The sequence below is a fragment of the Anomaloglossus baeobatrachus genome, chromosome 4 (assembly GCF_048569485.1).
Source record: "Anomaloglossus baeobatrachus isolate aAnoBae1 chromosome 4, aAnoBae1.hap1, whole genome shotgun sequence".
NCBI lineage: Eukaryota > Metazoa > Chordata > Amphibia > Anura > Aromobatidae > Anomaloglossus > Anomaloglossus baeobatrachus.
The window spans coordinates 56,576,205-56,648,293 of record NC_134356.1 but is presented as its reverse complement, the minus strand read 5'-3'; positions in this window follow the sequence as shown (position 1 = coordinate 56,648,293).

The window sequence follows — 72,089 nt, the reverse complement described above, 5'->3', positions numbered from 1 at the left end:
TGCACCAGACGTCGCAGCAGGGAATTCAGTCAGGGTCACAGCTGGGGTCTCAGCGGGATTATGGCGGGCATCGCTGTAGGGCTCGCCTCCGGTAACCGCGCGGGCGGGGTTGGTGCACTCGAGCGGGCGGGGGCAACATGGGACTCACCCAAAGGCATCAGCATCATAGTCTGGGTGGTCGCCGCCTGGTGTGGCACTTGTCGCGCGGTCCACCTCTCGTAGGCCCGAACCGCTGCAGCCATCTCCCGGAGCTTGGTGCGTCCCTCCATTATTTGCTGCATGACTCGGGCTTCCAGCCGGTCGCAGAACTGGGCAAGCTCCCAGTCCCACCAGGCAGCGGAGCCTGGTTCTGGGTCACCACGTGCGGACGCCATTCTTCCTGCGTCGTCACTGCTCACCAGGTTCTCTCTGCAACCTCTCAGTTTCACTTCCTGCAGAAGACTAGAACCTTCTCCTTCCTTTTCCACCAGCCTGGAACATCTCTGGGGGGTAAGGTCAGATCCACCCCCATCACTCGCAAGGTCAGAGCGCTGCAGGGGTTCTCCTCTTCGTGGGTGGTAACTTCTTCTTGCGCGGGCTACTGTTGTTTCTTGGCGCGCTTTTCATGGTGGCAGTATGGCGGCGCTTCAAATTTTTCGAACGGACCGCCAAGGCACATGGTCACCTGTCTTAACAGATCTAGTCCTTATTCTGTTCGTGACGCCAGATTTGCTGTGTCACCCCAAGAGCGGTGGTCCTGTTTGGGGACGCCACAGTGCAGGGAACCTTCTGGCCACGGGTAGGTCAGATTAACTTCAATGGGGATCGTGACGCCACTATCGGTATTTGCGGTCAGGGGCGACTGCCACTGCAGTTTAGGGGACACCTGGGGCTGATCTTAGATACAGTCAGTTGTTGTGGCCTCCTGAGAGTGAGGCTGGCCCCAGGGCCCTGTGTAAGTGTGTAGTACCACAGGTCACAGAAGAACTCACACACAAGCAGCAATGTCTTTCAGGGTTTTTACTCACTTTCAGATGGTAGCTGTGAGTCAACCCGGGCGATGCTATGATGAACCAGGAAGAACCAGGTATCCCTTCGGCTGATGTAGGGGTGACTGCTGACTCGCCTTCCTTGCCCTCTTTGTTTGGGGTGACCCCGACTTGAAGTCTTGTGGAAATCACCCAGGGAAGTTGCTTCCGCCTGTTCTCCCCTTTCTGGCCCGTTTGCGGGCAGCGTGGACCAAGTAATTCTAGCTGCTTGCCTTCTGTCACTTATGGGCCCCCTCGTTGCTGCTGTAGCTGCGGACTCTGTGTAGGTTTGGTGAAGGGCATGCAGTGCCCTCACCAGCAGGTTTAGCAGGCCTAGTAAATGGGTTCCTGCTCTGGGAACCTGTTTTCCCGTGCCTGCATGGTCCACCGGCAGTCCCCTTACTCAGCCACCTCTCGGCACCCCGGCCCTAGGTGGTTTTCAGGCGGCACTGCAAGGTAGCCATTCTCCCTCGCCAGCAGCCACTACAGGTGCAGTGTCGGACTAGTTTCTCTGCACTCCACTTCCTTACTCTGTGAGCTTCACTAGCCGACTGGCTCACCACTCCCTCCCCTCTGTGCCTGCCTCTGCACACTCCTCGTTTCCAGTCTCACCACCCACCACTAGCTGGGAGGCGAGGGCCATGCCCCCTCCCTGAGTCTGCTCAGGGGTCCCCTCTAGCTGTGTGTGTGTTCCTGGTTACTGGTGTGTGTGTGTCCACACCCTAATCAGCCTTCAGGATTACCTGTATTGTACTGACCCGGCATGGGTGCAGTACTCAGTGGTGCCTAACCAGGTCAGGGGCGCCACATTGTCCCTAAGAGGCCCACCATAGCTTACAGCCAAATCCCTGTGGGTGGGAATGCGGACCATCTGAATGAATATTTGAATCTGCCCGACATAATGAAGCAGGAGAAAGGGGATGAGGGGCTTGGAGGCCCGAGTACCAGGAAAGTGGCTGGCCGGCAAATTAAGAGTGGTTACGGGCACTAATAGCAACGACCACAGTGAAATACCGGAGCGGTCTGTATTATCAATGCTGATGTCCCTTGTTATATTGAAGAAGTGTGCCCGCCTAAGGCATGAAAACATCTACTTGAAGTTGGCAAGTAAAGAGTTGTTTTGGTTCAGGAATATCTGCGTCATTGTGTTGTGTTTGGGGGCACTGGGACCTGCTGCAATCGACAACTGGGAAGCGGTCCTAAGGGAAGAACGAGCTCTGGCCTCAGGTCTGCAAGTGGGTACCCCGCACCACAAGGTGGACGCGGTGCAGAGAACTGAACCAGGGATGCGCAAGTCGGCAGTATTGCCACGACTACCACAGCACCCCGCCGCCCATCTAACATATACATAGACATTGTACATTCGTTATATACACAGTATCCGCCAGTCTATAGTGCGCAAATCCAAAAATCACTCGTCATTTTCACTTTCTTCCTTCTCCATCAAATATTTCAAAGCGCAGTTTACTAACCATCTTCCAATAAGTTGTAATGTAGTACAAACTTCACAGCGAGATGACGCTGGTGCCAAGAGCCACTTGAAGTGAGAGAAGGTTGGACTGTGGAGGATCAATCACTCGTAGAGCCAAGGGAGCCAGAGAAAAAGTAACCGGGCAAGGACAAGATGGACTTACAATTTTATTCTATAAGACTTTTTAGACTTTGGTGTAGCGGATAGCTCAGCATGTGAAGATCTTACGTTACTCACTGATCTTCAGGCAGAGCCTGGATTTTGCTCCAGAGCTGCATTCATAATTCACATTGAACTAACTTTTATCTTTATACCAGCAATATATAAATATTATACTGTATGTAGCAAAATATAAGCGCCCCATAGCAACACAGATCATTTAGGGTGGCATAGGCTTGTATGCTGAATAGCTTGTTAACTGTCACACTAGGAAGAAAAAGACATGGATTGCACATCCCAAAATCATACATTGATCTGTAACACCCACGGGGCAAAAAGTTAAATACTCGTCGCTGGGCCTGGTGATGTTGGGTCTGGGGATGTCACAAGTGGCCATTTTGCCCGGTTTCGTGGCCCCGAGGTGTACAATAAAGAAGGTGGGGGGATGATGATGGAGGTTTTGTCTCGTGACGCCACCTGCAGTATGCGGCCAGGGAATTAGCCGCCGCTGCTGTCGCTGTCCTCCAGGGCAGATGGTAGTAGTAGCTAAGATGTTTCTGCTCCTTATAGGAGGAGCGGGTCCCAGTTAGGATGATGAGGGGAGTAGTAGTGGCAGGCACCGAAGCGCGGGGCTGCGGCGCCGGCAAGGACAGGCGGTCACAGTTTCTGAGGGTTCAATGTCTTTTTACGAACAGTCCTGGTTACTCGGGAGATGCTGGTCACCGCCGTGATGGGCCTCAGCCGATCCTGAGCAATTTGAGTTCACCACCGGTGTTCCCACTGTGAGTCCTTTCTGGTCCGGATCCCTCCAATCCCGGTGTAGGTGGAATGTGAAACGGGCCGTGGGTGTTTCCTGCACTCACCACAGAGCCTGGAATCCTGTGAAGCTGTAGAGAACCCGGGCCGAGCTATCTGCTACAAGCCGCGGGTCCTATGGCACTCCCAGAAGTGTGAGGTAAAAGAAGATTGGACTGAGGTCCCAGGTGTGTCTGTCACTCCAAGCTGTGCCCGGGGTTGACTGGCTATGTGTAAATATGCTCCTTCCTTTTTCCCCAAGTGGTGCCCGCCCCCCAGGTGGTTGTCCTGGTGACCGGGAAAGTCCCATGTCTCGTGATGGTCACCCCCCTGCCTACCCCAGGCCATCCCGCCGGTGGGAAAGCACCTAACTGTTTGTGGCTTGTGAATGTGAGAAACACCAGCGATTAACCTCTCCTTACTCAGGATGAGTACTACATCTTAAGGGAGATGCAGTACCCTGTGGCGACTGAAGCCTCAGGGGCACCACAGATCTAGAGCCACTAGGCAAAAATTAAATACTAGAACGAGGTTAGTTGTACATTCTGATCAGACTGTATGAAGCCCTCTGCCACGTCACGATGAACCTCTGAGTGGGTCCCTAATCTAAGCCTTAAAGTGCGGTGCTGTGCACCAACCACCGCAGCAGTGACAATGCAACCACAGGGCAGGTGGTCTGGTGCCTCACAACACCCTTGCTGCAAGGCAGAGCCCCCATGGCTCCAGGCCACACCACCCCACAGACACAAAATCACCACCAAAGCGGCCACCACACAGCACCAGAACTCCGTGAAAGGAGCTGCACACTCACCCTCCACAGGCTCCCATGTGTGAACTGGGAGCAGAAAAAGGCAGACCCCTCTTGCAGTCTCCTGCTGATTAAAATAGCCTTGCAGCATGGGCGCTGTGAGGCACCAGGTTACCTGCCCTGCTGGTGCTTTTTTCGCTGCGGCAGTGGTTAGTGCACAGTGCCGCACTATAAGGTTTAGATTAGGGACCCACTCAGAGGTTCGTCGTGACGTGGCAGTGGGCTTCATACAGTCTGATCAGAATGGTAAGAAAGAACCTCATGTTCTATTATTTAATATTTTGCCTAGCGGCTTTATATATATTTTGGGATTGCGATCCATGTCTTTTTTTCTTTTTAGCTTGTTGACTGTATCTAATGACAACCAGCAGAACTATTAAATATCAATTCTAGTTTGATAGTGCAACATTTTTATAAAGATTATATCAAGCATCATGACCTAAAAACATAGTAATAGGAGCTGCAGAGGAGGCAGTTGCACTAAGGACATGGTGCCTTAAAGGGGTGGTTCACTATTTAGCATTAGTGACCACATTTGTCAAATACCTTGTGTAGCACATTCTGCCTCTGAGCGGCACTATTGCAGTCCGCTCATCCCCATCAAGTGACCCCCGAGCTCTGTGACCTCTGAGATCCGGTGATGTCACATCAACTTCCAGTTGACCTGACGACATCGAGGTGGGCCCTGGACTCCCTGAGTGACTGGGCTGTGGGTGGTGTTTCACCACTCATCACAGCCCAGCATTACAGCCCAGCATCGCTCCTGCTTGTGGCATTCTGCAGTAAAGGAGAGAGCGTGCGACATGCTGGACTGTGACAAACAGTGAAACGTCACCCACAGCCCAGTAACTCAGGAAGAATGAGGCCAGGTTCAGTGATGTCAGGCCAACCTTACATTGACGTGACATCACCGAATCTCAGAAGTCACTTCATAGGTATGAGCGGACCACAATAGCGCCACTCAGAGGCAGAATTGGTTGAATAAGATATGTAGAAAAAGCCTTCCCTATCAGTTTCACAGGGATGTGGCCCCTATTACAGAGTAGTGAACCACCCCTTTAAGGTTTTTAAAGACCTCTCTGCTATATACATTGTGTGTGAACTGGAGAGGTTATTTTCAGTATACAGTGGGTCACAGAACAGGAATGAGACCATACAATGTCGGGAACTAGGTTTTATGATCAAATGAGATTGGGATAAGAAATGCAAAATAACTCGCAGAGATTATCACAAAGAAATTATAACATACACCTGGCCAGGAAAGACTGGGACCAATGTGCTGCCCCAGCGACACTCTCCAATGTATCCGAAGATATCTGTATAAATTTACCTAATAGGCACTATGCCTATACAAGGGTACAATTTCTACTCTATGTGCACTGTAAGGATCACTGGGTGTATAGACAGACCTGTCGATTGGCCAGCACAATTGCTAACCTCCCCTTCCCCTATACCCCACACACATCAACCGGCTACCCGGGTGTCAAGCTTTAAAAGTAACTGCAGTGTTACGTGTGAGCAAGTTCAGCCCTGTCTAAATGATTGCAGCCTATCTAAACTACTTTGGCATAAAAAAATAATGGATGCGTGTACACTTCCCGCTGGGAAAGTCCTCACGGGACCTCAGCTCAGGACTTACAGTTCCTGGTAGGGGATATTGATAGATTCCAATGGAGTATCTCTATCTTCAGTAGATTTAAAAGGAGTAGCTGTATCTTTGCTGGACGACAACTGACCGGAAAGAGTCACCAGAGGAACGTGTTCAGCAAAGGGGTTTCATGCCAGCAACACCCGAGGATGTCTTCTGAAATACAGTTCTCAGTATGGCAGCAAATGCCTGCTTTCTCGATATGGCACTAACACCTCTCACATGCTCAGCAGACCATCTCTATCAGATCCTGAACTTTCAATAAACGGGCTAAGAGCAGTTGTGCCGCCCCCGTGCCAGTAGCCAGGCTGCTCGGATCCGGATCCGCAGTGTGGCTCAAGGGATTCTACCGGACCCGGGTGTCGCACGGACACTTCAAATAAAAGGGGATGTATTTGTACGGGATTTGCCGCAAACTGTCTGTGACGCCACCCATGCTGGGATGGCAGAAGGATGTTAACCCCTCCGTGGGTAGGGATGGATGCCCCGGGGCCCAGTGTCTCTATGCAGAGGATGGTGACTGCCGGGGCCGGCGCGCCCAGTCAGATCGGGGGGATGTTAGGTTACTCATGGTTGAATAAATCACACAAGTCCAGTGGAAACCAAGGTGCTGGTGGCCGGCCGCCGCGGTCGGGTGTATCTGGTCCCACACCCAGGCTGATGATCCGTATCATCTGGTGTGTTGGACTTCCTGGTGTGAAACACGGTAGTTCGCTCCCGGTCCTTTTGTTGGGAGCCTTGCCCGCTGACGCTGACCCCTGGGATCTACCGGGCCCTGGCGGATGCCCTATCCCTCTCGGTGGGTGGTTGTCTGCTTTTGGGACTTTGGTTGGGACAGGACCTATAATCCTGCGCTCAATTGGTTAATTAGCTAGGCCGTTGGTTCCGCTCCTCGCTTCAGGGTCCAAGTACCCCCTCTGTGCACGGTTTCCGGGTCTCTTCTCCGGTGTCGGTACCGGCGGGCTCCAACCCTGCCCCGGTCCACCTCGGATCTCTGGCAGCCATCTTCCCGTCTCCTGACAGACACGGACCACCGTCTGCCACCTAGCCAGTACACCGGGGCTCCAACCTCGGCGCCTTTCCTTTCTGTCTCCGCACTTCAACTTTCTCCTCCTCAGCTACTCCACTCCACTGGAGACTACACCTCAGACTTAACAGACTAGACTTAACTTAACTGTTTTCCCGACCCGGGTTCTCTAGACCCACTGGTGTGCCTGTCCTACCCTGGTGGTGGTGGGGGGGGTGACTAGGGTTTCAGGTCGGCTGTATGTAACCCTGTTTGGGAAAGTGTTATGCGGGGGCCTGAACTGTGTGACTACCTGGTTTTGCCAGGGCATCACACAGTTCACCACACATCTGCACTCTGCGGGCTTGGTCACACATTGTCCTGTATTTGACCATACAGAGCCTTTTGTCCAGCCTGCGTAGAAACCCTTCTGGTGGACGGGAGTTGACTCTGCAGGCGTCATCTCCACACTCTCCCTTGTGAATGGGGAAATTTGTATTTTTTATAATTAATATTATTATTTAACAACTACAGAGCTGTCAGTCAATCCAAAAGGCTAATAAACCTGAATATGTAAGAAAGTACAAGTGAGTGCAGAATAATTGGCCAACTACTTGTTTGCAGAATTATTATACAATGAAATAAAAAAATTTCCCATCTCAATTGTTTATTTTCATTTGATAAAGTGAGAATAATAACCAAACTTTCATTAGGGTTTAGATTAGGCGAAGAAAGGGCTTAGTCATTATTCGTTTATTTTTAAGGCATTTACTGGCAGCCAAGCAGTGAAGAAGACCTCTATGCTGCGATGGAGCATTGTCCTGTGGCGCCCCTGACCTGGTCAGGCACCACTGAGTACTGCACCCATGCTGGGGACAGTACAACACAGGTAATCCAGAAGGCTGACCGAGGTGTGACTACACAGGCGCATAGTGATCAGGTCTCACACATGTACCTATGAGAGGACCCCTGGGGATCCCAGGAGGGGGAAAAGCCTTCACCTTCACTGGAATAGTGGAGGGGGCCAAAAGCCTCCATCTCCTCTCAAGGGGTGTGGTAAGAGAGCCTGGTTGCTAGGTGGCGTAGGCAAGAACAGGAGAGGAGGAGCAGTGAGCCGGTTCAGTGCAGAGCAGAGTCCAGGGAGCTCCGAGAGGAGCTGACCCCTTCCCCTGGGGCTGTTGCAGTCTGACAGCGCCCGCGCAGTGGCTACCAACGGGGGAGAACGGTCACCTAGGAGTGCTACCCGAAACCCATCTCCAGCTAGAGAGAGAGCACAGAGTGGGAAGTAAGGAGACTGCTAGGGAGTACCAGGCCCAAACGGGCGGCAGATCCCGGAGCGGGGATAGATCCACCTTTCCTTGCTAAACCTGCCGGTGTGGGGCCCTCAAAGCCCACACCACAACACCCAAAAGCCGCAGCCACGTAGCCACAGTTAGGGCCTATAGTTCACAGGAGGCAAGCAGCTGGAGTGATCTGGCCCAGGCAACAAGCAAACGGCAAACGAAGGGGAGAGAGGCTTCAGCAACTTCCCTGGGTGACCCCCATAGGGACTAAAAGTCGGGGTTACCCCAAACCACCAAGGGCTAAGGAAGGCGAGTTGGTAGTCACCATCAGAAGTCAGCCTGAAGGATACCTGGTTCCAGCCTGGTTCATCCCAGCTACGCCCGGGTTACTCACCCTGCCACCTGAAGTGAGTAAAATCCCTGAAAGACATCCTGCGTGTGTGGAGTTATTCTGCGCCTTGTGGTACTACGCACCTACACAGGGCCCTGGGGCTTGCCTCACTCTCAGGAGGCTATTCCAACTAACTGCACTCACCATCAGCCCCAGGCGTCCCCTAATCTGCAGTGGCGGTCCCCACTGACCGCAATTCTGAGAGTGGCGTCACGACAAATAGAAGATTTCCTACCTGTGACAAAGACCAGACTGTTCCATCCAAGTGGAGTCCCTGAAGGTAATGCACCGACACTGCACATGCGGGGCTTCACATCTGGCGTCACGAACAGGATAAGGACTAGACCTGTCTAGACAGGTGACCATGTGCCTGGGCGGTCCGCTTGAAAAATTGGAAGCGCCGCCATATTGCCACCATGAAAAGCGCGCTGAAAAACAACAGCAGCCCGCGCTGGGAGAAGTTACCGCCCACGAAGAGGTGTGGCTACCCAGAGATCCCCTGCAGAGTTCTGACCTCGCAAGTGAAGAGAGCGGAAGCGTCCAGAGACGGCGGAACGGAAAAGAAGCCAGCAGCTTGTTGCTAGAGAAAATGGCGTCTGAATGCAGAGACCCAGAGCCAGGCTCCGCTGCCTGGTGGTGTCGGGAGCTCGCCGAGTTCTGCGATCAACTGGAGGCCAGGGTCGGAAGGCTGATCAGAGAGGGACGGACGGAGTTTCTGTGGATGACCGCTGCGGTTCAGGCCTATGAGGGGAGAGCCGCGCGCCGAGTGCCAGACCGGGCGGTGACGACTCAGACCCCGATGCTGCCACCGATGGGTGAGTCCAGTGATGCCCCTGCCAGCGCGAGTGCCCCGACCCCTGCTGCCACGTCCGCGGCCCCTGAAGAGGCGTCCGGCGCGGCGACGCTGAAGCCGGCCGCAGCCACGCCAGGTGCAGCCCGCCAAGCTCAGGCCGCCGCAGCGATGCCCTGCTCGGCCCACAAAGACCCGGTCCCTGCAGCAACGCCCAGTCCGGCCCGCAAAGATCCGGCTGCCACCGCGACCCTCATCCGCGCCGCAGGTGTGACGCTGACCCAGGCCGCCGCCATGCTAGGCCCGGCCCGCCGAGACCCTACCGCAGCCGCAACGCTCGTCCGCGCCGCAAGTGAGGTGCTGAACCAGGCCGCAGCCCCGTCAGGTGCGGCCCGCCAAGCTCCGATCGCTGCAGCGACGCCCAGCCCAGCCTGCACCGATCCCATCGCGACAGCGACGCCGATCCAGGCCGCCGCCATGCAGGACGCGGCCCGCCAAGACCAGGCCGCCGCCATGCCGGGCGCGGCCCGCCAAGATAAGATTGCATCACCATTTTCCCCGGCCTGCAAGGCCAGAGCAGACACCGCTCCCCAGTCCAAGGAGGTCCCTGCTCGGAAGTCCCTGGTAGGTGAGGACCCCGCATACTGGCAGCTGAAGGCTGACATGGAAGCCAAGTTCCCACAGGAGATGGTGGATCAGTACATGCTCCCTCCGCACACCCCCAAGAGGATTCCGGCAACCCCTGCAGCAACTACGCCAAAGAGTCCCCCGCCTGGGCCTGCTGAAGAAAGTCCATCCCCAGCACTGCCACCAAAGGAGTGCTCAGAAGCACTAAGGGGGAGGGGAGGCCAGGAAGCTGAGGAGCTGACTCAGGAGCCACCAGCAGTGGATCCATACCCCGAGCCAGAAATGTTGCCATATTCCCGCTGGGACGAGGAAGACCTAACACCGTCCGCTGAAGAAGATCTGCCCAAAAGCCTCACCTGGGAGCTTGTAAGCTGTACCTCGCAGAATCCAGCCCGCAAGACACGGCGCCGTAGCAGAACCCAGTTTTTCCCTGCACCGCCATCCCCAGAGCAGAGAGAAGTCATGGCCCGAGACTTAGAAGAAAAACGGTTCCTGAGAAGAGCCAAAGCACAGGTCAGAGGACCCCTTTGTAGAGGAGTTGTGGAAGACTTTAACTTGAAGAGCGGATATGGCTTTATAGTGGCACCAGGTATGAAGGAGGGCATTTTTGTCAACAGACGAGACGTCAGAGCCCACTTGCCCAGAGGACATCCTGGAAGAAACCTGAGAATGGGAGACACAGTGCAGTTTACCATGCATCAAGGCGAAAGAGGCTGGTATGCGCTAGATGTAGCACCATGTCCTAAAGAAGAAGAAAGGAAAGATAGAAAAGGAACAGAGAAAGAACCTACTGACGAGACTACCACAGATGAAGAAAAAGGTCAAGGAAACAGCAGGTGCCGCAGCCCTACAGGCCCAAGCCCTGGTGAGGAGGAGTCTGCATAAAGTTCATGTAAAGTAAAGCAAGTTACCAGTTTTGAAGTTTTGCAACGTTTTAAAGTTTAAGTGTGTGCCCACATAAACTAATGTGAGAAATGAACCTTAAGGCTATGAACTGGCTATAGCCACAAACTCTCGCAGTGTAAATAGTTACACCAGAGGGCACCACAACCACCAGAGTCAGCCTGTTTAGGGGCTTGGCTCGTCTGCAACCAGGGGAGCACGTCCGTATATAGGGCCTTGGCTTACCTGCAACCAGAGAGCATGCCTGTTTATGGGGCCTGGCTCTCCACCACAAAGAGGGTACCTGGTCAGCATCAACTGTGGAGGCCGCCTCTGGATCCTGCCAGAAGTGGCTGAAGGCGCGGCTCCACCAGGCCAGGTATACCCTGAAGACCACCAGACCATGACAGCCGCCTCTACATCCTGCCAGAAGTGGCTGAAGGCGCGGCCAACGTGAGAGGGTTTTGGGTGGGTTAACGGACTTGTGGGTGGAGGGTGGTGATGTATGGTACCTGGTGGTTTTAAATGTTTTACCATGTTTTTACTGTTTTATGCATTTTAAAATGTTGTCTTGCAGCCCGAGGACGTGCTGGTGATAACTAAGGGGGAATGTGGCGCCCCTGACCTGGTCAGGCACCACTGAGTACTGCACCCATGCTGGGGACAGTACAACACAGGTAATCCAGAAGGCTGACCGAGGTGTGACTACACAGGCGCATAGTGATCAGGTCTCACACATGTACCTATGAGAGGACCCCTGGGGATCCCAGGAGGGGGAAAAGCCTTCACCTTCACTGGAATAGTGGAGGGGGCCAAAAGCCTCCATCTCCTCTCAAGGGGTGTGGTAAGAGAGCCTGGTTGCTAGGTGGCGTAGGCAAGAACAGGAGAGGAGGAGCAGTGAGCCGGTTCAGTGCAGAGCAGAGTCCAGGGAGCTCCGAGAGGAGCTGACCCCTTCCCCTGGGGCTGTTGCAGTCTGACAGCGCCCGCGCAGTGGCTACCGACGGGGGAGAACGGTCACCTAGGAGTGCTACCCGAAACCCATCTCCAGCTAGAGAGAGAGCACAGAGTGGGAAGTAAGGAGACTGCTAGGGAGTACCAGGCCCAAACGGGCGGCAGATCCCGGAGCGGGGATAGATCCACCTTTCCTTGCTAAACCTGCCGGTGTGGGGCCCTCAAAGCCCACACCACAACACCCAAAAGCCGCAGCCACGTAGCCACAGTTAGGGCCTATAGTTCACAGGAGGCAAGCAGCTGGAGTGATCTGGCCCAGGCAACAAGCAAACGGCAAACGAAGGGGAGAGAGGCTTCAGCAACTTCCCTGGGTGACCCCCATAGGGACTAAAAGTCGGGGTTACCCCAAACCACCAAGGGCTAAGGAAGGCGAGTTGGTAGTCACCATCAGAAGTCAGCCTGAAGGATACCTGGTTCCAGCCTGGTTCATCCCAGCTACGCCCGGGTTACTCACCCTGCCACCTGAAGTGAGTAAAATCCCTGAAAGACATCCTGCGTGTGTGGAGTTATTCTGCGCCTTGTGGTACTACGCACCTACACAGGGCCCTGGGGCTTGCCTCACTCTCAGGAGGCTATTCCAACTAACTGCACTCACCATCAGCCCCAGGCGTCCCCTAATCTGCAGTGGCGGTCCCCACTGACCGCAATTCTGAGAGTGGCGTCACGACAAATAGAAGATTTCCTACCTGTGACAAAGACCAGACTGTTCCATCCAAGTGGAGTCCCTGAAGGTAATGCACCGACACTGCACATGCGGGGCTTCACAGTCCTACATAAAAATCATGGTTTTCTTGAAAGATAGAACATTTTTCCTGTACAACTGCTTGAAGAAAGTGTCTTCTAAAAACTGTCAGTAGGTCTGGGAGTTGATATTGACTCCATAGTCAAGCCAAAAAAGATCCAACTAGCTCATCCTTAATAACTCCAACCCATAGCAGAACCCCACCTCCACCTTGCTGGGATCTGAGCTGAAGGGAAGGCTGTGCCCGTACTGTTCCAGCCATGGCCCATCCATTTGTTCAGCCACGAGTCACTCTCAGCAGTCCATAAAACCTTTGAACAATCTTCTACAGATGTTTCTTGGCCCAGTCTTGATGTTTCCACTTCGGTGTCTTGCTCAGTGGTGGTTAGGTGCAGCCTCCTCACCTTGGCCATGTCTCTCAGCACTGAACACCTTGTACTTCTGAGGTGTCCAGAAAGGTTGCAATTCTGGAATATGAGAGCTCTGGAGGAGAATGGCTTCCTTGTCACTTCACGATTAATTCTGCTGAAATCAGTTACACAGCGTGATAAAAGGTATTGTATCTTTAGGCCACACCATCCTTCACTACACAAATAGCCATCATATGATCTGCTTCATCCAATAACCATTCAAATGTGTTTAGTGTGGAGATGAAAAATGTGCATAAAAATGATAATATGATCAAAATACTCAACTGGCTAATAATTGTGCACACAGTGTAAGATATTTAAGATGACGCCAATTTTATAAATGGAACATGGTAGGTAGGCCCCTTTTTCAGATTTTGTATTAGGGCCCAGGAATTTCATGTTCCTTTTCTCACTAAAAGATTTAGAAACACTGAGGGATGATACTCACCTCCTTCTTGGGCTCCTGGAGTTCAGAGGAGCATTAGTAGCAGCTTCTCTGGCCGCAGCAGTGCAGGCACTCCTCCCCCCTCTATCTCTCCGGCCGCAGCAGTGCACGTGCCCCTCCCCCCTCTATCTCTCCGGCCGCAGCAGTGCACGTGCCCCTCCCCCCGCTATCTCTCCGGCCGCAGCAGTGCACGTGCCCCTCCCCCCGCTATCTCTCCGGCCGCAGCAGTGCACGTGCCCCTCCCCCCTTTATCTCTCCGGCCGCAGCAGTGCACGTGCCCCTCCCCCCTCTGTCTCTCCGGCCACAGCAGTGCACGTGCCCCTCCCCCCTCTATTTCTCCGGCCGCAGCAGTGTACGTGCCCCTCCCCTCTCTCTGTGTGGGGAAGACGGGAGCAGACAGGTCACAGAGGAGGGTAGGGCGCCCTGTGCTGGAGCCTGTGCACTGCAGGAGCAGCAAGTGACAGTGAACTGCTGCTCCCTGCGGCGCCTCATCTACTGTCTGCCAAAAGAGGCCCTGTGCGACTGGTGGCCATGATACTCACCTACCCTGCGCTCCCTCGGTGTCCTCCTGCGACGCTGGGCACTGACCAGCGTGTAAGTGGCGCAGCGCATGACATCAGTGTCATGCGCGGCCACTTACGGCAGCGTCAGCTATCAGCATATTCTCTGCTCCCCATGAACAGGATCGTGTGAATGGGGAGCAGTGAATATTCATTGCCTTAATTGGCAGCCAGCACATCACAGTACAGGGACTCGACGGATCTCTGTGCTCCACACTGTGGTGAGCGTTCTGTTGACTCCTTTTGATGGTAGGTCAGTGATGGCCTAGGGCGGTATATACTTGAAGGGGTACACAAACCTCCACATTATAGCCAATGTTATCTGGCTTGGATTATATCCTCAGAGACATTGAAAGTTCTTACGCTGATACACTTGGCCCTGGGTTCTTCCGGGTCCAATATATAATATCTCATGGCAGTTCATGGATTATGGAGGCATTGATGCCATTAACTGGAACTCATGACCTGCATCCACTTGAGAACCTCTGGAATATTATATATTAGTGTCCGATGCAGCCAGGTAGCGCCACAGTTAGCATTCATTGTAATAAATTGCTTTCCTGCTGGATTTTCATCTATTCTCCTTTAGGACCAAGGGGAGCACTCCTTCTGTCCAGATGATGATTATCAATATTCCCCTTGTTCTTAAATGCTCTTATCTTCCCTGGACTTGTGCTGGTGATATTATTCAGTTCATTCAGCTCTGGTTGCAAGCAGGTGGCTTGTACTCCTTTGTGGTGTTGTTGGTGTAACTTTGCTGAACTTCTACCTGAGTCATCTGTGGATAAGTAGTTCATGCTTTTCTCCCTGTGTGTCCTCATTGTGTCTTCTTTTCCTCTTTAGCGTTTAGTGGGGTTGTTGAAGATCTCATCCCATCTATTCCTTATTTAAGGGTACTTACACACTTGCATTTTTTTCCTTCCGTCACAATCCGCCATTTTGGAAAACAGCGGAATCCGTTAACGGATTCCGCTGCTTCCCATAGACTTGTATGGATGACGGATTGTGCCAAAAGTACCTGCATTCCTTCCGCTGGGCGACGCTGCATTTCTTCCGCCGGACAGAAGGAACGCAGCATGTAATGGTTTTTGGGCAGCGGAATCCTTAGGATTTCACTGCGCATGCTCTCTCTGGCTCCCTGCACCCGTAACCAGGGTAAACATCGGGTAACCAAGCAAAGTGCTTTGCCTAGTTACCCGATATTTACCCTGGCTATGTGTGCAAGGAGCCAGTGCTAAGCGGTGTACGCTGGTAACCAAGGTAAATATCGGGTAACCAAGCAAAGTGCTTTGCTTAGTTACCCGATATTTACCCTGGCTACGTGTGCAGGGAGGCCGACATTTCCCAGCTTGGCTCCGCCCCCTCCCACACTCCACTCCGCATGTACACACGCACACGCACATGCACACGCACACACACACACACACGCGCACACACACTCACCTGTCCTCAGTGCGCCATGGCCCCGCTCAGCTCCACCCACCCCGCAATCCGCCCCCCGCCCCCCGCACATATTTTTGGCGGCCGAACGATCAGCTGATCACCTGGCGACCGGCTGCTGTGAACGATCAGCTGAGCGCCCGGCAGCCGGGTGATCAGGTGATCGTTCACAATAGTCTGCTGCCGGTGAAACTGTAAAGAAAAAAAAAAAAGCTGATTGCGTTGTTTTGTACGATCCGTTACATCGTTGTGCCACTAAATGCAACACATCCGTTGCATCCGTCACACAACGCAATGCAACTGATGCCGTTCAACTCAAGTGTGAAACTAGCCTAAGGCCCAGCACTAGGGATACCTAGGGTCAGGTATCCTGCTCGGCGCATAGGTACGAAACCTATCTAGGTTAGTGAGGGACCCCAGGTGTGGCGCCCTGGACTAGCCAGGTCGTCACAGGTACTGCAACACACACACCCCCACCCCGAGACAGGCACATCAGCCAGACACAAAATCCTTGTTGCCTCCCTCCAGGGGCTGATGTCCACACCGGGTGGGGTGGAGCCAGGCGGTTGGCTCCACCCACTGAGGAGTTCACAGTCCTGGAGGCAGGATAAGGAAGTCAGAGTAGATCAGTTAGAGAAGTGCAAGAGTGAGGAGTGAAGTGGAGTAGTGGAGGAGTAAACTGACCATGTTCGGGTGTGTGGCCCGGGCACTAAGAGCAAGGTTGGCAGACGGTGGTGGCCGTCTGCAGGAGAGGCGAATCAACGCGGAACCGTAGGACCGGGGTCGGGCGGTGGCCCGTCGGTACCGAACCGGGGAGCGAAGTGAAGCCAGCACACACAGGCAAGGCCTGCGGACCCCGACCAGGCTTGGAGTCGCCGTTAAAGGTCAAATCCGTCAGTGACCGGAACCCCAGGGGTTTCCTAGCAGCCAAGTCCCGATAGAAGGCAACCGTCCGACCAGCAGAAGGAAAGGAAATACAGCTACCGCCAAAGCTAGAATTCCAAGGGCCAGAGCCTGCGGGCAAACGGGCTCCTCTGGCACATATATACGCTGGGGAGCGGGTTTCCGGTGGGAAGCCATCGGAGCCGAACATACACACAGGTGCAGGGAAAGGCAGCTACCACCAACTGTCCGGGAGAAGCCACAGCAGCCGGCTGCGGGACCCGTCCATCCAGTCGTTTGGTTTACCAGAGACTTTGCGTATATTTGTGGCTGAGTGAGTACAACTGTGCCATCCGGCACCGCGCTGCGCTGTCCCCGCGACCCTGCACCTCACCAACCCTGCCTCCCCGTCACCTCACCGGGCCCCGGGACCACCAACCCCTACCCACGGAGGGGGAAAACAACATCCCAGCTGCTCCCTACCATCGCTCCCGGGATCCCCGTCACCAGCAGCGGTGGTGCCCAACCTCACCACAACCCGTGGGTGGCGTTACGGACTGCATCCCCAAACCAAACCACCCCTTTCACTCACGGGTGAGGAGCGGCGCTCGAGTCCCCGGATCCGGCCCACCGCTCGAGCCACCGAGCAGCAGCAGCGCCGGACCCGAGCGTTAGCTAGCGCAGCGCCCTGCCGCCCGCGACACAGGGACCAGCAGTAGGTTTGGTCAACATCTTCCATTTCACAGGGTTTCCCTTCCCTTTTGCCATTCGCTTGGTTCTTCCCCGTACCTAGCGTGACCATCTATCTATCTGTCTATCTATCTATCTGTCTATCTATCTGTCTATCTATCTATCCATCCATCAATCTATCTAGCTATCTATCTGTCTCTACCATGTCTCCATGGCTGTAGTCCCTGTGACCGTTGAGGATTCAGGGTTTATTTGCACTTTTAACCAACAGTCGAGATAAAAGACATGAATGGAATCACTCTAAACCTCAAACATACTATTTAATTACTTGGAATATTTCCATTTCCTACAATGCCGGGCCTCATTATTGTGTTCCTCTCTGATATATCAGATAATGGTGACTGAGGGCAGGGTTTTTTTCTTTCCAGACATGTGGCAGCTGGCACCAATGGCTTGAGACATTGTAGGGCATACTATTCAGTTACAGGCACTCCGAAGTGCCAATGGGCAAATTCCTGCATGTTGCCCGGCTGTAAGTATAACAGCATTTTCCATAAGAATAAAAAAGAAAGGGAAGTCTGGCAAAGGAAAAAGAAGGAAAGTTACACTCACACTGATATATACGCTCCTTTCTGCAGATCCTCCATATTCCGCAGCGATGATGATGAACTTGTCCCCAGTGTCCTATGAACTATTACTATCAGACCCTCTCCTTTATACTTCAATTGCTTACTAGTAGAAATACATTTCTTTGGAATAAAACATAATTTCTGTGAATGTCGACAAAACAATTTAAAGGGACCCTGTCACTAGATTTGGTGACTATAAGCTGTGGCCACCACCAGTGAGCTCTTATATACAGCATTCCAGAATACTGTGTATAAAGGATGCTTTACACGAGACGATCTATCGTGCGATAGATCGTCGGGGTCAGGTTTTTTGTGACGCACATCCGGCATCGCTTGCGACGTCGGGCTGTGTGACACCTCTGAGCGACGCAGTATCGCTCACAAATCATGAGTCGTATGCTCGTCACTCGGTTTCATAATTTCGTTTAATTAAAATGGCGCCGGTTGCTCATCGTTCCCGGGGTAGCACGCGACGCTCCGTGAGACACCCCGGGAACGATGAAGAGCAGCTTACCTCCGTCCCGCGGCACCCGCCGGCAATGCAGAAGGAAGGAGGTGGGCGGGATGTTTACGCCCCGCTCATCTCCGCCCCTCCGTTTCTATTGGCCGGCGGCTGTGTGACATTGCTGTGACGCCGAACGTCCCTCCCACTTCAGGAAGTGGATGTTCGTCGCCCACAGCGAGGTCGACCAGAAGGTAATTACGTGTGACGGGGGTTAAACGAGTTTGTGCGCCATGGGCAGCAATTTACCCGTGACGCAAAAACGACAGGGGGGGTACGATCGATTGTGAAATCGCACAATCGGTCGTCCCGTGTAAAGCAGGCTTAAGAGCTGAGGCCGCTGTGTATAACGTAAAAAATACTTCAATAATGCGGCTATCCTTAGATTTATTTGGTGTAACAAACGTCATAGGGTGGCCAGGGAGGTGTTGATGGCTCGGAGAAACAGGGGGGGGCTTTCTGTCCCGGACATCCTAAAATACTATTGGGCGGCCCATCTTAGGAGGATCCCCTGTTGGGTGTCCCTTTGGGCATACAACAGGTGGACTGAGATTGAAAAACTTTGGCTGGCGCCTATACATCCAAACGCGCTCCTGTGGCCCCCGGCCCAGTGTGATTCGCCCCCCCCTCTTCTTGGACCGATGCAGTTCACTAGGGACCTCTGGGCATTTTGCATTAGAAGATTTCCTTTGGCATCCCCCTGCTCCCCTCTGGTGTCCTTCATATACCAACCCTTGCTCCCAAGCAGTCTGGAGTCGGACATGGTGCACCCCTGGCTCAAGGCAGGTCTATTCAGATTTGCAGACATTATAGATGGAAGTACAATGCAGATCCATTCCTTTGAGTACCTTAGAGATAAATTCTCTCTCTCTAATCGAGAGTTTTTCCAATATCTGCAGATCAGAGACTTGGCTGGCTCCTTGTTTGGCAGGGCAGGGGCCTCGATTCCCACAGATTTTGAGAAAATTTGCAGAAGGGGCACTGATACTAAGGGGCTGATTTCGGAAATTTACATTTTGCTTTCTGATTCACGGGAGGGGCCCGAGGGGTCTTTTCCATACATGCGGAAATGGGAGTCTCTATTGGGAAGGCGGATACTTCCTCAGGAATGGGCAGCAATCTGGGGAAACGCCGCCAAGACGTCAATATGCACACTATATAAGGAAAATATCTATAAAATTTTGCTATTTTGGTACCACACTCCAGATTTCCTTCATGGCATAGACCCCTCCATACCGGCTTGTTGCTGGAGATGCGGGGGAGGCAGGGGCACCATTCTGCACATATTCTGGTCCTGTGCAGGGATAGTCCCCTTCTGGGAGCGGGTTAGAGGGTTGATCCATAAAGTACTATATATAGAGGTTGATCTTGATCCCCTGATCTATGTTCTGGGTCTTGGGAATGGGGGATTGGGAAAAACGGCCTCTAAGCTTTTGTCCCACATCCTTACGGCGGCCAGATGCTTAATTGCAAAGAATTGGAGGCAGCCAGGGACACCCTCACTCCAGAGCCTCAAGTATAGATTACTGGACGTTAGACGCATGGAACATCTCACGGCACTATTGCATGACACAGTTGACCGCTTCCAGGCCGTGTGGGCACCATGGGACTACTTTGCGGGACAGGAGGATCTGTGAGACTGAGGCCTATGGGTCTTATGGAAGGAGCATGGACTCTTGAAACCCTTCCCTCTTCCCTCCTATTTCTCCTCTCCCCTCCTAACCCTCCTCACCTGTCCTGTCATTGTTTGTCTAGGTTCGATAAGAATTGTGAATTTTATGTTTTATTTTATGTATGAAAAACGTAAATTGAAAATCTCAATAAAAATTCAAAGTTTAAAAAAAAAAAAAAAAAAAAAAAATACTTCAATAATACTCACCTAGGGGGCGGTCGGGTCCAATGGGTGTCACTGCTCTCTGGTTTGGCGCCTCCTCTCTCCGGTCCGGTGCCTCCTCTCTACGGCAATTGCAGTCCTCCTTCTTCTGAGGTCATGCACACTAGCCAGCATTGAGGTTCTGCGCAGGCACACTTTGATCTGCCCTGATCAAAGTATTGTAGAGCGCATGCATAGGTGGTCTTTAACCTTTCCACACACCTGTGCATTACAGTACTTTGACCTGCCCTCAGCAGGGCAGACAGGATCGCAATGTCGGCCTGTGTGGATAACGTAGACGCGTCATCGTCACTGGGCTGGGAAGAAGGAGGACGGAGATCACAGCAGAGAGGAGGCACTGGACCGGAGAACAGCGCCACCCATCCACTCGACCACCCCCTAAGTGAGTATTCTAAAAGTGTTTTTTACTTTCTACACAGCGGCCTGGACTCTTATATACAGTATTCTGGAATGCTGTATATAAGGGCTCACTGGTGGTGGCCGCAGCTTATAGGGGAAAAACCTGGTGACAGGTTCCCTTTAAGAGACTTTATGCCCTCTTGACCCCTTAAATACCAACCAATGTTTACATTTTGTGCTACCATTTTTCCTCCCATTCTTCCAGGATCTATAACTTATTTTTCTGTCGACATACCCATATGAGGGCTTGTTTTTTTTTCAGGATGAGTTATAATTTTGATTGACACCATCCAATGTAATCAATGCTGTAAAAAAATTCCAAATGGAATGAAATGCCAAAAAACAGCAATTCTGTCATTGATTTTTGAGTTTTAATTTTTTGTCATTTATAATTTAGTAAAAATTACCCGGAAACATGATTCACCAGGTCAGTACAAAGCTGGAATATCAAGTTTTGACAATTTTGATATTATTTAAGCTCCTTAAAAAATTCTGAACTTTGTAAAAAAATTGTTTTATTGCCCTTTTCTGAAATTTTTTGTTCATTTTTAAGGTCATGAAGGCTTATGTTTTCCATAGTGGGTTGGCTTGTTTATTGATACCATTTTGAGGCATATGCATTATTTGGTGCCGCAGTGCACATTTGGTGCTGGCTTTTTGTTTTTTCTTCATTGAATTGGTCGGTGGTTGACCTCCACCTTGCTATGCACCCCAATTTGGGATGTATTCCATCTGTCTGGATTTTGGCGGTTGGTGACTGTTCACATTAAGTCATCAGGCTTTGTCCACAGGCTATTTACTTCATGCAGCATTTGCTTGGACCTGTCCCGCCCACAGCCATGACTCAGTCATGGGTACGGGATTGAAATAGACCAGGTGAGTGCTGCTAAGAGCAGTTCTACTATTCATATGTGAGGCCGTATGGCACATTTTATAAAAATATTTTAGTGTAGGACTGCTTCAAATGAGATTTGCCGTGACGTGGCGAAGCAGCTCAAGAAATTGCAATTTTTTGCCAAAAATCTCAAAATTTTTAAAATAAGTACAGTTTGGAATGTTTAGTGCCGCAGTGCACATTTGGTGCTGGCTTTTTGTTTTTTCTTCATTGAATTGGTCGGTGGTTGACCTCCACCTTGCTATGCACCCCAATTTGGGATGTATTCCATCTGTCTGGATTTTGGCGGTTGGTGACTGTTCACATTAAGTCATCAGGCTTTGTCCACAGGCTATTTACTTCATGCAGCATTTGCTTGGACCTGTCCCGCCCACAGCCATGACTCAGTCATGGGTACGGGATTGAAATAGACCAGGTGAGTGCTGCTAAGAGCAGTTCTACTATTCATATGTGAGGCCGTATGGCACATTTTATAAAAATATTTTAGTGTAGGACTGCTTCAAATGAGATTTGCCGTGACGTGGCGAAGCAGCTCAAGAAATTGCAATTTTTTGCCAAAAATCTCAAAATTTTTAAAATAAGTACAGTTTGGAATGTTTAGTGCCGCAGTGCACATTTGGTGCTGGCTTTTTGTTTTTTCTTCATTGAATTGGTCGGTGGTTGACCTCCACCTTGCTATGCACCCCAATTTGGGATGTATTCCATCTGTCTGGATTTTGGCGGTTGGTGACTGTTCACATTAAGTCATCAGGCTTTGTCCACAGGCTATTTACTTCATGCAGCATTTGCTTGGACCTGTCCCGCCCACAGCCATGACTCAGTCATGGGTACGGGATTGAAATAGACCAGGTGAGTGCTGCTAAGAGCAGTTCTACTATTCATATGTGAGGCCGTATGGCACATTTTATAAAAATATTTTAGTGTAGGACTGCTTCAAATGAGATTTGCCGTGACGTGGCGAAGCAGCTCAAGAAATTGCAATTTTTTTGCCAAAAATCTCAAAATTTTTAAAATAAGTACAGTTTGGAATGTTTAGTGCCGCAGTGCACATTTGGTGCTGGCTTTTTGTTTTTTCTTCATTGAATTGGTCGGTGGTTGACCTCCACCTTGCTATGCACCCCAATTTGGGATGTATTCCATCTGTCTGGATTTTGGCGGTTGGTGACTGTTCACATTAAGTCATCAGGCTTTGTCCACAGGCTATTTACTTCATGCAGCATTTGCTTGGACCTGTCCCGCCCACAGCCATGACTCAGTCATGGGTACGGGATTGAAATAGACCAGGTGAGTGCTGCTAAGAGCAGTTCTACTATTCATATGTGAGGCCGTATGGCACATTTTATAAAAATATTTTAGTGTAGGACTGCTTCAAATGAGATTTGCCGTGACGTGGCGAAGCAGCTCAAGAAATTGCAATTTTTTGCCAAAAATCTCAAAATTTTTAAAATAAGTACAGTTTGGAATGTTTAGTGCCGCAGTGCACATTTGGTGCTGGCTTTTTGTTTTTTCTTCATTGAATTGGTCGGTGGTTGACCTCCACCTTGCTATGCACCCCAATTTGGGATGTATTCCATCTGTCTGGATTTTGGCGGTTGGTGACTGTTCACATTAAGTCATCAGGCTTTGTCCACAGGCTATTTACTTCATGCAGCATTTGCTTGGACCTGTCCCGCCCACAGCCATGACTCAGTCATGGGTACGGGATTGAAATAGACCAGGTGAGTGCTGCTAAGAGCAGTTCTACTATTCATATGTGAGGCCGTATGGCACATTTTATAAAAATATTTTAGTGTAGGACTGCTTCAAATGAGATTTGCCGTGACGTGGCGAAGCAGCTCAAGAAATTGCAATTTTTTGCCAAAAATCTCAAAATTTTTAAAATAAGTACAGTTTGGAATGTTTAGTGCCGCAGTGCACATTTGGTGCTGGCTTTTTGTTTTTTCTTCATTGAATTGGTCGGTGGTTGACCTCCACCTTGCTATGCACCCCAATTTGGGATGTATTCCATCTGTCTGGATTTTGGCGGTTGGTGACTGTTCACATTAAGTCATCAGGCTTTGTCCACAGGCTATTTACTTCATGCAGCATTTGCTTGGACCTGTCCCGCCCACAGCCATGACTCAGTCATGGGTACGGGATTGAAATAGACCAGGTGAGTGCTGCTAAGAGCAGTTCTACTATTCATATGTGAGGCCGTATGGCACATTTTATAAAAATATTTTAGTGTAGGACTGCTTCAAATGAGATTTGCCGTGACGTGGCGAAGCAGCTCAAGAAATTGCAATTTTTTGCCAAAAATCTCAAAATTTTTAAAATAAGTACAGTTTGGAATGTTTAGTGCCGCAGTGCACATTTGGTGCTGGCTTTTTGTTTTTTCTTCATTGAATTGGTCGGTGGTTGACCTCCACCTTGCTATGCACCCCAATTTGGGATGTATTCCATCTGTCTGGATTTTGGCGGTTGGTGACTGTTCACATTAAGTCATCAGGCTTTGTCCACAGGCTATTTACTTCATGCAGCATTTGCTTGGACCTGTCCCGCTCACAGCCATGACTCAGTCATGGGTACGGGATTGAAATAGACCAGGTGAGTGCTGCTAAGAGCAGTTCTACTATTCATATGTGAGGCCGTATGGCACATTTTATAAAAATATTTTAGTGTAGGACTGCTTCAAATGAGATTTGCCGTGACGTGGCGAAGCAGCTCAAGAAATTGCAATTTTTTGCCAAAAATCTCAAAATTTTTAAAATAAGTACAGTTTGGAATGTTTAGTGCCGCAGTGCACATTTGGTGCTGGCTTTTTGTTTTTTCTTCATATGCATTATTTTGATTGCATTTATTAAGTCGCGTGGAAGCCAAAAATATAGACGTTCATGGCATTTCATTATTTTTTTCCCATTATGATGTTTACTGCATAGGGTAATAACTTTTATATTTTGATAAATCTAAGTTTTATGGACGCAGCAACAGAAGATCTTTTTTTCTTTTATTTATTTTTAAAATACAAAAAAGGAGTCATTTGATTTTTTTATATTTCTTTTTAAGACCTGTAACATGGTGGCCGGTATGTATCACAGAGGTGGTGTACACCTGGATATCAGCTTTGGTACATGTACTGCCATGAGACTTTTTAGGATGTTTGAGGATAACCGTAGAAATGGGTGGGTCTGGCTATCCTCATTCCTCCGCCAACGGGTGTGTCTCATATCTTAAAATTGTTTGTTTGATACGTCGTCAGTATGGGGAGGCTGTGATGCCTCTGGAAGGAATCCTCTGAGACAGAGGAATAACTTCTTTTGACCAGGACAGTGTGTAGAGGTTGTGAAGCTTCTGGAAGGAATCCTCTCTGAGAGAGAGAGAGGAATAGCTTATTTTGACCAGGACAGAGCGTAGAGGTTGTGAAGCCTCTGGAAGGAATCCTCTCTGAGAGAGAGAGGAATAGCTTCTTTGGACCAGGACAGTGTGTACAGTCATGGCCAAAAGTTTTGAGAATGCTACAAATATTAATTTTTACAAAGTCTACTGCTTAAGTTTTTCTAATGGCAATTTGCATATACTCCAGAATGTCATAAAGAGTGATCAGCTTAACAGCAATTACTTGCAAAGTCAATATTGGCTAAGAAAATGAACTTTAACCCCCAAAGCACATTTTAACATCATTGCATTCCTGCCTTAAAAGGAGCAGCTAACATTGTTTTAGTGATTGTTCCATTAACACAGGTGTGGGTGTTGATGAGAACAGGGCTGGCGATCAGTCATGATTTAGTAAGAATGACACCACTGGACACTTTAAAAGGAGGCTGGTGCTTGGTATCATTGTTTTTATTCAGTTAACCATGGTTATCTCTAAAGAAACACGTGCAGCCATCATTGCTCTGCACAAAAATAGCCTAACAGGGAAGAGTATCGCAGCTACAAAGATTGCACCTCAGTCAACAATCTATCGCATCATCAAGAACTTCAAGGAGAGAGCTTACATTGTTGCCAAAAAAGCTCCAGGGCGCCCAAGAAGGACCAGCAAATGCCAGGACCATATCTTCAAACTGTTTCAGCTGTGGGATCGGACCACCAGCAGTGCAGAGCTAGCTCAGCAATGGCAGCAGGCTGGTGTGAGTGCTTCTGCACGCACTGTGAGGCAAAGACTGCTTGAGCAAGGCCTGGTTTCAAGGAGGGCAGCAAAGAAGCCACTTCTCTCCAGAAAAACATCAGGGACCGACTGATATTCAGCAAAAGGTACAGGGAGTGGACTGCTGAGGACTGGGGTAAAGTCATTTTCTCAGATGAATCCCCTTTTCAATTGTTTGGGACATCTGGAAAACAGCTTATTAGGAGAAGAAGAGGTGAGCGCTAGCACCAGTCTTGTCCCATGCCAACTGTTAAGCATCCTGAAACGATTCATGTGTGGGGTTGCTTCTCAGCCAAGGGAATCGGCTCACTCACAGTCTTGCCTAAAAACACAGCCATGAATAAAGAATGGTACCAGAATGTCCTCCAAGAGCAACTTCTCCCAACTATCCAAGAGCAGTTTGGCGCCCAACAATGCCTTTTCCAGCATGATGGAGCACCTTGCCATAAAGCAAAGGTGATCACTAAATGGCTCATGGAACAAAACATAGAGATTTTGGGTCCATGGCCTGGAAACTCCCCAGATCTTAATCCCATTGAGAACTTGTGGGCAATCATCAAGAGACGGGTGGACAAACAAAAAACAACAAATTCTGGCAAAATGCAAGCATTGCTTATGCAAGAATGGACAGCTATCAGTCAGGATTTGGTCCAGAAGTTGATTGAGAGCATGCCAGGGAGAATTGCAGAGGTCCTGAAGAAGAAGGGTCAACACTGCAAATATTGACTTGCTGCATTAACTCATTCTAACTGCCAATAGAACCTTTTGGTACTCATAATATGATTGCAATTATATTTCTGTATGTGATGTAAACATCAGACAAACACAATTAAAAACCAGAGGGCAACAGATCATGTGAAAATATAATTTTGGTGTCATTCTCAAAACTTTTGGCCATGACTGTAGAGGTTGTGAAACCTCTAGAAGGACTCCTCTGAGAGAGAGAGAAATAGCTTCTTCTGACCAGGACAGTGTGTAGAGATTGTGACACCTCTGGAAGGAATCCTCAGAGGGAAATGAGGGTTCACTTCTTCTGACTGTGTCAGTGTGTGGAGGCTGAGATATCTTCCCATGAATACTTCTGCGGAGAAGTAGTATCCAAACCTGTGCGGGCGTACCATGAGTGAAACAGACTGTAAAATCATGTTGTGTTCCTGTGAAGCCGGTGAAGAACTTATGTGATGTTATTGAAGAGTGGTTTATGTGCTATTTAATAAATCAGCTGACCTTTTTTAAAAAAGACATGTACCTGTCATTACCTCGAGAAGCAAGCTGAGTGGTTAATCCCATCACAAACCTATTTTTATTTTTTACTTTAGTTTTACTTCTCTTAGAGGACTTGAACATGCCATTATTTGATCACTTGTTCTACATACTGCTAAACTGCAGTATTGCAATATATAGTATAATTGGGACTGGGCTTCATAGGAAGACCAATATGGCAGTCATTGAGGGCTTTCAGCAGGCACTCGTCGGCCATGTTAAACCATCACCACCCCTCAATTGCTCATTTAAACTGCTGTCAGTGATTGGTGTGTGGTGAGGCACCTCACTACTGCGGTCATGCTGCCTTATCACTAGCGCTTTTCTATACATGCTCTCCTATACTCAGGCCATGTATCTGATGAAGGGCTAAGTTATTGACCGAAATGTTTTTTATTGGATTGTTAATAAATATCACCTCAATTTAAATCTGTTTTCCCACAAAGTGCATTTTAATCAATATATCTTGGAATAAAAATAAGTTCCAAAAAATGTTCCTGTGCTGAGATAATCTTATACATGTGTTCCTGCTAAGTGCTGTGTAATTCATGTGCAGAGCTGTTGGCACATATTACAGTTCCTGGTTGGGGGAAGCAAAAGAGATCGCAGCACAGGATCACAGTTACTATTTTCTATGAGGTAAAACATTTCCCTGCCTATGTGAAAACAATGTTTTACCTCACAGAAAAAAATATTTTACCTCACAGAGAGCAGCAGTTGCGATTGTATTCTGTCCTGTCTGTTTTTTCTCTTTTATTTCCTTCCCTGGTCAGTAGATGTGGTATGTACAGACTTTGATTTTTGCATGATCACAGTCATTACATAGTACATAGACTGGGCTCATTTATAATATTATCTTAGAACAGGAACATTTTTTTAACACAGTCAATTGTAGAACTTTCTTATTATTAATTATCCTAAGATCTATTGATTAAAACATTCTTTGCTCATGGAATAACCCCTTTAACTACCAAGAGCCTTATTGTTCATATGTTCTGTAGACGTAGGGGCACTTTGCACACTACGACATCGCAGGTGCGATGTCGGTGGGGTCAAATTGAAAGTGATACACATCCGGCGTCGCTCTCGACATTGTAGTGTGTAAAGCATTTTTGATACGATTAACGAGCACAAAAGCGTCGTAATCGTATCATCGGTGTAGCATCGGTCATTTCCATGAATTTGGAAAGACCGATGTTACGATGTTGTTCCTCGTTCCTGCAGCAGCGCACATTGCTGTGTGTGAAGCCGCAGGAGCGAGGAACATCTCCTACCTGCGTCCCGGCCGGCTATGCGGAAGGAAGAAGGTGGGCGGGATGTTTACGTCCCGCTCATCTCTGCCCCTCTGCTTCTATTGGTCGCCTGCCATGTGACGTCGCTATGATGCCGCACGACCCGCCCCCTTAGGAAGGAGGCGGGTCGCCGGCCAGAGCGACGTCGCAGGGCAGGTGAGTGCATGTGAAGCTGCCGTAGCGATAATGTTCGCTACGGCAGCTATCACCATGATATCGCAGCTGAGACGGGGGCGGGGACTATCGCGCTCGGCATCGCAGCATCGGCTTGCGATATCGTAGTGTGCAAAGGACCCCGTAGACTTGCACAAATCCTTCTGTCTCTTCTTGTAAACTCAGACAGACTTGAGGATGTTGAGATCAAGTCTCTCTGGGGGCCAGATCATCTATTCCAGAACTTATTGATTTACATTATTTATAAGTGAAAACTGTGGAAAAAGAAAGCGCAATAGGGTCTTACCCCAATATATATAGGGTGAAGCAAAGAATAATCCTACTCATAGGGTCTTACCCCAATATATATAGGGTGAAGCAAAGAATAATCCTACTCATAGGGTCTTACCCCAATATATATAGGGTGAAGCAAAGAATAATCCTACTCAGGGTCTTACCCCAATATATATAGGGTGAAGCAAAGAATAATCCTACTCAGGGTCTCAGGGATTTGATGATTCTTTGCTGGTTTGTCCTGAAGAAGGGAGCTGTGTCCTTCTGAAACGCGTAGACTTGACCTGTTATGAAATAAAAGAAACATTAATCTGAGAAGAATCCAGTAGTCTTTTGGCGCGGCTGTGAAACCCATTCTCTACTACTCTCTGATTTACATTATTGACATTGGCTGTGTAAAGAAGAACAAGCCATCCTGGAAGTGATATGGTCTCCATAGACCACTTGTCAAGCTGCACTAGGAGAAGCTGAAGTAACAAGCAATGTAACTTCAGAGTGCAGTTAGCAGGTAAACCACCAGAGGGCAATAGTCAGAATACCGAGTCGGTAGCAGGAGATCTCATCAATAGCACAGGGATAGACAATTCGTGGTCAGGTGATAGCTGAGAGTCAGAAGCCGAGAAGTCACAGATACAGCCGAAGGGAGAGACGGAGGTCGGGGTTAGGGATGTGGATACAGGTCCGATGCCAGGAAGTCCAAGTACAAACAAGGGACGAGGACAAACAGGTCAGGACTTGGATAAGACAGGGAAGGATACACAGTAGACAGGAGCGGGTAGTCAGGGACCGGAACAGATGGATGAACGGAGGAGGGTACGGGTCAGAACCAGGTAGCAGGGAAGCATGACAGATCAGGTAACTCACCCAAGCCAGTAATACACACTGCAGAGCATAAACTATCACTGGCACTGAACCGGAGGTGCCGCACCAGGATATAATGTCCTGGAGACCAGAGTGAGACAGGGAGTTGTTAACCCCTGACATGACCAGGCCACAGCTGGGTGAAATCAAAGCGGCATATATCGGCCTGGATCATGACACCCCCTGATCTCAACATCACTAAATCTGTCTGTTATCACATGAAGAGACAGAAGGATTTGAAGAATCCCACAGCTATAGAAGATCTGTGGTCAGTTCTCCAAGATATTTGGAACAACCTACCTGCTGAGTTCCTTCAAAAACTGTGTGAAAATTCCTAGGAAAATTCATGTTTTGATGCTGTTTTTGTTGGCAAAGGCAGTCCCACCAAATTGTGATGTGATTTAGATTTCTCTGTTTTGTTCATTAATAGTGATGGGTGAGCAGTACAATGGTCGGTGCTCGGTACTCAAAGTGAACACTACGATACTCAAGTTTTCGTTACTGGAGTCAAGCAGGTTGGATGCTCTGACTGTAATTGGTGTGTCACGTGTGACCGACAGTCATGTGGTTTCTGGCCATAGAAGATCGCAATGTCTGGCTGCGCAGAATGCTCCCTGACTTTCCATTGTTCCTGCTGTCAGTATTCATTTTTCTTAGGTAGCTTTACTGCTGGATTCTTCTCCCTCCCTTTTGGACCCAGCAGGAGCTCGACTTCCCCCCAGCTGTTGATTATCAGTATCCCCTTGGTGTTTAAAAAACCCTTCCTTCTTTTGGACTGTGCTGGGATATCTTCAGTTCCTTCAAGCCAAGGTTGCAAGCAGGTGGTTTCGTTGGTGACAGCTCTGCTGATCTCCTGCCTGAGTCCTCTAATGATAAGTAGTTCATGCTTTTCCCCTTGTGTGTCCCCCATGTGTCTTCTACAGTTACATAGTTACTTAGGTTGAAAAAAGACCTAGGTCCATCTAGTACAACCCCAGTTGTTTAATGGGGTTGATGAAGAGCTTATCAAATTCGTTCCATATTTAGGGCCCAGCACTAGGGATACCTAGGGTCAGGTATCCGGCTCGATGCATAGGTGGGGAACCTATCTAGGGTTTAGGGACCCCAGGAACCAGCAGTAGGTTCAGTTAGGGGTCAACATCTTCCTTCTCCCTAGACACAGGGTTTCCCTTCCCTTTTTCCGTGTGCTTAGTACTTCCCCATACCTAGTGTGACAATGACGGGCTCAACTCGAGTAACATGTACAATGGAAGTCAATGATTGGGCAGTTAAGCGCTCCACCCACATACAGCCACCCATAAACAGAGCATTTCCAAGGAAGGGAGAAAGGGGATATTTTTGAACACACCATCCGAAAATGTTGTATTTACCTCAGTGAGAGCCATTCAGAAACTGCAAGTGGCTCTAACTAGGGAGCCGATTCCCATCATTTAGTGAAGCAAGCCAGCTCTTTGGGGTACTTTGGACGCTGCAACATCGCTAGCCGATGCTAGCGATGCTGAGCGCGATAGCCCCCGCCCCCGTCGCACATGCGATATGTAGTGCGAGCTGCCGTAGCAAACATTATCGCTACGGCAGCTTCACACGCACTTACCTGGTCGGTGACGTTGCTGTGACTGCCGAAGAATCCCTCCTTCAAGGGGGAGGTGCTTTTGGCGTCACAGCGACGTCACCGCGACGTCACTAAGCGGCTGGCCAATAGCAGCGGAGGGGCGGAGATGAGCGGGATGTAAACATCCCGCCCACCTTCTCCCTTCCGCATTGCCGGTGGACGCCGGGCGCAGGTAAGGAGATGTTTGTCGCTCCCGCGGCTTCACACACAGCAATGTGTGTAGCTGCAGAAACGACAAACAACATCGTACCTGCGGACGCACCGACATTATGAAAATGAACGACGTGACACAGATCACCGACTTTTGACTGTTTCACGCTCGTTCATCTTCTCTCCTAGGCTTTCCACGTTGCGACATCGTTACCGGCGCCAGATGTGCGTCACTTTCGATTTGACCCCGACGATATCGCAGGTGCGCTGTCGCAACGTGCAAAGTACACCTTTGTGTTCGATGTTTCATGAGTGCCAAATCCATGCACCCACGATACTTGGCCGAGCACCAAGAGTACCCAAGCACCCCGATTCCCGATAAGGTATTGACCAGTAGTGTGCATGGTCACCCATCATTATTCATTAACTTTGCATTTCTTTGTCGCTCCATTGGGAGACCCAGACAATTGGGTGTATAGCTTCTGCCTCCGGAGGCCACACAAAGTATTACACTTTAAAAAGTGTAACCCCTCCCCTCTGCTATACACCCTCCCGTGCATCACGGGCTCCTCAGTTTTTATGCTTTGTGTTGAAGGAGGCACACATGCACGCAAGCTCCACAATTTAGTCAGCAGCAGCTGCTGACTATATCGGATGGAAGAAAAGTGGGCCCATATAGGGCCCCCGGCATGCTCCCTTCTCACCCCACTCTGGTCGGCGGTGCTGTTAAGGTTGAGGTACCCATTGCGGGTACATAGGCAGGAGCCACATGCTGTTTTCCTTCCCCATCCCTGCAGGGCTGTGGGTGAAGTGGGATCCATAATCGGTCTCCAGACACTGGGACCGTGCTCCCTCCGCAGCCCCTGGGGAATCTGCTGGACAGGAGCTGGGTATCGTCAGGGACATGGCCCTGCTACTGTGAGGTACTCTGTGTCCCCTTGGGGACGGCGCATGGAGCGCTTGTGTCATACACGCTGCAGCACTGCTGGGCGTGTTAGTGCGCCGGGACTACCGCGCTGACCGCGCTTGTTTGCCGGCCGCGCTTATAACTCTAGTCCCCGGCTTCTGCGGCCTAGTACCGCATATTCCCGCCCCCGGGCCTGCCAGTCAGGGGAAGGGAGGGACGCTGCACTGGAAGATTCCCGCACTTTCTAGGGCAAGGTGCTCTGTGTCCCCGTTGGGACGGCGCATAAAGCACCTTGGGCCCAGACGCTGCAGCGACTGCGGCGTGCGTATGGGTCCGGGACTACCGCGCCGACCGTGCACTGCCGGCCGGCCGCGATTTTAACTTTAGTCCCCGGCTTTTGCGGCCTAGTATGGGATTCTCCCGCCCCCAGGCCTGCCAGTCAGGGAAAAGGGCGGGACGGTCGGTATGACGCCGACAGTGAGGGCTGGAGTACACTGAGCTGTCCTCCGCCCCCCCTCACTACTCACGCTGGGGCACCAGATTCCCGCACTTTTTGTGACTACGCCCACGACTCCCTCCTCCTCAGAGAACGCCGTCAGCCATGTTTTCAACAACTTCTGGCTGCAGCTGAGGGAGACCCGGGGCAGAGAATCTGGTGGCCACAAGCCACATCCGCAGCCCCTGGGGGAATCTGCCGGACAGCTGCATCTACAGGTACTCTGTGTCCCCGTTGGGACGGTGCATGAAGCACCTTGGCCTCAGACGCAGCTGCGACTGCGGTGTGGATTTTTTGTCTGGGACTACCGCGCCGACCGTGCCTGTTTGCCGGCCGCGGTTTTTACTTTAGTCCCCGGCTTTTGCGGCCTAGTGTGTTAAACTGCCGCCTCTGAGCCTGCCAGTCAGGGAGAAGGGTGGGACGGTCGGTATGATGCCGACAGTGAGGGCTGGAACACACCTCGCTGTCCTCCGCCCCCCCTCACTGATCACTATAGGCCACCAGATTCCCGCACTTTTGTGACTACAGGGACAGAGCCCTGCATCATAACGTACTCTGTGTCCCCTGAGGGACGGTGCATGCAGCATCTGTGTTACAAACGCCGCAGCGGTTGCTGACTGGTTTGTGAGACTGGGACTACCGCGCCGACCGCGCCATGTCTGCCGGCCGCATTTTTAAATTTAGTCCCTGGCTCTTACGGCCTAGTGCCATATACTCCCGTTCTCGGGCCTGCCAGTCAGGGGTAACGACGGGACGGCCGACTGGACGTCGGCAGGGAGGGCTGGAGCATACGTTGGTATCCTCCTTCCCCCTCACTGAGCACTGGGGGGCACCAGTTTTTCAAGTGCTGTCCCCCCCTTGGTGCCGCAGTGTATATATATATATGTTTATTTATATGGTATATGATCTCACTGTTCGGCAGCATTATTTGTTTTTGGCTGTATACCCTCACTGATTACTCTGCGGGCGACATGCTGTTGTCTGCTCTTAAAGAGTAAGGGTGCCAAGGCACTGGCTTATTTTACAACCGGTACCTCTTGTGCGGCTATATTACAGGCACTGCACAGATGACAGCGACAGAGTTTGCATGATGAAATCAGCAAATCTCTGAATAGCTTTCACATCACAGGACTCAGTCTATGGACAGGGGGTCTGCTAAGATACTGGAAGCCTTGCAGTCCAGACCGATACCACAGGGCCAGGGAGCTGTGAGTTCATCGCTCCCGGGTCCCTCTGAGTCGGTACAACATCCTGGGGTAACACCCAGATCCCACGGTGAGAACTCCGTCACGGACCGCGGCCTCTGATAGGCTAAGCGGGCCCGCTGGGAACCTTCCCCGACTTCATCAGGAGTGCGTGTTTCGATCACTCTAACTCCAGAGGGGCCGTCCAGTAGCACAGAACTTGACGGACAAGCGCTTACTAAGCGCCTTATTGACACGCGTTACCCTTTTCCCCCCTGACGTGCTTAAGGGTTGGGCTCAGTGTCACAGGGTGGATCCTCCAGTCTCTAGGCTGGCGGCTAGATCCGTAGTATTAGGGGCAGATGTCCATCTCTCACGAATGCCACTGACAGGCAAATAACGCTTATGATGAAATCCATCTATGAAGCCATAGTCGCATCTTTTGCTCCAGCCTTCGCAGCCGTGAGGGCACTCCAAGCTATCTCAGCTTCTCCGGCTGAGATTATTGCGGTTGCACATAACTCTGCCACGCAGGTTGTGTCCTTCACTTCTCAGGCGTAGGTTTTTTCGTTCTACGCCATGAACGCCGTTCCTGGACTCTGCGAGCCGTACAGCGGTAGCATCCACCAATTCAGTGGCAGTCTGCAGGGCCATGTGGCTACGTGAATGGAAGGCAGGCTCTGCTTCCAAGAAGTTCTTAACCGGTTTGCCATTTTCTGGCGACCGTTTGTTTGGCGAGCAATTGGATGAAGTTACTAGACAGTCTCGTCCTTGCCGCAGTCCAAGACCGATGGGTGAGAGACATTCTGTCTCACGGTTACAGGATACAGCTCTGCTCTCGTCCTCCGACTCGTTTCTTCAGAACATCTCCGCCCCCCGAGTGAGCCGATGCACTTTTTCAGGCTTCCTACCATCAATTGACATCAAGGATGCTTATCTCCATGTGCCGATCGCACCCGAGCTTCAACGCTTTCTGCGTTTCGCCATCAGGGATGAACACCTTCAGTTCGTGGCACTGCCATTCGGCCTGGCAACAGCCCCACGGGTCTTCACCAAGGTCATGGCAGCAGTGGTGGCGGTCCTACAGGACCACTCGGTGATCACTTACCTAGACGATCCTCTAGTCAAGACATCCTCCTGGGTGGCATGTCAACACAACCTGACCATTGCTCTGGAGACTCTCCAGGGGTTCGGGTAGATCATCAAAATTCCAGGGTCAAAACTGACACCGACCCAATCACTGACTTATCTCGGGATGGAGTTTTATACTCTCTCAGCGATAGTGAAGCTTCCGCTGCATCGTCAGCGTTCACTACAGACAGGGGTGCAATCTCTCCTTCGGGCCCAGTCACCCCTTGAGGCGCCTCATGCACTGTCCCAGGAAGATGGTGACAGCAAGGGAGGCAGTTCCCTTGCGCAGTTTCGTCTGCATCCGATTCTATCGGACACCGCAAATGGGACAGGAGGTCGACGTCCCTAGACAAGAACGTCTCTCTTTCCCTTGCAGCAAAACCTCTCTTCAGTGGTGTCTTCTTTCCACTTCCTGGGCGAGGGAAAAATCCTTCCGGCCCCCAGCCGGGGCTGGGGTCACGACGGACGCGAGTCTGTCAGGGTGGGGAGCGGTCTTCCTCCACCACTCGGCTCAGGGAACCTGGACTCCGACAGAGTCCTCCCCTCTGTTAAATGTTCTGGAGATAAGGGCAGTGGATTTAGCCCTAAAGGTGTTCCAGCGGTAGCTGGACAGCAGGCAGATCCGAATTCAGTCGGACAACGCCAAGGCAGTTGCGTACATCAACCACCAGGGCGGCACACGCAGTCGTCAAGCCTTCCGAGCAGTTCGGCAGATTCGGCTGTGGGCGGAAGCCACAGCCTCCAACTTCTCCGCAGTTCACATCCCGGGCGTAGAAAACTGGGAAGCAGATTTTTCTCAGTCGCCAGGGCATGGACACAGGGGAATGGTCTTCACCCGCACGTGTTTCTAGAGATCTGTTGCCGTTGGGGAACGCCGGACGTCGATCTAATGGCGTCTCAGCACTACAACAAAGTCCCGGCATTCATGGCTCGGTCCAAGGATCACAGAGCTCTGGCGGCAGACGCGCTAGTTCACGACTGGTCGCAGTTTCGACTGCCTTATGTATTTCCTCCTCTGGCACTACTGCCCAGAGTGTTACGCAAGATCAGGTCAGACTGTCGCCGCGCCATCCTCGTTGCTCCAGACTGGCCGAGGTGATCGTGGTACCCGGATCTGTGGCACCTCACGGTGGGTCAACCGTGGGCACTCCCTGACCGACCTGACTTGCTGCCTCAAGGGCCATATTTCCTTCGGAATTCTACGGCTCTAATCCTCACTGTGTGGTGGCTCCTAGCGTCATCAGGGATATCTCCAGATGTCATTGCCACCATGAGACAGGCCAGGAAACCAACGTCCGCCAAGATCTATCACAGGACTTGGAGGATCTTCTTATCCTGGTGCTCTGATCAGGGTTTTACTCCCTGGCCGTTTGCCTTGCCCACTTTCTTTCGCAAAGGGTGGCCTTCCTAGTGGCAGTCACATCACTCAGAAGAGTATCTCAGCTGGCAGAGCTGTCATGCAAAGCCACCTTCCTGGTGTTTCACCAGGATAGGGTGGTTCTACGTCCGGTCCCGGCCTTTCTCCCTAAGGTATCCCCGTTTCGTCTTACCCTCTTTGGGTCCGCATCCAGTTCACCAATGTGAAAAGGATTTGCATTTATTAGATCTGGTGAGAGCACTCCAGCTCTACATTTCTCGCACGGCGCCCCTGCGCCGGTCTGATGCGCTCTTGTCCTTATCGCGGACCAGAGTAAGGGATTTCAGGTTTTCAAGTCAACCTTGGCTTGGTGAATCAAGGAACCGATTCTTGAAGCATACCGTTCTTTTGGGCTTCCGATTCCTGCAGGGCTGAAGGCCCATTCTACCAGAGCCGTCGGTGTCCTGAGCATTGCGACACCAGACTACGGCTCGGCAGGTGTGTCAGGCGGCTACCTGGTCGAGTCTGCACACTTTCACGAAACACTATCAGGAGCATGCCGATGATTCGGCAGATGCCAGCCTAGGTAGGCGAGTCCTTCAGGCGGCAGTGGCCCACCTGTAAGAGGGGGCCGTTTTTCGGCTCTTTTTATCGAGGTATTCTTTTACCCACCCAGGGATTGCTTTTGGACATCCCAATTGTCTGGGTCTCCCAATGGAGCGACAAAGAAGAAGGGAATTTTGTTTACTTACCGTAAATTCCTTTTCTTCTAGCTCCTATTGGGAGACCCAGCACCCGCCCCTGTTCCCTTCGGGCTGTTGTTCTTTTGTGTACACATGTTGTTCATGTTGAATTGTTCTTTTGGTCCATGGTTTCAGTTCTCCGAACATCCTTCGGATTGAATTTACCTTAGGCCAATTTATAAGTTTCCTCCTTCCTGCTTTTGCACCAAAACTGAGGAGCCCGTGATGCACGGGAGGGTGTATAGCAGAGGGGAGGGGTTACACTTTTTAAAGTGTAATACTTTGTGTGGCCTCCGGAGGCAGAAGCTATACACCCAAATGTCTGGGTCTCCCAATAGGAGCTAGAAGAAAAGGAATTTACGGTAAGTAAGCAAAATTCCCTTCTTTGTTAATTGAGAAAAATAAATTATTACCATTTCTACAAATAAGGCCCACATGGAATTAGCAGAATGTGGTTATGGTTCATAATTTAGGCAGTATACATTCAGTGACAAGTCCTCCATCACCTCCATGTACCGTACGGTGCAGGATTCCTGACAAAACTGAGCCTTCGGAGAACACGGCTGACACCACAAATCACTGTAATGTGCACATGTATGCACAGAACGGATTACAAAGAAGCGAAGCATGCATATCTGTGAGATGAGAAATCCTTCAATCCACAAGATGAGTTACAAGACCATGCTACATAATACAAGGAGATTCATGAAGGAAAAGCATAACCCGGCCCCTGAACGCACAAGAGAGAGATATGATAAGACATAAAACCACATGCAATGAAAATGCAAAGCAAGCACAAATGTCAGAGCTGGAAAGAAGAACGGATACAGAAAATTTGACTGTGGCAGCCATAAGGATCACAGAGGTTCAGCGTTCAATTCCGGGTGGGGGTAGTAGAACTAAATTAGTGCACCCCAACCCAAGTATCACTTGCTTAAAATTTCGGAGGTTCACCCATCCTAGTGGGTATAGTTGGCCCCTCTTTGGATAAAAATGCTATTACTAAATAAAAAAATCTATGCAAAAAACAATGTTACCCTCATATAGTGGCATGTAAAAGTTTAGGCACCCCCTGGTTAAAATTACTGCTATTGTGAACAGTTAAGCAAGTTGAAGATTAAATCATCTCTAAAAGGCATAAACTTAATGATGACACATTTCCTTTGTATTTTACGCAAAAAAAAATATTTCAATCTTTTATTTTTAATTAACAAAAAAGGTAACTGGGCCAATGAAAAGGTTTGGGAGCCCTGCATAGTTAGTACCCAGTAGCATGCCCTTTGGCAAGTAAAACAGCTTGTAAATTCTTTTTGTAGCATCCAAGAGTTTCTTAATTCTTGCTTGTGAATTTTTGTCCATTCAGAAGTCTTCCAGTTCTGTGAGAGTACCATCCAAGAGGATTTTAGAAGCCATCCTCTTTGCAACTTCAGCTTTTTTACTAATGGTGTTATATTTGTATCAAGAAGTGGCTGAAATTTCATCGACTCTCTTCTTCCTTCTTCCCATGAAATGTTCCCTGTGCCATTCGGTGCAGCACAACCCCAAATCATGATTTATCCACCCCCATGCTTAATGGTTGGCGAGATATTCTTTTCCTGAAATTCTGTGGCCTTTTCCTCCACATATATCTTTGATCATTGTGGCCAAAGAGTTCTATTTTAACCTCATTGGTCCACATGATTTGATCCAAAATGTATCAGACTTATTTACGGTAGATTTTCTTTGCAGAGTTCTGATGCAGGATTTTATAGTGAGGTTGCAGGAGAGGTTTTCTTCTGATGACTCTTCATGAAGGCCATATCTGTACAGGTGTCTCTGAACAGTAGAACAATGTACTACAACTCCAGAGTCTGCTAAATCTTCCTGAAGGTCTTTTGCAGTCAAGCAGGGGTTTTGACTTACCTTTCTAGGAATCCTACAAGCAGGTCTCACAGAAATTTTGATGTAAAAAAGTTGAAGATCAAAAGAGGATGGCTTCTACAAATGGATATCCATATCCACATGAAAATCCATAATAGATGACCTCAAAAGGTGCAAGCTGAAGGTTTTATAATGGCCCTCGCAGTCTCTTGATCTGAACATTTTTGAAAATCTGTGGCTAGACCTCAAAAGTGCAGTACATGTAAGATGAGCCAGGAATCTCACAGAACTGGAAGACTTTTCCAAGGAAGAATGGATGAAAATCCCTCAAAAAAAGAAGTGAAAGACTCTTAGCTGGCTACAAAAACTGTTCACAAGCTGTGATACTTTCCAAAAGAGGGGCAGGGTGCCCAAAGTTTTGCATAGGTTCATTTTCCTTTTTTGTTAATTTAAAAATGTAAAAGATAAAAATATATATCTTCTGGCCAATAATACAAAGGAAATGTGTCAGCTTTAACGTTATGCCTTTTAGAGATCATTTCATCTTCAACTTGTTTAACTGTTTACAATTACCGTAATTTTAACCAGGAGTGTCCAAACTTTTCCATGCTACTGAGTAGTGGTACATACTAGTTGCGCAGACCATGTGTCACGCTAGGTACGGGGAAGTACGAAGCGAGCGGCGAATGGTAAGTGAAGGGGGCTTCTACTTCTAGGGAAAGGGGAGATGGTGACCCCTGACCAAATCTACAACTAGTCCCTGAGGTCCCTCATCACCCTGGATATGTTCCGCACCTATGCGCCGAGCTGGATACCAGACTCTAGAAATCCCTAGTGCTGGGCCCTAAATAGGGAACAGGTGGGATGAGCTCTTCATCAACCCCACTAAATGCTACAGGAAGACACAAGGAGGACACATGGGGGGGAAAGCATGAACTACTTATCCACAGATGAAATAGGCAGGAGTTCAGCAAAGCTTCAGGAAAGATACCACATAGGAGTACAAGCCACCTGCTTGCAAACAGAGCTAGAATGAACTGAATACTATCACCTGCACCAGTCCAGGGAAGAATTGAGTATTTAAGCACCAAGAGAATACTGATGTTCAGCAGCTGGGTGGAAGGCGAGATCCTTCTGCGTTCAGAAGGGAGAGATTAATCCAGCAGGAAAGCTACCTAATACAATGAATACTGACAGCAGGAACAATAGAAAGTCAGGGAGCATTCTGCGCAGCCAAATGCTGTGACCTTCTATTGCCAGAAACCACATGACTGTCTGTCACCCATGGCACACCCGTGATACCTTGTAATGGATTACATTGCAGTTCTATATAGTATAAGGACTCACTGATTATGGAAGTCATTTATTTTCCTGTATTTTTTCATCTGGCCCAAACCACCATGAAGACTTCTAACCCATGTGCAGAGTTTGTAACACATTTGATTTGTCACATGTTCTTCCCCTTCTTCACCTATTGCCAACCTTCACAAACCTCTTTTGGAGGAGGTTGATGGGCAGATGTGGTTATATGATCCTCCACCAACTGACATTATGAGAACATGAGAAAACATTTGTTAAAATAAAGATAAAGTGAGCAACCCTTTAAAATAATACATCATGTTCATGGACACAAAAGTTGAAAGCTGGAAGAAAAATGATTGTGTAAATCAAAACCATTGATCCTTATCGGACCCTTCTCAGGGGCGTCGGTGACAAAGCAGTCTACTAGAAATGTTCTTACAATCCGATTGCTCATTCATGTGGTGTAACAAATATTCCCACAAGCATCAATGTTTTGCAACTCTACATCTGTATCAGTCAAGATCAATGGAAAAGTCAGAATTAATAAAAATATTAAGAACATATATTTTTGTTACAATTCACAAGCAATAAAAAGTCTCCTGAACTTCCCTTTAAGGCATAAAAAAACACTTAGAGCCATAAAAACCTACATGATGTAATGTAATATTCGTATTTATTTTAATTTATTTTAATGAAGTAGAAAGTTAGAAAAAAAAATGAAAAAATTCCAAAAAATATTTGACTTAATCACTTCATTGGATAAAAAAATTGTTTAAAAGAACAGAGAGTCCTCAGTGGTTGATACCTTTTAATGGCTAACTGAAAAGATGGTAATAATTGCAAGCTTTCGAGACTACTCAGGTCTCTTCATCAGGCATGGTATCTCTTTAGTTCCATAAAGATGCGGTACATTCTGGTATCCTCCATTTTGATACAAGTAAAATATATATCTATTTTTTTATCTCTACTGGCTAACACGGTACAAAGATATATTTTACTTGTATCACTTCATTGGAACATTAGATCCTCATGGAATACCAAATCTTTATCATCTCTTATTCTCTTCCTTGTGATGTTCCTTTATTATTCCTTCTGGAAATATAATGAAATACATTGACAGCTGGCCGTTATTATTCCGCGTATCAAAGGGGTATTTCTTTGGTATCATCACTGCTGCTACGGGCTCACCTGAGAAGATGCTTTCACTAAGCCATAGGTCAAGAGCAGGGGTGGGCAATTAATTTTCCCATGGGGCCGCATGAGAAATTGGGATTGGTTTAGAGGGCCGGACTAATATAATTACCTCAGTTCTACCCAATATACTACATCACTACACCCCCTCCATATACTACACCTGTAATAAACTACACCACTACACCCCTATATACTACACCTGTAATATACTACACCCCCATATACACCTGTATTATACTACACCCCTATATACTACACCTGTATTATACTACACTCCCTCCATACACCTGTATTATACTACACCACTATATAATACACCTCCGATATACTACATCATTACACCCCTATATACTACACCTGTAATCTACTACACCTCCATATAGCACACCTGTAATCTACTACACCTCCATATAGCACACCTGTAATCTACTACACCTCCATATAGCACACCTGTAATATACTACATCTCCATATAGCACACCTGTAATCTACTACACCTCCATAAAGCACACATGTAATCTACTACACCTCCATATAGCACACCTGTAATCTACTACACCTCCATATAGCACACCTGTAATATACTACACCTCCATATAGCACACCTGTAATATACTACACCTCCATATAGCACACCTGTAATATACTACACCTCCATATAGCACACCTGTAATATACTACACCTCCATATAGCACACCTGTAATATACTACACCTCCATATAGCACACCTGTAATATACTACACCTCCATATAGTACACCTGTAATATACTACACCTCCATATAGCACACCTGTAATATACTACACCTCCATATAGTACACCTGTAATATACTACATCTCCATATAGCACACCTGTAATATACTACATCTCCATATAGCACACTTGTAATATACTACATCACTACACCCCTATATAGCACACCTGTAATATACTACATCTCCATATAGCACACCTGTAATATACTACACCTCCATATAGCACACCTGTAATATACTACACCTCCATATAGTACACCTGTAATATACTACACCTCCATATAGTACACCTGTAATATACTACACCTCCATATAGCACACCTGTAATATACTACACCTCCATATAGCACACCTGTAATATACTACATCTCCATATAGCACACCTGTAATATACTACATCTCCATATAGCACACTTGTAATATACTACATCACTACACCCCTATATAGCACACCTGTAATATACTACATCTCCATATAGCACACCTGTAATATACTACACCTCCATATAGTACACCTGTAATATACTACACCTCCATATAGTACACCTGTAATATACTACACCTCCATATAGCACACCTGTAATATACTACATCTCCATATAGCACACCTGTAATATACTACATCACTACACCCCTATATAGCACACCTGTAATATACTACACCTCCATATAGTACACCTGTAATATACTACACCTCCATATAGTACACCTGTAATATACTACACCTCCATATAGCACACCTGTAATATACTACACCTCCATATAGCACACCTGTAATCTACTACACCTCCATATAGTACACCTGTAATCTACTACACCTCCATATAGCACACCTGTAATATACTACACCTCCATATAGCACACTTGTAATATACTACATCTCCATATAGCACACCTGTAATATACTACATCTCCATATAGCACACCTGTAATATACTACACCTCCATATAGTACACCTGTAATATACTACACCTCCATATAGTACACCTGTAATATACTACACCTCCATATAGCACACCTGTAATATACTACACCTCCATATAGTACACCTGTAATATACTACACCTCCATATAGCACACCTGTAATATACTACATCTCCATATAGCACACCTGTAATATACTACATCACTACACCCCTATATAGCACACCTGTAATATACTACACCTCCATATAGTACACCTGTAATATACTACACCTCCATATAGTACACCTGTAATATACTACACCTCCATATAGCACACCTGTAATCTACTACACCTCCATATAGCACACCTGTAATCTACTACACCTCCATATAGCACACCTGTAATATACTACACCTCCATATAGCACACTTGTAATATACTACATCTCCATATAGCACACCTGTAATATACTACATCTCCATATAGCACACCTGTAATATACTACATCTCCATATAGCACACCTGTAATATACTACATCTCCATATAGCACACCTGTAATATACTACATCTCCATATAGCACACCTGTAATATACTACATCTCCATATAGCACACCTGTAATATACTACACCTCCATATAGCACACCTGTAATATACTACACCTCCATATAGCACACCTGTAATATACTACATCTCCATATAGCACACCTGTAATATACTACACCTCCATATAGCACACTTGTAATATACTACATCTCCATATAGCACACCTGTAATATACTACATCTCCATATAGCACACTTGTAATATACTACATCACTACACCCCTATATAGCACACCTGTAATATACTACACCTCCATATAGCACACCTGTAATATACTACACCTCCATATAGCACACCTGTAATATACTACACCTCCATATAGTACACCTGTAATATACTACACCTCCATATAGCACATCTGTAATATACTACATCACTATACCCCCATATACTACACCACTAGCCTGCACCCCCATATCACACACACTACACCCCCATATGTCACACACCATGCCCACATATCTCACCCTGCCTGTACACCAACTTACCCCTCTCAAACACTCTGCCCCCCTTCACATCCTTCTGTCAGTCTTCAGCCCTCATATGCCCCTCACCCTGCAGCCCCCCTCATGTCCCCTCTTTTCTCATTACCAGTCATCCTGTGTCCACATCTCCTTCAGCATTCAGCAGCATGTCTTGCTTTCTGCCCGGCATCCTGTGTCTCCTCCCACACAGTCACATGGGCGTGTCATCATCGCAGGTCCTGCAAGATTAATTACTCCGTCTGCTGTGCTGCTCCTTCTTCTCCTGCCCGGCGGGAACTTTTGAAATGACACACGCAGCGCAGTACTGACGTCAGAGCGCGCGTGTGTCACTGACAATTAGTGCCGGCAGGGAACAGAGGAAAGACTCCTGCGTTCCGCTGCCTGCACTGACTGTGCGGACCTGCACAGGATCTCTCCGTGCTCGGCACGCTGCAGCCCGGCTCCACTGTATCGGCTGAAGACGGGCGGGCCGGTCACAGAGAGCAGGCGGGCCGGATGTGGCCCGCGGGCCGCCCCTTGCCCAGGTCTGGTCAAGAGGGAGCACGGACCAGAGGCTTTTGTACAAGTTGAATGTCATGATGGACAACGAGGATGAGAAGAGCTGGATGGGACGAAGATCAGTGGAGCTTGAAATGATGGATGGTATGATGATTAGCAAAATAGGTACTGAAAGACACATTGGGAGGGCATAGTTGCATATCACCTTGGAACATTAGCCAAAACTAGGCCAGCTGGTACCTTGATGAATAGCCACATCTGAGGAGAGCACCAAGGAACAGTAGAGGTGAGTCAGCAGCCAGAGGCAACTCAGACTAGCTGTCATACTATGTATGGGGAAGTACCAAGCGAACCGGAAGGGAAACCCTGTGTCTAGGGAGGAGGAAGATGGTGACCCCTAATCAAACCTACTGCTGGTCCCTAGGGTCCCTCACCACTCTAGATAGGGTCCACACCTATGCGCCGTGCCGGATACCTGAGCCTAGGTATCCCTAGTGCTGGGCCCTAGATGGGGAATGGATGGGATGAGCTCTTCGTCAACCCCATTAAACACTATAGGAGGACACTCAGGGGTAAAATGCATGAACTACTTATCAACAGTTGACACAGGTAGACGTTCAGCAAAGTTTTCAGCAACAATACCACAGAGCAGTAGAAGCCACCTGCTTGCAACCAAGGCTTGAATGACCTGAAAAATATCACCAGCACCAGTCCAAAGAAGGAAGAGATATTTAAGCACCAAGAGAATGCTGATGATCAGCAGCTGGGTAGAAGTCGAGCTCCTGCTGGATCTAAAAGGAGGAGAGATGAATCCAGCAGAAAAGCTACTTATACCAATGAATACTGACAGCAGGGACAATAAAAAGTCAGGGAGCGTTCTGCTGAGCCAAACGCTGTGACCTTCTATGGCCAGAAACCACATGACTGTCTGTCACCCATAACACACCTGTGATAGTAGCATAGTCGAATATGCATTAAGCACCTTGGAACTTTAGAACTGAGTCGGCCATCTATCACCTTGCTGCACAGTCAAACGTGTGGACAGCACCCAGGAACAGCAGAGCTGAGTAAGCAGTCTGCCACTGTGGAGTACCAGAGCCGAATGTGCAGGCGGCATCCAAGAATAGCTCTGATGAGTGACAGCTAAGTTGGGTTGGTGAAGTGGATAGCTCAAAGAATCCACTTGTAACCAGTATGCTTTCCAAATGTAATACTCAGGCGGAATATAGCTGTCACGCTACAAGATGGAGAGGAGAGAGGGATGTCGACCCACTGTTCCCAGAACCAGGCTTACCCTGAGAGAGGCATGACTAAGTGCCTACCTAGTCTTCTCCTGAGCATCTGATGGGGAGGTTGGACTTGTCTGATGATAGACACCAAGTACCACTCCAGGGCAGCTCCTGGTTGTCGCACTACACCAAGAAAATCAATCGTACTAGCACATCAATTTATAGGAAGGAGTAAAGCGACCGGATAAGTGAGGCTAACTGAAAAGGGATTAAAGGAAGGGAAAACAATACACAAACTTCCACTCAGCAATCTCAGAATGCAACTCCTAAAATGACTTTTTAATCCACAGCTTACAAGTCCACTCCAAAGGCTAGGTATAGCTAAGATATAGCCAAGCTGAGAGGAGAGTAGTTATAGCAGAGTTGAGTGGGAAAATCAGAACAGCTGAGATAAGGCTTTTCATTCTGAGTTAGGAGATCGAACACACTGCTTAACCCTTGCAGCAGAATCTGCACAGATAGCAGATTTAAACCATGCAAGTGTGCGTGCAGCCATGTGTTGCGATCTCCTAACACCCGAAATAAAGGGGACCATTCTCCGTTGTGGTACTCTCATGACAATAGCTTCCCAAGCGCACCATGAGATGCAAGTGACTGCTGCGGCAAAGGGGAAATACAAGAAGCAATGATAGAGAAAGGACAGGTGATGAAGGACTATGAGATACTGCGAGAACTGATTGATTAGCGTCAGACTGTGCAATGACACCCCATACCCCAGTTATTGTTTGTTTTATAAGAAATTTTCATTGGGAATGATAGCTGAACTACACAACTCTATGTGGAAAAAATGATCCAGAATTGTTATTTCACGGGCCATACAATTTACTAAACGTGACTATAGAAGAGATGGCAGCTGCTCTTTCACAGTGGTGGTTGTCTATAGAGCCACTTTGCACAGATTGCAAGTATGGTATATCTATGCCTACCCACAAGACCTTTAGTCACTGGGTTCTCATATATCTCATATACCTTAATCATCAGGAAAGGATATCCATATTCTTATGACATTATAAATGAAGCAACCTTGCTTAAAAAAAACTAGTATCTCCTTCATTTTTTGTTTACGCAAACCTAAAGGCGGCGTTACACAGTACGATATATCGTGCGATATGTCGCCGGGGTAACGGAATTCGTGACGCACATCCGGCATCGTTACAGATGTCGTACCGTGTGACACCTCCGAACGACTGTTAACGAGCAAAAATACTCACCTTATCGTTGCTCGTTGACACGTCGTTCATTTTCCTAATCTCATTCCTTCTTCTGCCCGCCGGTTGTTCGTCGTTCCCATGGCACCACACATCGCTACATGTGACACCCCAGGAACGACGAACACAGCTTACCTGTGTTCCGCCGGCAATGAGGAAGGAAGGAGGTGGGCGGGATGTTACGTCCCGCTCATCTCCGCCCCTCCGTTTCTATTAGGTGGCCGCTGTGTGACGTCGCTCTGATGCCGAACGTCCCTCCCCTTTCAGGAAGAGGATGTTCGCTGCCCACAGCGATGTCATTAGGGAGGTAAGTACATGTGACGTGGTTTTAATGACTTTGTGTGCCACGGGCAATGAATTGCCATTGACGCACAAACGACGGGGGCGGGTGCGATCGCTGATGCGATTGCACGATATACCGTCCCGTGTAACGCCGCCTTAAGTGTCTCCATAGTAACAGACTACAAACAAATTTAGTGTAGTCTGATTATGCAGTCATACTCCTTTACATCTGCTCCCCCCCCCATTTTATACTAATATACTGTACATTTTGTATCAGGAATGCGCAATGGATGGCAATATGGTTGCAGTATCAGATTACACAGGGTTTCTTATACAGTGGAACCTTGGTTAACGAGAACAATCCGTTCTGGGACTGTGCTTGTTAACCAAGTTGCTCATTCAGCAAACCAAGATTTCCCATAGGAAATCATTGCAATGCAGACAATTCGTTCCACAACTTGTTAAATGTCCTATCCTGGTCCCCTATTGTGTCATTCCACACATGCACAAACACGTACAAACACATACAAACTCACACAAACACACAAGCACGCACATACACGCACATATTATATGCTCACCTTACCTTCCGTTGCATCGCCGGTCTCCTGGGACTTGCTGTTCTCTGGTACGGGGCCGGGCCGTGTATCGGGTTACCATAACGACGAGGGAGGAACTTCCACGGCCAGAGCGCTGACGTCAAAGGCAGAGCCGCTTGCCTCTGATTATCCAGCGCGCTGCCTTTGAGTAGCGGTGACAGGAACCAGAAAGTTCCTGCTTCGTCGCTATGGATACCGATGCACAGCCTGGAGTGGAGCGGATCGGTGAACTACAGGACCCAGGAGGCCGGCAATGAAAAGTAAGGTACACTATACAGTATTATATTATATGCTCACCTTACCTCCGTTCCATCGCAGGCCTCCTGGGTCTTGTAGTTCGCCGCGAGGATGTCGCGATGTACCCAGGAACTACAAGAACCATGAGACCGGCGGTGGAACGGAAGGTAAGGTGAGCATAATACTGTATGTGTGTGCGTGCGTGCGTGCGTGCGTGTGTGTGTGTGTGTTTGTGTGGACTGCAAGTGCGGGTCAGAGCGCGGTGGATGTACGGAACCGGAAGTGTGTGCGGTGAGGATTTTGCTCGTACAGCAAAGCTTTCTCGTAAATCGAGTTACAAATTTACAGGAAGCTTTGCTTGTTAAGCGAAATTCTCGTTAAGTGGGTTACTCGTTAAGCGAGGTTCCACTGTATACGGTTTTGCAAGGAAGCTGTAGACACAAACCGATAGGGAGCTTTTATTAAATACAAAATATAAAGTTGCTATATTTTTCATTTGTGGATGCGTTGAAACATTATGATAATTTGCCAGTGCAAAAATCATAATTTTAGCATGTCTTTCTCATCAAAGTATGAGATTTTTGCTACCAATTTCTTTTACGGCAATGAATCTATACATGCCAGTCAAATGATAATCTATGCATGCTTCTCTATTGGAGCTGGGGAATCTGCCAGCTAATGTTCCAGATGCAATTAGACAGTGATCTAATTACAATAATTAAAAGGTTGGACTGTGTAGTGTCTCTCTAATTCTCCTGACCGCATCAGAATTGCCACTTGATTGCAGCTTTTTGCATTGTTTTTGGTTGTTTAGCTAAAACAGTAAAACATAGGCAAAGTGACAATTCAATGTGTCTCCTCTATCCCACGATCCATTCGGCGCCCATCCCAGACATGGTGACACAACGAAAAACAGCAGATCAAACAAAGTCTAATAGCTATTGTGCTACGTGCCTAGACGAGACACACATTAATAAACAAGTACCGAGAGCTGACTAAGTAAAAGAGATGAGCAGATCAGTTCTACAAGGAACGTGAAGCATCTGAACTTTCCACTGAAGAAGGCTGGATCCTCTTTAAGGCCCCTTTTACACGTCAGTGATTCTGGTACGTTTGTGCTTTTTTTTTTATACGTACCAGAATCACTGACATACGCAGACCCATTATAATCAATGGGTCTGCTCAAACATCAGTGATTTTTCACTGAACTTGTCTCCGTGCAGCGTACACCCGTGGCCGTGATTCTGCACGGAGACAAGTCAGTTTTTTTCTGTCATCACTGATGACCCACGGACCACACTATGGTGTGATCCGTGTGTGATCAGTGAAACACGTACTAGAAAATCACGGACATATAAATATTTTCAACTTACCTTGCCTGCGATTCGCTCTGCAGCCTCCGCTCTCGGCAGCTCCTGCCTGGCTCATGAATATTCATGAGAGCAGGAACAGCCGACCCGGAAGTAACTGCTGAGAGCGGTGGGCGGACGCTGCAGAGCTGGAGATTTCAGCACCATGGACAGCAGGAACGAAGGCAGGTGAGTAATGTCCATATGCAATCACAGATCACGGATTGCACATGGACAACTCACTTGTGCCGTGAATAACGGAACACGGAGGGACATGTTTTACACATCAGTGAAGAACGTCAGTGTTTTTCACTGACATGTGAAACGGGCCTAAGATCGACAAAGATTCAGAGTTCTTGTGTAAGATGGCAGCTGAAGAGTGAAGCCTGGTGTATCCCATGGGAGATTGCTTCTAAAATTATGGAGGATCGACTTTGAGTCGGATTTCCTCAAACTCAAAGGTCCCGGTGAATTTGAAAACTATACAATTTGATATGCGAGAATGACAACAATAAAAATCCCAGGCCATTTCACACACTGCAAAAGACTCAGAGAACGGTCTAATGACTTGAGGCATGGCCTCATGAGTTTCTTCATAATGATGTGCATCTCACGGTCGAAAGGCAGGGAAAGAGCGGGGACTACCACAGCCATAATAAATTATGAAGAATGGGCAAAGACTGCCATTTTGGGATTTTATAGCCATTAATCAGTGGAAGAGAAGAAGTGTGTTGTCATTCTGTGGTGCCGGATAAATTCAGGAGAGCAAATGATTAGGTAAACTGCTATTGTTGGTTCCTGAAGAAGGAGCATGCCAGCTCTAAAACGTGTAGAACTGTGAACAATGAAATTTGCTGATTATATTGTTTGCTCTCCTGAATCCATCCGGCAGTGCGGCATGACAACCCACTTCTTCTCTTCCACTGATTGATGTTTGACTCTGCAGCAGCCATTGTTTCATGATAACAAGCGCATTGAAACAAACAAGCCTGCACCCCCTTATACTGGTTCCAACCAGGCTAAAGGTACCGTCACACATAACGAGATCGCTAGCGAGATCGCAGCTGAGTCACGTTTTTTGTGACGCAGTAGCGATCCCATTAGCGATCCTGTTATGTGTGACACCTACCAGCGATCAGGCCCCTGCTGTGAGATCTCTAGTCGTTGCAGAATGGTCCAGGCCATTTTCTTCAAAGGCGATCTCCTGCTGGGCAGGACACATCGCTGTGTTTGACACTGTGTGACAGAGTCCCAGTGACTGCTGAGATCGTTATACAGATCGCTACTGCGACCTGTATTGTTCCTGCATCATTGGTAAGGTCTGACTGTGTGACATCTCACCAGCGACCTCCCAGCGACTTTCCAGCGATCCCTATCAGGTCGCATCGTTTTCGGGATCACTGGTAAGTCGTTGTGTGTGACTGGGCCTTAAGATGCCAGTTTTGCTTCTTTTGTCTTTTCAGCCTCTTTATGGCTATGTGCGCACAGTGCGTTTTTCGCGGCGTTTTTGCGCGTTTTTCGGGTGCGTTTTTGGCCTCAAAACGGCATGAGTTTTCAATTTTGCTGTCCGCACACAACTTTTTTTTTAAGCTGCGTTTTTGAGCTTAAAAAAAAAAATGGACATGTCAATTCTTTCCTGCGTTTTTCTGCGTTTTCCCCCCATGCAATGCATTGGAAAACCGCAGAAAAACGCAGAGATCAAAAACGCAGCAAAACGCAGCCAAAAACGTACCAAATCGCAGTAAAAACGCATGCGGCCAAATACGCAGCGTCAAAAAAACGCAGTGTGTGAACTTAGCCTATAGCCTAATGATAAGAAGTCAGAGTGAACCGCTCATTCCAGATAGGGATAGAAAAAGGCCTGATTATGGTGTACCTGATTATCGTGTACTACTTCAGTTCTAACGCTCAATTTTGAAAATGAAAGTGATAGTCTCAGTCTGTGAGTAACCAACCAAAGACTGGAGTGATAGGGATGTGCTGGACCTGCAGAGTCAGTGTATGACTATGAATTGATTCATCTGTGACCTACTGCAGTAACAACACCTTAACTACAGCATTGTTTTTATTCTTCAAGTACCTCAAGCAAGGTACTCTGTCCTAATTTTACTACGGAAGAAAAATCCTGAAACCATGGCTTGTGTGTCACAGAAGATGTGCTTCCTAGTCTGTGAGATGGGTAAATCATTTTATTTTTCAATAGCCAAAGTGAAATTTTCACATTCCAATAGTTTGAATACCAAAATGGAGATAAATTTGGAAAAGTTGAATTTGAACTTTAAACGATTGACTCATGTCTATTAATTATACTGAAGAGCACAATGACTTTCAGTGATTCAGTGTAAAAGTATATAACGTTTATTATAAGGCATTTTCTGTCCTGAGAGAAGCTTGCCCTATGTGCACTAGAATCATCAAGACCAACAACAATAGAGTAGCTAACACAAGATCACAAATTAGGACCGTTTAGTACATAATGACCCTTTAGTAATGACATTGAATACCACATTCCAAACCAGCTCTGAAACCATCACCACCAAAAGGACCAGGAGCTTCATAAAATTCCATAGGTGGTAGCACCTTATTTTGAGATCATACTGCTCAGACAAGACCAAGAGTTGTCTACAGTGGTGGAACGGACAGAGATATTGGACTTTGGAGCAATAACACTAAATTTTCTTGAAAGACAAGTAGCACTTCACTTTCAATAAAATGAATATATCTAGATTGGGTCAATGCCAGGAGAAGCTTGAGGTCCTCATGTTTGAAGGAACATACGAGTATGCAGTATATTTTTAAAACTTTCAGCTTGGCTTCTTGAAATGATCCTTTCTTGAGGAGGTACCATGAGCAATAACAAGATCAACAGAAATGTCCTACCAAGTTTTTGAGGAATTGACTGACCTGCCCTCACTAATTCTTATGTGTTGCATGAGTGCAAATCCCCAAGTCCATGTTACACATTTTCTATAGCAGATTAGGACCTGTTGTAGAAACTAGGGCAGTTACACCGCATAACTGTCTGAGATCTTGGATTTGAGGAGAGTTTTGTGATTGTCCATATACACAGTGAAATCACTTTTACAATAGTATATAATTGAAATTAAATTCTGCCTAAATAAAGGGTAGTCTTCTCAAAAAGGTGGTATTTTGGAGAGGTTTCTCTGAAAATCCATTCTACTTGCTCTATACAACCATGATCGGTACTTGCTTTAGTCCATGAAGTTTATCAAGAATGAGGAATCACTAATGTATTCAGGAAAGTTAGTATGCTTTTAGGATTTGGAAAATAAATGTAAAATAATATGACTCATTCCAAGTATTCAAGCAAACAAAACATCGAAGGGAACAGTGTAAGGTGACGTTTTGGGCCCAGAATCATTTTTTTTGCAAGTTTATGGGAATTTGATGTAATGACTGTGAAATATGCTGGCACATGGCTAGAAAATTGAGAATATTTGTTATTTTTACACAGCAATGACTAATACACCCAGTTGGTGACACCAATTTATCTTTTTTGCTACAGTTTTTAGTAGTTGAAGAGGACTTTTTACTTGATTTTTGAGGACCACGTCTATTTGATTCTGCTCTCCTGATTCTAGACCAGTTTTTCTTTTTCCTCTGTGCCCCGGGTTACAAAGTTATGACCCCCGGTGATAATAATGGTGCCAATTTTTCATTCTACTAACTGGGCATATACCACAGAACGGTGGATGTCTGCTTTTCCCGCCTTGTGTTTACCAATTTTAAACACGGCCATGCCCACAAAGAAGTTCTGTGATACATGCCTAGTTGGTTGAAAGATAGATTGGCATCACTGTTACCAGGGGTCATAACTTTGAAATGGAGGGGCACAAGGGAAAAAGACAAAATTTTCCAGCATCAGGATTAAAGGTACAGTTCCATTTGCGTATGACTTGTGCGAGTCTCGCATCTTTATCACCCGGCATGGCCTGATGCTCTCTGGACACAAGTGTGCAGTTCCATAGAAATACATGCAGCTGACCCGCTCTTGTCTGGAGAGTGTGTGGCCGTGCCGGGTGATACCGATGCGAGACTCGCGCGAGTCATACGCAAGTGGAACCGTACCCTAACAAGCACAATTGGAGGAGAAGGCACTTAATTTAAATTAAGAAAGTCCTCTTTAAACACCTATTGTCACTATCGGACTGGCGAGTATCCGACTCATGATATGACAGATGCGCACAGACCAACAAGAGTCCAGTTCACAGCAAAATAAACGGGTATCAACTGAGATGATAAAGGAGGGGAGGACCCTGACAATAGGGAACAGGGGATGGCTCACCTCCTGGCACTAACCTAGTCTAGTCATGAAGCTCCCCTAATGTCCCTATACAAGTTCTTCCCCTTGGTGCCATCACGTACGTAGTCCCTCCACTCATCCTGGATAGTGACAAGGCCGGTGAGTGCGCTAGACATCACCACTACGGTAATGACACACGGAAAGGAGGACAAAAGGGGAACATAGAGAAAAGGATGTACCAACAAACTGCTGCATCCAGACCTCAACGCTGCAGCCAACTAGGCTTCAAAACATAGCACTGCAACAGCTAAGCTCCAGGAGCATAATACCAGTAGCTCCAAGAAAACTTCTTTCCTCCACGTTGGTCAGAAACAGAATGAGATTCTATTACCGGCATCAGGTGATGCATCATGTGACTATTTAAAGGAGATGGCAATGCACCTGAGGAGAACTATCCAGGATCTACTAGCATTAACTCCTGCCACACCAACAGAAAGCAAAACACATTTAAAATCACAGAAAAATATGAAGTTCTGGTTCCAGAATTGCAACAAGTCTCTCAAGCACGAGAGACCCTCGTGGATACTTATTATGTGTGTATGTGCCTCTCAAAGAAAAAGTCTTGTGAACCCTAAAATGCGTTGTATTTGAGACTTGTAGAATATACAACTTTCTTGTTTTACAGAAATCTTGCCATATTCCCACTATATCTTTGCGCCTGTGAAAATGGCTATAAAACTCTAGGGCGCAACTACCCTCCGCTAACTAAGTGAAACCTCATACAGATGACAAGCAGATCTGCATAACATGATTTTCCATGTGCCGCTGCCCATCATCTACACATACTGCCTTGTTAACAGTAAATATTATTTATTAAAGTTCCATTGTCTGAATTCCTTCCATTACTTACAGAACAAAAGAATATGAATGTAAATTCGGAACTATTAATACCGCCAACAGAAATGGCAGCATTTACGAGCCGTGCCCTCGCGCGCCTCATGTCTCTGCTTTACGATTGTCACCGTAGCGGGTGCTAGCTCTCCATAGTTACTTCGTTATAAATGGGCTTTTCCTTATGCAGTGAAATTTATCACTGTATTTGACATTTTCTTTCCCTCGAGGCAATTGCCATGGCAACCATATCCACCGCTTGCAAACCATAACTATTTTAGAAAGATAAGTGGTACGCTACCATGTATTATTACTTATTTTTCCTTTTTACATACTGTACCCATTCAAAAATGCAGAAATAAATGAATCTAGAGTATAAGATGTTGAGCTGGTGGGAATGGTGCGCCAATATGTGGATACACTATAAGTTTATCTATTAGAGCGCTAGATATATAGAAATTCAATTGTTTGAATCAAGTCATAATGAGGTGTATCTAGGGTTTCCTTCACCGGGGGCAAACATTTGATTTGCTATCCTAACTCTGAATTAAAATCCCCTTGCCAAGGGTAAGTGAACAAGTCCAGTGTTATGATCTAGGTATTCCCCGCTCCAGAGTTTCCCAGACCCGGCCTGGTCATGTCAGGGGTTGAGTCCCATTGGCCTCGTTCTGGTTTCAGGAGACACTATATTTGGGCACCGAACCAGCATTACAGTGCTGGTTATAGTTTTGCTCTGCAGCCTGTGACTGGCTCTGGTGAGATTTCCTGTTTGATCTGACTCCTAGTTACCGTGCCCTGACCTGTACACTCCCCCGTTTGTCCTTCTGTTCCAGTCCCTGACTTCCCGCTCCTATCAGTTGTTTACCCATCCTGATTCCTCCTCTTCCCGTGTTTGTGTCTCCTCACCTTCCGGTCTTGTCTTCTGTTTTCTGTACATTCCTGTCTGCATTCCTGATCTCCCAGCATCCGACCTCGGTTCTGTTTTCTGACCTGATCCCTCCGCACAGACTTGACTTCCCGGCTAGATCCTGACTGCTTGACTACTCTATTGCCCCCTGGTGGTTCACCTGTGAACTGCCTGCTGCTGAAGTTACTCTGCTGTACTTCAGCCTCCTTTCTGTTATAGTGTTACTTTTACTCTCCTTCACTACACTGCTGCCACCTAGTGGACAGTACGCTGTACTATTTCTCACCAGCCCTTTGTACAGAATGACACCCAGACATCCATGGCGCAGCCCCTAGCTCTTCCACTAAGCAGTACACAAAATATCCCTTCCCAGAATAAAGGTTGCTGTTAACTGTGGAGTATAAGAGGAGTATAAGGGGTCAAACTACTTGGATAATTGTTTGTATTTATATAATAATGGGGTAATTGAGCATTTTTTTTTGCCCGTAGCGCTCATCTTCATGGTTATTTATTGTACTTTGAGTAACATAAGGTATATCTCTTTTGTTGCCATGATGTATGTATAATCTGTTCTGATGAATTATTAATGTTTTCCAATTAGCCTGTGGAATAAAAATAGTGAATACTTACCCTGTGTTCCTGTTGACATCGCCATGATTACTCGCTGCATCCTCCCTAGCACGCATGCGATGTTCGCGCTATCTCGCCGCTGGTGAGTCTGCTATGGCAGTAGCACGTGCGCAGGAGACGGATGTCCCTGCTCCCACGCATGCGCTGTGTGATCTGATGGCTCGCCCGCCCACGACTTCACAGTTAGCAGACAGCTCATGCACCATTTCAGGAGATGACGTATGCGGAAGGTAGTTGGAGCGGGTACTTAAAAACCGGCACTCGGAGAGAGGAGACACCATTCTCCCTTCCTGAAGAAGCCAAACGTGGAACCACTTATTTCCCCAGCAAATCGCGCGTCAGTGGGTGTTGGGGGAACCTCCCTTCTCTGGGACACTGACGCATGTCATTTTCTAAAATTACTAGGCACTTTTCTGATTGATATGTATGGGAAATCATGCTTAGACATTTACTCTTCGATCTGACCATCTGCTTTTCTGCACCAGGCACTTTAGAAAAATAATATACATGAGGGATGGGATATTTACCCTATATACAATTACTCCCTAAGTGTATGTTTATTTTTTTTTTTTTAAATAAGTAATATTTGTACTTTATCCTTAATTCTCATGCATGATTGTGATCTTTAATGTATCTATAATATGAGTGTTCTTTGAGCAATATTACTGTATGTCATCAATTTTGGTGTTTGAATCCTTTTGTTTATCCCCCTGTCTTTCTTTCCTTTCCCCTCCGTGTTTATTAATGCAGCGGTGGGACTAGTGTCTCCCGCTGGCCATCTTACTAGCCAGTGGTGTTTGCAGGTCTAGTGAGGAATTAGATATCCGGCTCGGCGATGATTTGAAACACACCATATAGGAACACTAGGGAGCTCAGGTAACAGCTTTAGGTGAGTTTAGGAGGTGTCGCCTCCCCCCTCTCCCTAGCTGTAGGGCCCAGCATTGTTGAAGTGTCCCCGGTGTCCCACAATGTCACGTGAGCCCTGAACCGTAATTGCTGACAGCACTGGAACAACGCCACAACAGGTGGTGAGTGCTGGGTTTTTAATTTTAACTGGGGAAAACAAGTGGAATTAGAAGGGGTTGTTGTAGTCCAGGTCAAAGAAGAACACTTAAAGGGGGTTTTACCAAGTTGATAAGTAATCCAGTAGCAATACAATAGAGGAGAGCTGACTAGTGGGACCCCCACCAACTTCAAGAGCTAAGCTTTGTCTAAGTGGAGCAGAGGTAAAGCATGTGCCCTAAAGCTCTACAGAACCCCATTTTTTGGAGTGATGGAGGTTACTGTCATGTGTATAAGACAGGCTCAGGATCAGAGTTCTCTATGACCATCTAAGATGATGCACAATTTAAGTGTGTTGTTTTCCTTTGGGCACTTTTGGGTTAATGTCTTCTCTGGTGGTGCTGCAGCAGACTTACTCGTCTGCCGACAGTTGCTCATTTTTGGCCTGTATATAATCCCTCTGCTTCCTGGAGAGGTTGCTGGATATTCAACTCAGTTGGAGCTAGCCCAGGAGCAGAGAGGACGTGTCTGTTGCTGTCTGCTGTGATTGTAGTAAGTCATTTCTATTACCCCCTTCCTTTGTACTCTTACCCGTGCACCTTTGGTTATCCCCAGGTGCAGGTTTTAGGTGTGTGTGAGTTTTGGTTTACCCCTTTCATTGTTCTGTGTTGGTGGGTTTTTGGGATCCCTGTCCTGGTCAGTCCCCTGGGTGGGGGGGACTTAATCAGCAGGGCCAAGATAGAAGACAAGGCCACGTTGGAGGGTCGACCCTAACTAACTATCTTCAAGTCTACCGTTGGGATAAGGGACAGCACAGGCTCCCCAGTCTTAGTGTCAGCTTAGGGGTCCCTGTGTCATCCCTGTCTGCCCGTAAAAATAATGATAGCGCAATATGAGGAGCACCCGTGGATAAATTTCTTTAGATTAAAATATAAAACTGCTCACCTGAATGGGTTGTGCGCCCTCGCACAACCTTGGTGGTGGGTGTGTAATTCCTCTGGAGGATGAGGGACTGAGTTGGCTAACGCTATCCGATGTTAAGCTGGGTGGATCTGGACAGTTTACCGCTGGTGGTTCCTGGTTCACCGACTCCTTGATTCCTGGAACTCAGATCGGCACTGCGTCCTCCCGCCGGGTTGTTCAGAGTGGACTATTAGGATCTATTACTCGCAGCAGCTCTTGCCGGATTCCCTTGCGGGAGTAGACAATGTAGGTAAAATAGAGATGACTGGTCTTATGAGCGCTAATGATAGATCTAAATCTTGGATTTTTTGTAGTTTGTAAGGCTTTATTGTTAAAAATAAAAATAAAGCTCTTGTTTTCACAACGCGTTTCAGCAAGAGCCACTTGACCTGAGGAAAGCAAGTGGATCTTGCTGAAACGCGTTGTGAAAACAAGAGCTAAATTTTTATTTTTAACAATAAAGCCTTACAATCTACAAAAAATCCAAGATTTAGATCTATCATTAGCGCTCATAAGACCGGTCATCTCTATTTTATCCCTGTCTCCCCGTCACAGTTACAGAGGTCGGACCCCAGGTAATAAATAAGTTATTAGATATAACAATATCGCCATGATACTTATAACTCCATGGAGGCCACAAATAGGGACCCCTAGGGCTAGAGCCTACTCCAAATAGCATACAAGATAGGAGGACAAAAGGAGATCGGGCAACGACTGCACATGAAAATTCAATTTTATTAGATAAAATCATGTGAAGACAACTAGTACAAAAGACATATAAAAAAGACAAGTCATACCAGGATGAGGAACAAATGGAAAAAGTGGTAAAAATAAGTGGGCAGATCAATACCACACAGCCTGCCCAAATGCTATACAGGGGTAGGTGTATAAAAGGGCGTCACACTCCACAGTTATATAACGTGGTGATAAAGTACTAAAGTGACGGGCTCATGGAGAGAGAACAATAGCAGGCATAAAGTGGCGAGCTGTGTATTAAAGTCTTAAGTGTAAAAGACCAATGTTAAGAAATATTATCTCCATATGGGCACATCCAACCAGTAATGACACCACGTCGCAGGGGCACTCAGGCTAGGACATGAGGGAATAAATATCCCGGCATAAGTGTGCGTAGAAGAAGTGTTTGGCAGGGCACTGTCGAGCAGCTCAACCAGTTCATGGATGACCTCAATTCCAATTCTCTTAACATCAAATTGACATATAGATCCAGCAAAACACAGCTGGACTTTTTGGATATCAACATTTATGTGGATGCGTTGGGGGGCATTCAAACCGACGTCTTCCGTAAGGACACGTCGGTGAATGCCCTCCTGCACGCATCCTCGGGTCATACCATGTCAACCATGCGCGCCATCCCGACCGGACAGTTCTTGAGAATGAAGCGGATTTGCTCCACTTCTTCCACCTTTGAAACCCAGTCGTCCGATCTCCGGTGCAGGTTTAGAGCGAGGGGGTATAGCAATAGATGTATTAAAAAAGGCTATTTGCGTGCAAAAAATACCCCCAGGGAACACCTTCTCCAATACAAACAACGCCGGCCAACCATGGACAGGGAGATCCGGTTTATTGGGACATTTAATCATGAATGGGACACGATGAGGGGAATCCTGGAGAGGCACTGGCCGGTACTGTTTACTGAGCCTACTTTGGCCAGTGTGCTTCCCAGGAGACCCCTCATGACAGCTAGACGGGCGAGGAACCTGGGGGATCTTCTCGTCAGGAGCCATTATATTCCCCCCAGACAAAATCCTTTTGGGTCCAGGGGCCCTCTCCGTGGCTGCTTTCCATGCGGCCACTGTGCCGCATGTGGTAACATCATCAGGGCACCCACATTCTCCTCTTCGGATGGCAAAAAGGTGTTTTCCATCAAGGATTACATTACATGTGGCACCACACATGTGGTTTATTATGCCACGTGCTCGTGCTCCCTAATCTATGTCGGACTCACCTCCCGTGAGCTCCGCATTAGGGTTAGGGAGCACGTGAGAGATATCCTTGCGGCAGCCTCAGTGGAGGACATCACTCTCCTGAAAACATTGCCCCGCCACTTCAGAGCTGTTCATAATTGCAGCCCGAAATCTCTACAGATCAGGGGCATTGATGTCATTCATGGGGGTGTTCGGGGCGGCAATCTACGCAAGATTCTCGCCCAGCGGGAGTCGAGGTGGATTGTCTCCCTGAACACCCTCGTGCCCTTTGGTTTAAATGAAGTGGTCAGCTATGCTCCATTTTTGTGACGTTTCCCCTCTTCCTTGCTTCCATCTCTGTATATCTTAATTGATTGATTATGATGTGGAGGTTGTATACTCCACTGTTTTAGGATATACTTTCGGGTCATTTGTGCCTCACAGTATGTGTGTGGCACTAGTTATATTGAATAAGTGGTGTAATGTGGGCTTCCTTATTTTAACGTATTGTTTTTACCAGTCATTTAATCTTTCTGTATTATGTCTGTTTTTCTTTTTTAGGTTCCCTTCATGCTTCTCCTTCTTGGACAAAATTACCTTGCTATTAGATATTGTTTTCATTGCGTCACTGTTGGTCTTAATATATGTAATTCTGGTTCTAATTAATGTATTGTATACTTACATAGTGTCTGACCGCTTGTGTACGCCTTCTATAATCACCTGTTGTGGTGTTGCGCGTCCCTCGGCGCGCTGACTGCGGGCGACGGTGGGGAGCGAGCCTGGCTGGTGCGCATGCTCGGGTACCATAGCGACGCGTCCTGTGGTCCCGCGCATGCGCCCTACACAGCGGGCTTTTTGTTCCCTGCCGCCCTCCGTACTCCGGCGCCGGCGCACGCGCAGTATGTACATCACAGTCAGTTTGATTACATACACCTGGTGGTTCCTAAATAAAATGGTGCAATACGTAGTATCTACACCTCCTTTCGATAAAGCCATAGGCGAAACAGCTGTCAAGGAGGCTTTTCATCCCCACAACCTGCCCTGCCACACTTCAGGTATTGTTCACGCTCCCTGTGCTGCTCTGATAGCTGGGTCACCCATGCTGGGACATATCCTTCTACGCACACTTATGCCGGGATATTTATTCCCTCATGTCCTAGCCTGAGTGCCCCTGCGACGTGGTGTCATTACTGGTTGGATGTGCCCATATGGAGATAATATTTCTTAACATTGGTCTTTTACACTTAAGACTTTAATACACAGCTCGCCACTTTATGCCTGCTATTGTTCTCTCTCCATGAGCCCGTCACTTTAGTACTTTATCACCACGTTATATAACTGTGGAGTGTGACGCCCTTTTATACACCTACCCCTGTATAGCATTTGGGCAGGCTGTGTGGTATTGATCTGCCCACTTATTTTTACCACTTTTTCCATTTGTTCCTCATCCTGGTATGACTTGTCTTTTTTATATGTCTTTTGTACTAGTTGTCTTCACATGATTTTATCTAATAAAATTGAATTTTCATGTGCAGTCGTTGCCCGATCTCCTTTTGTCCTCCTATCTTGTATGCTATTTGGAGTAGGCTCTAGCCCTAGGGGTCCCTATTTGTGGCCTCCATGGAGTTATAAGTATCATGGCGATATTGTTATATCTAATATGTCTTTCTGTGTTCTTCACAGCCTTTAAGCCAATTAAAATGAATTTCCGCTCACGCGACCATGCGTGGCGCACTCAAGTGGACAAAGTCTTCCAGGAATGTGGGACCACAAGTTTTAATGTTACTAGTGACCCGATTAACACACAAAATCAATCCTTGCAACTTTCCATGCAGAGATACAGGGAGTTGTATAGGAAGAGGATCCGCCTATGGTGGAATCGTGCTTTTTTAACAAAATATACAGAGAATTCCTGGGTACCCCGGGGACTCCGGATACAGGTATTCCCTTCTTTCCCCATGGTTGAGGATACATTCAAGAATGAGTGGGAGACTAATTTGCAATCATGCTCCCTTAAATGCATGGACCTCCTGTCCAAACACAACAGCACGGCATTGGAGGCTCTTGAATCTGAATTGGAGGCTCTGGAAAGGACTATTCAGAGTTTGTGCTTAGCTGATGCCTTTGATAAATTTAACCAAGAAATTGCTGGTGATGCCCAAAAGTGGGAAAAAGAAGTTTGTGATCTAAAATCAAAAAAGTTTCAACGTGACGCCCAGGACTATTCCTCGGGGACAGCTTATAGGTGGAGCCATCGGTTTAACCGAGGTCGAAGATTCTCAAGACAAGGGCCCCCCTCTCGTTCTCGTTCAACTTCACTCTTTTCAGAGTCATCCCTGGAGGAGGCACCATCGGGCTCATCTGACAGGACACGTAACCTTGCAAATCCCATTGGTGCCAGGACCCGAAGTCGCCAAAAGACATCTGACGCTCCTTCCAAACCACTCGGGGGAAGCAACAATAAGGGCATATTGCAGGTAATTAATTTATCAACACATGTCCTGTCTCATGATGAGCTTGATGTGCTCTCTAGGGGGCTTAATTTTTGTCCCACCAATTCTTTTGACCTTTTTTTAGCGTTAAAGGACACGAATTTATTCGCCCGGAAATTACTTCTTAAGAAGTTATATTCACGGGGACAACCACAGGATGATTTGGACGAGACCGAGAGGGGCGCCCTTCAGGATCTACAGGATCTACTCGACGAGCAAAGCTCCAATCCAGGTGGGTCTCCTGATTTTTTACGGCCCAGATCCACGCGTTTCCCCCCCATGTCTCTTTGCCCAGCCATAGACATATTCCTCAGATTGGTGACCGCAGACCTCAAAAAAGTTTCTACAAAACGTAGGTATGATAATTTGACTCATCGTCAGAGGTCGGCGGTCATCTCTCTGCAGAGTTATGATGATATTGTTATCAAGGGGGCAGACAAGGGGGGGAACATAGTGGTCTGGCCAGTTGATAAATACGAAAGAGAGGCATACAGGCAATTGAGGGATAAGACAACTTATGAACGTTTGAGCTACAATCCCACTACTTCTTTTTCCCTTCTTTTAAGGAAAATTTTGACACAGGCTCACCAAAAAGGCACCATTGACGAGAAGATGCTCCAGGGTTTGCTCACTAGCTGTCCACGTGTCCCTACATTTTATTTGTTACCCAAAATCCATAAAGATGCCCTCAACCCCCCGGGGCGTCCGATTGTGTCCGGCATAGGAGGGTTATGTGAACCAATTTGCAAATTTGTTGATTTTTATTTAAAACCTTTAGTTGAAAACTTACCCTCCTATGTCAAGGACACCACGGACGTCCTGAGGCGCCTTGATGGCATCTTTATGGATTCGGACATGCTCATGGTTTGTGCCGACGTGGAGTCGCTCTATACCTGCATCGGACATGCGGACGGTCTGGAGGCGGTCCGCTTCTACCTCTCAACCTCCGGTCTCGATGGCGCCATGGCTGCTCTGGTTCTAGAGCTGCTCGACTTTGCCCTGACACATAATTTTTTTGTTTTTAAAGATCTTTTTTATCTGCTGCGGCGCGGCACTGCGATGGGGGCTTCCTGCGCGCCCGCCTTCGCCAACCTCTTTCTGGGTTTCTGGGAGAGGTTGGTGTTTGGGGATGGTGGCGCTGTGGGGGGCTCCCATGTGCAGTGCTGGCTCCGCTACATTGATGATATTTTTATTGTTTGGCAGGGCACTGTCGAGCAGCTCAACCAGTTCATGGATGACCTCAATTCCAATTCTCTTAACATCAAATTGACATATAGATCCAGCAAAACACAGCTGGACTTTTTGGATATCAACATTTATGTGGATGCGTTGGGGGGCATTCAAACCGACGTCTTCCGTAAGGACACGTCGGTGAATGCCCTCCTGCACGCATCCTCGGGTCATACCATGTCAACCATACGCGCCATCCCGACCGGACAGTTCTTGAGAATGAAGCGGATTTGCTCCACTTCTTCCACCTTTGAAACCCAGTCGTCCGATCTCCGGTGCAGGTTTAGAGCGAGGGGGTATAGCAATAGATGTATTAAAAAAGGCTATTTGCGTGCAAAAAATACCCCCAGGGAACACCTTCTCCAATACAAACAACGCCGGCCAACCATGGACAGGGAGATCCGGTTTATTGGGACATTTAATCATGAATGGGACACGATGAGGGGAATCCTGGAGAGGCACTGGCCGGTACTGTTTACTGAGCCTACTTTGGCCAGTGTGCTTCCCAGGAGACCCCTCATGACAGCTAGACGGGCGAGGAACCTGGGGGATCTTCTCGTCAGGAGCCATTATATTCCCCCCAGACAAAATCCTTTTGGGTCCAGGGGCCCTCTCCGTGGCTGCTTTCCATGCGGCCACTGTGCCGCATGTGGTAACATCATCAGGGCACCCACATTCTCCTCTTCGGATGGCAAAAAGGTGTTTTCCATCAAGGATTACATTACATGTGGCACCACACATGTGGTTTATTATGCCACGTGCTCGTGCTCCCTAATCTATGTCGGACTCACCTCCCGTGAGCTCCGCATTAGGGTTAGGGAGCACGTGAGAGATATCCTTGCGGCAGCCTCAGTGGAGGACATCACTCTCCTGAAAACATTGCCCCGCCACTTCAGAGCTGTTCATAATTGCAGCCCGAAATCTCTACAGATCAGGGGCATTGATGTCATTCATGGGGGTGTTCGGGGCGGCAATCTACGCAAGATTCTCGCCCAGCGGGAGTCGAGGTGGATTGTCTCCCTGAACACCCTCGTGCCCTTTGGTTTAAATGAAGTGGTCAGCTATGCTCCATTTTTGTGACGTTTCCCCTTTTCCTTGCTTCCATCTCTGTATATCTTAATTGATTGATTATGATGTGGAGGTTGTATACTCCACTGTTTTAGGATATACTTTCGGGTCATTTGTGCCTCACAGTATGTGTGTGGCACTAGTTATATTGAATAAGTGGTGTAATGTGGGCTTCCTTATTTTAACGTATTGTTTTTACCAGTCATTTAATCTTTCTGTATTATGTCTGTTTTTCTTTTTTAGGTTCCCTTCATGCTTCTCCTTCTTGGACAAAATTACCTTGCTATTAGATATTGTTTTCATTGCGTCACTGTTGGTCTTAATATATGTAATTCTGGTTCTAATTAATGTATTGTATACTTACATAGTGTCTGACCGCTTGTGTACGCCTTCTATAATCACCTGTTGTGGTGTTGCGCGTCCCTCGGCGCGCTGACTGCGGGCGACGGTGGGGAGCGAGCCTGGCTGGTGCGCATGCTCGGGTACCATAGCGACGCGTCCTGTGGTCCCGCGCATGCGCCCTACACAGCGGGCTTTTTGTTCCCTGCCGCCCTCCGTACTCCGGCGCCGGCGCACGCGCAGTATGTACATCACAGTCAGTTTGATTACATACACCTGGTGGTTCCTAAATAAAATGGTGCAATACGTAGTATCTACACCTCCTTTCGATAAAGCCATAGGCGAAACAGCTGTCAAGGAGGCTTTTCATCCCCACAACCTGCCCTGCCACACTTCAGGTATTGTTCACGCTCCCTGTGCTGCTCTGATAGCTGGGTCACCCATGCTGGGACATATCCTTCTACGCACACTTATGCCGGGATATTTATTCCCTCATGTCCTAGCCTGAGTGCCCCTGCGACGTGGTGTCATTACTGGTTGGATGTGCCCATATGGAGATAATATTTCTTAACATTGGTCTTTTACACTTAAGACTTTAATACACAGCTCGCCACTTTATGCCTGCTATTGTTCTCTCTCCATGAGCCCGTCACTTTAGTACTTTATCACCACGTTATATAACTGTGGAGTGTGACGCCCTTTTATACACCTACCCCTGTATAGCATTTGGGCAGGCTGTGTGGTATTGATCTGCCCACTTATTTTTACCACTTTTTCCATTTGTTCCTCATCCTGGTATGACTTGTCTTTTTTATATGTCTTTTGTACTAGTTGTCTTCACATGATTTTATCTAATAAAATTGAATTTTCATGTGCAGTCGTTGCCCGATCTCCTTTTGTCCTCCTATCTTGTGTGTAATAAATAAGTTATGCCTTATCCAATTGATAAGGAATATAATTTATTTACTACAACACTTTTAAGGAGAACAGAGGAACTAACAATATGTCGAAAGTAGGACTTTTCCTAAAGGAGGAAACACTGAGAAGTTCCAGTAGGCTGCCATATTTCTTAAAGAAGTATTCCTTAAAAAAGCAAAGATGGGATATTGCCGAAAAATCCAGACAAGATGATAAGATGGTGATTTTTATTGTCGACACATTTCTGAGAGCAATTTCTCCTTCTTCAGGACTAAAATGACATATTTGTTAAAGACTAAGCAGTTGTGCATATAGTAATTAAGAAACAGAAATCAGGAAATTGCTAAGGAAAAGACAATCCTTAAGTCCGCACATGATGAGAAAAAAGAATCCCAAATCCGTGTCAACACTTTAATGCCTGCTGATCAAGGTGAGGATTAAATAGTTTTAGAAACCGCTAGAATGTACCAAAGAAGCTAAGCAGAACATGAAAGAGCCAGCGGCACAATGCTCTTATTCAGCCGCTTTAGATCTCTCCCTTTACAAATGCAGGAGTGATAAATGCTTGTTGCTCTCGGCTTCCATTAGAACCTGGAGACACATTGAATTCATTTTCTCAGCAAGATTCTGATTCGCAATTGTTTCTGTGTGACAACCCTTGACAGTTTAAGATTCCAGCTCATAAGAACAAAAGTAAATATGTATACACTAAATCACATTAGGAAGATTGCTGTATTACCAGATTCTACAGTGAACAATTATTACAGAATACAATTATTGGCAGGGGTTGACAATGGGGGCAGCAATGTACTTAAAGTAGCAATTGTCGCTAGTCCCCCAATATATATAATTGAGGCAGCATTAGCATATTTAATTGCTCCTTTCTCTGATAATTCATGGTATGCGTCTCTTCCGTTAGGTTATGTGATCTCATGGTGACCTCGTGAATTATATTCTTTATGGGGGTCACTGGAATTTAATATATGATGCAATTGAATAGCTTGTACCACATACTTTCTACTTGGGAAAATGGAAGGTGGACAGAAACTTCTTATCACAGTTGCTGATGATGACTACACAGCTCCTGTCATTCCATTCCAATAAAAATGATGTCAGTTGTCCCTCTCTTCCTGTATACTTATAATCCATCAACTTATATATTATCAGGTTAGGGTGCAGTTGTAGACAAAAAAAAATGGGGGTGCTTCTTAAAAGCAATTTTTCAGGAATATTCAAGGCAAATAAAGGTGGCGTAGCCATCGATATGAATGAGCCATTGTGTAAAAAATGAAAAGGGAAGCAGAGCTGGATCAAGACCAAAAAAAAATGGGGGTGCTTCTTTAAATGTAAAAGTAGAAACAAATCCAGCTCACCATCTCTATATCCACTCTCTGTTCAGAGCTCGGACAAAGGCCCTGCCACGGCCTGATATCGAACAATGGCGTGTGCCATATTAATCATGATTAAGGGGGGAAACACACCAGAAACGCGTTGATGCATATGCCATTATGGTGGCTTTCTCGTGAAAATTTTGATGTCCCGTGTACTTGAAATTCTCAAGAAATAAAGAAGAAACTGTTCATTTGAGCTGGACTTTCATGCGTTACTTGTGCTTTTTTAAAGCAATTTTTCTGGAATATTTCAGGCAAATAAGGGTGGCATAGCCATCGATATGAATGAGCCACTATGTATATAATGAAAAGGGAAGCAATGGTGGATGAAGACCAGTGTCCCCTTCACTATGTTGGGTTCCTTAAGGGTCAGGATGCCACTAATCAAAGGTTGATGGTCTTTGCTCATGAAAAAGCCTTAAAAAATCTTTTTATAAGCATTGTCTCAACCATGGGAAGGTGGTAGGTGGTAGATGGACCGAAACGTCGTGTCACAGTTACTGATGATGACTAGACAGCTCCTGTCATTCCATTCTAATAAAAATGATGTCAGTTGTGCCTCTCTTCCTGTATACTTATAATTCATCAACTTATATTATCAGGTTAGGGTGCAGTTGTAGACAAAAAAAAATGGAGGTGCTTCTTTAAAGCAATTTTTCAGGAATATTCCAGGCATATAAGGGTGGCATAGCCATCAATATGAAGGAGCCACTGTGTAAATAATGAAAAGGGAAGCAATGGTAGATGAAGACCAGTGTCCCCTTCAATATGTTGGGTTTCTTAAGGGTCAGGATGCCACTAATCAAAGGTTGATGGTTTTTGCTCATGAAAAAGCCTTTAAAAACCTTTTTATAAGCATTGTCTCAACCATGGGAAGGTGGTAGGTGGTAGATGGACAGAAACGTCGTGTCACAGTTACTGATGATGACTACACAGCTCCTGTCATTCCATTCTAATAAAAATGATGTCAGTTGTGCCTCTCTTCCTGTATACTTATAATCCATCAACTTATATTATCAGGTTAGGGTGCAGTTGTAGACAAAAAAATGGGGGTGCTTCTTTAAAGCAATTTTTCAGGAATATTCCAGGCATATAAGGGTGGCATAGCCATCGATATGAAGGAGCCACTGTGTAAATAATGAAAAGGGAAGCAGAGCTGGATCAAGACCAGTGCCCCCTTCCCTTCATTTTGTTGCGTTCCTTAAGGGTCAGGATCCACTAATCAAAGGTTGATCGCCTTTGCTCATGAAAAAGCCTTTAAAGAGAATCAACCAGCAGGATTTTCATAAATAGAGTAAAGCTGGTGCTATACTGGTGCTAGGATGCTGAATGTAAGCATAACTTCTGTTCTGAGATTGGATGTTTTATTTTAGAAATATGTGCAAGTTCCAGCAATGCACTTCTATTTGATTGACAAATGCAACAGGGCGGGAATATGTGGGTTGGGTCTTGCTATCTATTCCCACCCCTGTCTGTCTGCCTGGCTTTGGTAGATGCTAGACTGTATGGGATCCTTACAGTTATGAGTCATTCCTGTCATGTGATATGAGGAAGTTTGAAATGCAGCCCATACAGTCTAGCATCTACCAAGGCCAAACAGACACGGGTGGGAATAGATAGCAAGACCCTGCCCACATATTCCTGCCCCTGTTGCACCTGTCAATCAAATATCAGTGCATTGCTGGAACTTTACTTGCACATGTTTCTGAAATAAAACATCCAATCTCAGAACAGAAGCCATGCTTACATTCAGCATCCTAGCACCAGTATAGCACCGGCTTTACTTTATATATGAAAATCCTGCTGGCTGGTTCCCTTTAAAAACCTTTTCATAGACATTGTCTCAGCCTCTTTCCTTATGCCACACTTATGTCATATAGAAGGATGACTGCTATGGACCCATATTATTTCTCCAAGGCTGGGAGCCACTAGAAATAAAGGCGCCTACTGTGGTGGTCTCAACCAGGCCCTCTTTAATTTGATCAGGAACCACACAATTCTACATTTACTCTGCAGTAGTCTCATGGGACCACAGTTGTGACAATCGCATTAACCTAAGAAAGCTAAAATCATGGAAAAATATGCAGTGGTACATTTTTTAATCTAGAATCTCAAAATCCAGAATTTTGTATAGACTATTGTTAAAGGGGTATTCCCATCCCCAAGTTATTTCCCAATATCTAGTAGGTATAATAATATTAGCAAATACCTCAAATTAGAAATGTAGTATAGTTCTTGCAGCGCACGGTCTCAGCGCAGCATCCCCGCATGCCCCAGCTCCCAGGCTTCAGCAGGGGCACTCTTTTCCTCACCTGCCTTCTAGTCCCAGGTGCCTGGTTCTGGTCCCAGCGTGGCACCCACACATGCCCCCACTCCCAGGCACTCTCCTCTTCACCTGCCCGGTGGCTCCAAACGCTCCTCTCCTGCTCCAGGGTCTGCTATGGCCTCCTCCTGATTTTAGGGCACGCGGAGTCCTTCTGTGAGCCCCATACCCATTTTCTTAAAGGGCCAGCATCCCATTACGCGGATGTGAACCCTGAGGTCACCTATTACATTAAGATATTTAAGACTCCCTCCCCTTACAAGAGGCGCCTGAGCAATGTTGCCTATTAGAGCATTGCTAGTTCTCAGGTCCCTGTACACTACTGTGTCTAGTTTTGCTTATTGTGTGCTAGTACCAGTCTCGTGTTCTTAATCTGTGTCTCATCCTAGAGCCTGCTCTCTATCACCACCTCCGTGCTGCCACGTCTGATTCACCACCTCCATCCTGCCACATCTGAGCCACCACTTCTGTGCTGCCATGTCTGAGCCACCACCTCCATGCTGCCACATCTGAGCCACCACCTCTGGGCTCCCATGTCTGAGCCACCACCTCCATGCTGCCACATCTGAGCCACCACCTCTGGGCTGCCACATCTGAGGCACCACCTCCATGCTGTTACGTCTGAGCCATCACCTCCGTGCTGCCAAGTCTGAGTTACCATCTCCATGCTGCCACATCCGAGCACACCAGCACTTGACATTAAGAGACTTCACCAGTTCGTAAGAGCCGATCAAAACTGGTTCCTGGCAGTCATGCTTTTAGACCCCCTGTTGCTGTGCCAGATAATCCCTGTATGGGGGTTTGCTACTGGTTACTCCTTCAGGGAAGTCCGGTGTACGGCCCAGTGTGTCCACTTCCGGACCCTCCGTGACAGTTCTCTTGATTAGCCATATCTTACCTCATGTGCAGGGTATTTCAGCTTAGGTTACATCCACTCTAGTGACAGTTAGTTGCTCGTGGTCATAACTGCAATGCCCTGCACATGACGTAAGAGACATGGATATGACTGATGTTTTTGCAGCCTTTTTGAAAAATCACAGCAAAACAATGTTGAACTTGTGATCTCCAAATCACACATCCCACCAAATCCCTTCTTATACAAGGCAGTTGGAAGCTTTGTGCACTTGCACAAAAGGGTTAATTATCACAGTCAGAAATGTTGGATTAAGAAGAACAGAGTCACACCCGAACAATCAGATGTCAGCCGCGCTCACTCTTTGCGAGCTGGCAGCCCGTGCAAATCTCATATTGGCTGCTCTAGGCTTCTCCCTGGCACCGAAATTACCGGGCTGAACCCTTGGGAGCCCTTCTGACAGAAGCTTTACCTGAAAAGTACTTAGAGCGCTCATGTTTCCAGGGCAGACTTTTTAGATTTACTTTCCTTCTTCTCAAACATTTACTCATTTACTTAATAATTCTAATAAACCCCATTAATGCTCCAGTTTTCTCAATTTCATTTTCTGGAGAACGTAATTTTCCAAAAACGTTACTACTGAAATAATAGGAGTTTAAAAAAGAGAGCGTGAGTATAATATCCTTGAATCACATTAGTTCTTCTATCCTATTGTGAAAACTAAGGAAAATGTGTATTGTACTTATGGACACAAGGGGGCCATCACACTGTATGGGGAGCACTGTGGTGCCATCATACTTTGCGTGGGGGGCACTGTAGGGCCATCATAGTGAATGTGGGTGGGCACTATGGGGCCATCATACTGTGTAGGGGGCACTCTGGGACCATCATAGTGTATGGTGGAAGCACTGTGGGGCCATCATACTGTGCGGTGGAAGCACTGTGGGGCCATTATATTATGGGGGGCACTTTGGGTCCATCATACTTTGTTTATAGGGCACTGTGGGGCCATCATACTGTATATGGGGGGCACTGTGGGGCCATCACACTGCGTGTATCGGCATTGTGGGGCCTTCATACTGTGCCGGGAAGCACTGTGGGGCCATTATACTGTGTGGGGGAAAAACTGTGGGACCATCATACTGTGGGGGGCACTGTGGGGCCATTATACTGTGTGTGCAGCACTATGGGGACAACAAACTGTGTAGGAGGGCACTGTGGTGTCATAATAATGTGTGCAGGGCACTGTGGGGCCATCATACTGTGTGTTGGGGCATCATAATGTGCATGTGGGACACTTTGTGACATAATTGTGTTTAAGGGCACAGTGACGGCTTCATAACATTAAGTAAGGTACTGTGGGGGTGTCATGCTGTGAAAGCAT